Source organism: Chroicocephalus ridibundus, chromosome 1 (genome assembly GCF_963924245.1).
Source record: "Chroicocephalus ridibundus chromosome 1, bChrRid1.1, whole genome shotgun sequence".
Lineage (NCBI taxonomy): Eukaryota > Metazoa > Chordata > Aves > Charadriiformes > Laridae > Chroicocephalus > Chroicocephalus ridibundus.
Window position 1 is genome coordinate 179592094 of NC_086284.1, and position 72089 is coordinate 179664182.

Genomic DNA, 72089 nt, shown 5'->3' on the forward strand with positions numbered 1-72089 from the left:
AGCTGAGTTATCTGATTTAGAGTAAAGAAGTCATGGCAGCAGATTTTAAATACATGGAAGGTTAGTTTCAAAGATTATGATGATAAACTGGCTTGTCATATTCACTTTAGCTACAATAAGAAGCAATAGGCTTAATTTGCAAAATGATTAGGGATTAGGAAATGCATTATAGCAGGCAGAATATAGTAAAATGCCGTCTGGAGAAGTTTGTGATTGTGTTGGGGTTTTTTTTATTGTTTGTGGTGGTGGGTTGTGGTTTTTTCTCCTTGAAAGATGGCTAGAACAAGTCAGGTGACTTTCTAAGGTCTAGCCAGATGTAGACTGCTCTGGACTTTCTGCAGTGTAGATGATCTCTTTATCTCTTTTCCAACCCTATTTTTTATTATTCTGTCTTCAGTCTACCTAAATAGACGTCCTATACTTCTGTATCATGGTTGGTTGTAAAATATATTCATAGAGACTCTCCTATTTTCCAGGTTGCGAATTGAAGACAGCCCAGTGGGGCCAGAAGAGCAGAAGCATAGCAGAGCTCTGGCTTCCACCCCAGTGGTGACTGGAGACCAATGGGAAAGTGTGGAGCGCAAAACTGATCAGGAAAGTGTGACAAATGTGCAGATGGATTCGATGCCTCTAGGAAGGAAACCTGATACAGTTAGGAGTCCTAAGTCCCCTTTTGTAAAAAATCCTTATTTTTTTCCTGTAGCTAGATACGAGGCATAAAGGCTGCTATATATACCTCTCTTTAGATTAATGGATAGAAAAATATGCGTGTGGCAGTAGGAGGAGTGTACATGTATGTTTGTTTGCTCAGACATAGGAATACGGAGCAACAGAACATTGTCACGTGAAGACATGATTCCCCATTTGTGTTTTCTTACGCGAACAATTTGCAGGGAAACTACTGAACAAAAAGCTTAACTTTTGCCCTTACCTGATTATTCCAATTTTTACTCACAAGTTCCAGGGAGGAGCTTTTCCTATTAAGGCTGCCACTGGCCAGGAATTTTCCAATTGGAAGTTTTTTTCACTGAAAAATGAAAACCCACCAAAAAAATCTCTGAAATGACTTAGTGCAAAATCTGAGTGACCATAAATTTACTCCAGGTCTAGGCTTACTGTGTTTTTTTTAAGTCAGAGAGAGACGGAGACAGGAAGGACAACAGACATGATATCGGTAATTTGGCACGGTGTTTCTGTGACAGATTACTTGATTTTGGGTTCTTGCTTTCTATTCTTCCACATCACACAGAGCTGCCCTGACTGCAGCCCAATGCAGACTTTGATGCTGGTGTTTCTTGTCCTGTCCTGTTCAGGGGACAGTGGAACAACCTTGCCCTTTGTACATGCAATGGACCATTGATTAGAGATGGGACTTGAGCCTGGTTTACTAGGCGTCACTCAGTATCTCTTTTCCCCAAAATTTCAGGATATCACACTATCAGGCACGTATTGGGGTGGGGGGATGGGGGTGGGAGGTTGAAGAAGAAAGAAAATAAACTAGCTAAAGTTGAGGAGGAGGAGAACCTTGCCCCTTAGCACTCAGTGTCAATGTCTTCACGTTTGTCATTGATTCTGGGAAATGGGAATGCCTGTGATTGTTATACTCACTGCTTCATTTCTTTCTGACCAAAGATTTTCAAAAGAAAACCATTGGTAGTTTAGGTATGTAATAAATACATAAGTATTATACATCTGTATTTTCAATTCAAAATGGTAGAAAACATGATTTTCCTCCTTTTTTACTTGTATTAATTCTGTTCTCACACTTTGTGTTTCTCTAAGCTCTCTCTTGTCTACCTTTCTTTATATTTTGGTTCAATGATTTATCTTGTGTTTAATTAACCTTATTCTAATCTCTCTTTCTACTAAAGCCCCAAATGACCAGAGGCCCACTCCTGTTCTTATTTAAGTACACAGCAGCAGTCATATTGACTTCAGTGGTGCAGAATCAAATCTCTTACGGCTCCAGAGCACCAGAGTTACGCTCTGATCCATTTTGTACTAATAATACATGAATTTTCTTTAGCAAATTTAAAGGTAAACTAACACACTTGGATAGTGGTAAGATGTCATTTGAAACTGAGTTCTTACATGTCACAGCTGAGTGGGATAATAAACATGATTAAAAATAACTGCAGTGGTTGCATTGTAGCTATAAGACTAAAAGGACGTGGAAAAGTGGTGACTGTTTATTCCGTGCATACATGCATATTCCGACTTCATTTCATTAACCAATCTAAAAAAAAAATCACATTTATTCATTCTGTCCATAAACTGAGAATAGGAAGCTAGAAGACTGGAGGAAAAAGCAGGTAATATGTATCTAAACTGCTCATCATGGGATCAACTTTTCATTATCTTATTTTTTACCCAGCTTTTCAGAGAGACAAAGCATTCTTGTGTATTTGTAAAACTGCAGTTTGAACAGCTGCATTTAGCAGTGGAAGTATATGAGGATATTTGAAAGCACAAACCAGAGACAGATTTAAACAAGTTTGATTGGTATGACTCACTGAGGCCCTGCATTCAAAGGGACACACTGGGATTGCCACTTATGTTATTTACTGAGAAATAGCAGGGGTTATGGCTCTGTGTGTGATCAATATGCACCCCAGATGTGAAAGTCTGGAAGGTAATTGTCTGCACTGAAGCTAGTCACCATGGACTCTTACGAGCATTAGACCCTTCTTAGATCTTGTAAACATCTAACGCTAAGAAAGATTAAAAGATAGGTTAGAGGTACTTCTGGAGTTAGTTATCTTCCTTAACTATGAAGTAGCTTTTTATCTAAATGAAATAAGGCAATACTGAGAGCTCAGGTGCCTGGGAACTAGTTCCATTTCTCATCGCTTCTCCTACTCGGCCAAGGCAAGATGACTGTTTGCAGCTATGTCACCTTCTGCTCTGCTCCTGCCCTCCTGCCTTTCCTTCCTCTGCTCTTCCTTCCTCTGGCACCTCTGCACCTAGCCACACCAGCTGGGTATCACACATTTTTTTATCCTGCATAAGACTGGTGCCAGCCTTCTGTGTGGTCACTGTGAAGATTACCATGCATTCACAGCATAATATTCTGGTGTCTTTCCTGCTCTGTGGCCAGCAGTGCCAGTAGCAACCACAGGCGGGTTTGGGGCTGCAGAGCAGTAAAGGGGCTGCAGAACTGCACGGCCTGGGGGAGTGCACCTTTGATGGGGGCAGGTGCTTGGAAAGGTTTCCACTGGTAGGCACATTTGCACCCAGTGGGCTTTGTCCGGCAACTGCTGTGCCCGTGGAGGATGCATCGGCACAGTCACGGCTGGCCTATGAGAGAGGGCTCACCTTACAGGTGTTCGAGCCTTCCTGCAACCGCCGCTGAATTGTCTTTTTTAAACGTAAGAACGTATTTTGTTGGTTGCAATAAATACTGAAAGCATACAGCCATATCACATTGTAGAGCAAAGTCACTTTTCAAGAACATACTTTTTAAAAATCAACAGCTGATTTACTAGATAATGTTTTACACGACAGAGACAAGATACCTCCTGGCTCCAAGAAAACAACAAAACCCCCAGATTTGTTTCTGAAAGTAATTTTTTCAGTGTCACAACTCGTCTCTGTGCTGAACAATACCAGTAGATTTATTTCAGACTTGTCTTTCTGACACAAAAAATCGCGTTTGTCCCCTTTTCCCTCAGCTCCTTCTCTCCTTTTCTTGGGCAGGAACCATATGGCAGATAATATTAATCTGACCTTCCTCTTGTCCTGGTACGTAAAGTTTTTCCTCTCCTTTTGTTATCACTCTTCATATACAACTACAATAAATGTCAGGAGCTGACGAGCGGTAAAACAATTTGTTCTCTTCCAGCTCTTGTGTAAGTCGGCCAACAGAAGAAAAGACATCTTACAGTAAGATATTTTACTGACAGATATTTTTATACATTGTTTTGTGAAACAATGAGTGACACTGCTGCTTGTATTATCTCTTTCCTGGGTGAAACCAAAGACCAAGTGAGGAACTTGCTTTTGAAGTGCAGAAATGAAGCAGTGCTGTCTCAGCACCGTACAGCAAATCACGTCCATCCTACCCCTTTCGGACAGGCCTTCCAGAGCTGTCAGCCACCCACCTCTCTTCAAAAGCTTAATCTCTTTCTTTATAGTCAATGTTCCTCCCATTTCAAAGACTGGTTTTAAAATATCCTTTTATTCAAAATAAGAGGATTTTGTAAATGTCATATTGCATTTTACTTCAACAAGACAGAACAGTTTCTCCCCCTCATCTCCCTCCCTTGAAACAAAACAAGCTTTAGTTTTTACTGGTATTACTTAAACGGAGTGTTTTTTTAAGGTAAGTGCTGAAATTGTTTTTCTATCATAAGCTTATTCTATCACACTTTTAATCTAAGAGTACATATAACAGTTTATATAGAGTTAATAAATTATGAATAACTCTTTCAATAAATCTTTAATCAGTTGTTAAAAATCCCAGCAGGCTGTTGGGTTACTTATCAGTGTAGTTTATAACCTTGAAGTGGTGGGCTTATAGCTGCCTACAGCAAGTATTGTTCATACCTGTAACTATTAATTACTTATTAACCCTTTGTTATGACTGTGCAGTTGTTATGAAGCACTACTTGGTTTTCTTCTGCACTGCTCTCTACCTGTGGAGTTGCTGGGCAGGTGAAGTGGGTCGCGTACCAGAGGTCGCCTCCTGGCCCCAAGCAACCCACATTTTTCCTATTGCCTGCAGCAGCCTTAGGATTTTTGCCACTAATTTTTTCTTCTAAGTAAGTGGGAATTTTGTGTGTGATGATTGGTACATAGAAGGGCTCAGAGGAGGGGTGCGGAATGCAAGTAGTGCACAGTTTTGGTTTCTAGGGCATTACTGACAGCCTATTGACATTTCTAAAATATTCCCCCAGTGTAACAACTTCCTTTCCCACTTCCCACCTGTCACTTGATTCAGGGGCACTAAAAATAAAATAGAAAGTTACTCAGAGGGTATGCCGAGTCCTTCTTGTACAATGTTTGTGAATTTGTCAGGCTTTAAAAGCAACTGATTGAAGGGATGGTAAACCCCTCAGGGCACAATGTCTTGCAGCCACCGGACCGGTTTCCTGGAATAAGCCTTTACACCCACACCTCCCCTTCCGCTTTACCAGATCAGTGGTGTTGGATAGGATATTTTAAACAGAATGAGCAAACCTTTCTAACATAAGAAAAATCAAGATAAGAAACAAATCTGAAAGCAAACCTCCTCTCCAGTTTGGGCTGATAAGGTAGGGTCCCTTGTACTTTCCTCAGATGCAGCTGTGGATACTAAACCACTTGCACAATGGGATACAACAGTTTCTGTATGCTTGTGCGTGGAGATGTGAAAGATACGTATGCGGGGGTTTTTTTAATAAGAGACTTTTTTTTTTCCTTTTTTTCCCCATAAGACAAAGCTTTTTGCTTTGTTTCAAAGTAGCTACCTTAACTTTGAAGGTGTGAATTGAGAAAGGGAGCTTTGGCTGCCAGATTACCTTTCTGCAACATTCCCAAGTAACACACCTTTCTGTAGCATAGAAAGCATAGAGCAACTGGAGGGCAAACGTGGCCAATCTTAGAAGTCCCCAAATCCAGCAGCCTGGCACCACAAGACCTGCCACTGTAGTAGCTCCATCACCTGTGAATGTCTGTGCTCATCCCCAGAGCCAGGAGGTGAGAGCAATCCCCTCCCGAACCCAGGGAATTTGAAAGCACGTGGGGTGCCGCGCCTGACTCTGCTCACAACCGAGCAGCACCCAACCAGGGGATGAAACCGGGCTGTCCTAACTGAGCTTATTCCATCCACATCATACTGGCGAAACACAGACCGCCTGAACGTGCTGCAGTAAATGAAGCTTGACTCCAGGTCTTTGTTTTTAATTTCCCACTATCTTTTCTGTGTATATTTATAAAAAATGTGGAATATAAATAATAGTACTAGCAAAACTGTATTGATAAATTAATTCAGCAGTTCACGATGAAATTACTAAACTTCTGCAATTAATTTGTTAAACATGTCATAAAATATTGTCGTGTTTAAACTGTTTTAATTTGAGCGCAAAGTATTCAGGGATGTAGCAAGTTCCCAAATTGACATAAACTGAGAAACAGATTAGTATATCAATGGAATACATGAATTTTAATATGACTTAAATTTAAATGTAAACGAGCTAAAAGCTATTAATAAGGCATTCAGAAACACTAGGAAGAAAAACCATGCCAAAGAAATCTTGATCACGTAGCAGTCTATCCAATTTGTAGTCCAGCACTTTATAACTGATTACAGAAGACTAAAGAAAATAGAACTGTTACTTTCTGGAAATGAGACTACAGTAGATGAGATAATGTCACATAGAAAGGTCACTATAACTCAATTCTTATATATTCTGGGAGTATATAATTTTATTTGAGAGCATAGACACAGCTCCATTATCCTCAGTTCATGTCTAGCTGACATCTGACACAACTTTGATTTCATAATCTTCATTTCACTTCTGCTTGTAAATCTATCAGCAATTGTACCCAAAAGACTACCAGAATTCTCAGTGATTCCTCTGCCAAAACTCTTATTCATGATCCAACTGCATTTCAGTTTCATTGCTGTAGTTCTCAATCTGTCTCATCCTAGCTACCCAGAAGACAACATATCATTACCCCACCACCACATAGAAATAAGAGCCTTTTCTCCTCCAGCTTCATTAATTTCTTGTATGCCTTTGGATTAATTTTCATGTTACATCTATTATTGTGAGATATCAAATCTGTGAAGCTCAATCTGCTTCAGCAGAACCGTCTGTTAAAAGCTGTCTGCCCAGCTCCTTCCTTATTGTTGCTCCAGGGTTGTCTGGGAGCTTTGCTGCTGGTGCTTTACATGTCAGGCAGCCTTCCCGGCACCCACAGGCTTGAACCATCAAGTGCTTGCTCCAGGTTCTTCCCCTTACCTTTACTTCCTTATTCCCCTTCCCTGCCACTGGAAAAAAAACGTTAGTTTGGTGCCACTGTGTCCATAAAGGCACAGACTCCCAGCAGCGGTGGCTGAAGAGGGAGCTACTTAAAACAGATGTGGCTGTTGAAAGAGATCGATGGGTTCAAGGGCAAGGAGAAGAAGACAAGGCCCAGTCTGAAAACGCCCAGAAAATAACATTTTAACTGCAATTTTTTTTTCCAACTTTGAAATCAAAATTCTGTCTCCAGAGCTTTGGCCAGAGTAAAGCAGCACCTGTGTATGTTGGTATTTACCATCTCTCTGTAGCACAGCATTTTTGCACAGTTTGGTGTTCTCAGATGACCGAGGGGTTGCATACAGATTTAAGGATCATACATGTAGGGGTATCTCGTAATCACTTGGATACTACTTACTTGCTGATAGCAGCAAGGTTTGTAATGTACTTTTTAAAAAATTTAGTTGCAAGAAATCCAGCAGAGGACCATCTCCTCTGTCTAGTCTCCACTTATACCTGTCATGGATGAAATGACGAACTTACAGAATTAGATCTTCTTCTCCTTTATACTTGGAAGAGTGTTTCTCTTTAGAAAGAATTATTTTCTAAATTTCAGAATCTTTCTCCTCACCTACAGTGATCCTTTAGATTCTCCACAGTATTTTTTCTGTTTCTTTCTGTGTCCTAACATTTGAATTTGTCACATTGAGGCTAAAAGTTTGTGAACTTGGGTTTTGTTTTTTTTTTTTTTTCTTCCCCCTAAAAGAAATTTAAATGTGAATCTTTTTTGCCCCTGATTATTGTGGTTCAACCCTGGCACACAGCAAAGCCCCACATATCCTGTTGCCCTTCAGTGGGATGGGGAGGAGAATCACAAGAGTAAAACTGAGAAATTGCGTGGGTTGAGATAAAGATGGTTTAATAGGTAAAGCAAAAGCTGTGCACCCAAGCAAAGAAAAATAAGGAATTCATTCACTGCTTCCCACCGGCAAGCAGGTGTTCAGCCATTTATAGAAAGCAGGGCTCCATCCCGCATAATGGTTACTTGGGAAGACAAATGCCATAACTCCAAATGTCCCCCCTTCCTCTTTCTTTCCTCAGGTTTTATTGCTGAGCACAATGTCATACAATGTGGGATATCTCTCTGGTCAGCTGGGGTCAGCTGTCCTGACTGAGTTCCCTCCCAACTTCTTGTGCTCTCGCAGGCTGCTCACTGGTGGGGCGGCACGAGAAACAGAAAAGGCCTTGACGCTGTGTAAGCACTGCTCAGCAACAGCTAAAACCTGTGTGTGTTACCAACATTGTTGTGGTCACAAATCCAAAACATAACCCCAAACAAGCTACCATGAAGAAAATCAACTCTATCCCAGCCAAAACCAGTACACTGATACAAGCAGCTTGGAAGTCTTATGGGTACTTCTGGAAAAGCCCTTTGGGTACTGCTGAGAAGGCAGCATCCCTCACCTGTGCATGTCCCAGAAGATGACAGACTGCAAAACAACAGCTCCTCTGTCCTGTGAGCAGTGACTGCACCAGTGTCCCTGGAGGGACCCCTCTGCACCCTGTTCTGACTTCAAGGCTTTGAGGGACATAGAATTGGGGTAGTGATGGAGTTTGTTATGGTAAGAGCTGAGAGTAAAAGCCAAGGCTCCGACTTACTCGTTTTGGACTTTAAACTTTTTATGTTATTCCTGGTATGAAACTATGCAGTAAGGATTAGTTTCTGGGCAGAGAAATACTCCAGAGCTCAAGCCCTTCTGAAGTTGGTGGCCCTCTCATTCAATTTGATTCGATCTGATTCGATTTGATTTCATTTTTTTCCATTATGTAAAATATCTGAGCATTTATCAATTAAAACTGGGCTTGCTCAGTGTGACAGGATTACATTGAGTGATACAGTTTATTCAACCACAATAGAAATATTGGTTTCAGAATGCAGAAATATGAGGCAAGACTAAAAGAAGAGAAAAACAGTACTTGAAAAACAATCATCTGGTTGTAAATTCTTAGGACAGTAGCATTGGACAACTGAATTGACGACCTGGAAAATAAGTTCAAATTAAGAAACATTAGGCTATAAGAATATCGGAGGCACAGCAACAAAAGAAAAAAATATTTTATGATGCATCATAAAAATGAGGAGACTGAGTCATTTTGAACTCTTTCTAGATGGTGCAGCAGTGTGTTGTAATCGTGAGAAACCTAATCAGGTAATGGCTTGCCAACGCTTCCGAAATGTGCGTCTGTTGGAATGAGGTATCATGTTCCTAAATTGCCACATAAATTTGAGTCTAATTTTCAGGGTTCAATACTTTTATTGAGATTGCAGTTTTTCTCTGTCAATGTCATAAATGTATGAAAGCATTTATGATAATTAAAAAAGGAATGAAAAATATATGACCCTAGAAGGGGCATTGCTCTATCCTGCCAACCTGGGAGTCTATGATGGCAGACTAATGGATGCTGAATTCTTCTATGTCACATACAAATGTCATTGCATTTCTGGAGAAGGTACAAAGTAGGAAACGGAATGGAAAGGCCTGGCTATATACTGCTTAGTGAACTCAATCCCCAAGTTGGCTCAGTTTTGTTATATCGACATCATCCCAGTTTTACGATGACCCCAGCAACGGACACTATGTTCTGGCCCACTGGAATCTTGCCTAATCCAATAGTTGTGTACTGGAGCGTGTCCAGAGGAGAGCTACCAGGCTGGTGAGGGGTCTGGAGACCAGGTCATATGAGGAGAGGCTGAGGGACCTGGGCATGTTTAGCTTGGAGAAGAGGAGGCTGAGGGGAGACCTCATCGCCCTCTACAGCTACCGGAAAGGAGGTTGGAGAGAGGTGGGTGTTGGCCTCTTCTCCCAGGTGAACAATGACAGGACCAGAGGAAATGGTCTGAAGTTGCAGCAGGGGAGGTTTAGATTAGATATTAGGAAGAATTACTTTACTGAAAGAGTGGTCAGGCACTGGAACAGCCTGCCCAGGGAGGTGGTTGAGTCACCATCCCTAGAGGTATTTAAGAAATGTCTAGATGTGGCACTTCAGGGCATGCTCTAGTGACAGAGATTGTAGGTTGTTTGGTTGGACTCGATGATCTCAAAGGTCCTTTCCAACCATGAAGATTCTGTGATTCTGTGATTCTGTGATTCTGTGATCTTTCTAGTGCTCTCCTGACTTTGGTAATTTTTACGGCGTGCTGCTTTACATGATACTTTGAGCTTTCTCCTGGGGTTAGTTCCTGCTCTATTTTTTTTTTTTCCTTAACTGTTACCTTTGTCTGACATCTTTCATTATCATGTGGCAGTCTCCAAACATCACAGGCAGGCAGCTCTGATTCATAATCATTGTCATTCTAACTTTTGGGTACAAAAAATGGCCGGATTTTTCATAGGGTGTAATGCTGGGTGCTTTGATTTAAAGATTTGCATCTGTTAATATTGGAAACTTACTTGCTTCTCCTTTTGAATGATTTCATAGAAACAAAATGTTATGTAAATTGAAAACTAAATAATTACTAATGTGTGAAATACTGTCTATGAGACACGTCATCTACTTTTCTCTTTATTTGATGCGATACTGGACTTAGATAAAGGAATTTTTGATAGAGTGCCTGTGATGTTCCGGACCATTTTAAAAAGTTTTAAAAAATGTTGATAGAGATAATTATGGACTATGAATGTTTTCTTACAGCCTTTACACCCTAAAAAATGCAAGTTTACACCAGAGAATAAACTGACTCCTCATGGTTTAATAACATTAAACAGACTATGTGGAAAAACTTGGAGAAGCTAATATCCATTTCTAAGTGTTTCTGGTATATATGATTGTATGTACTGTATTCATTAGAACAATAAGGAAGTAATGCCAGTTGTGCAAAAAAAAAAAAAGTTGTTGGTGGTGAAACTGCATACAGCTGCAGTAATTGTAGCAGAGTCAGTGATGCAAGTGTGTCATAAAAACCAATCCGTGAAATGGCAAAGCTTGCTTTTCATATCCAGACTTAATTCATATAAAAGCTGTATAGGAAAGAATGGAAGCCAAAGTAAGGCAGAGCACCCACATAAAAAGCAAACTCCTTGTGTTAAAATTGTTAGTGAATATAGTTTACCGCACAAATCAGGCCCATTTGGTAGGTTCCCAATGCTTTTCCTGTTAGATGGCTTCGCTCTGAAATTCCTGCAATGAGGATTAGTGATTTTCTTCACAGAAACAATTAACAAATAGCAGAATGTATACCCTGCTGCTGATACTGCAGTTTGGGGAGATGTTGCTGAGGCAGTCCTAAGCAAGGCTGAACAGCTGGAGTTTGACTCTAACTGTTCTTTAGAAGGATGTTTCTTTCCCAGTTCTAGGCAGTACCGGAGTTACCATGTGCACAAGCAAAGCAAAATCAGTGCTTCAGTACAAATTAATTATGGGAAATAATGATATAGATGAATGATGTGAAAAAGAAAAGCCTAAGAAGGCTAAACATGAACCGATGTAGTGAAATAGTTTCTGTATCTTGATTATATATATTCTAGTGCATTTCATTTTCCTCCTTGCCAATCAAGTCCTGCTTTTAAACTTGACTTAGTGAAGGAAAAAAAAAACCCTGTTTGTCATCTTCTTTTTTAAAAAACAAAACAAAACAAAACAAAAACCAGCAAAAAATCCAGAAGGGGAATGTGATCCGTACCATTCTGTGATTCTCCTGCAGGGCTGCAGAGACGTAATACAGCCTGGCAATGCCATGCTTAGGGAGCTCTTGCCTAGGTCCTTTGTCTGTTCTGGTGGCCTATTCACAGGGAACAGTATTCAGACTTTCTGTTAAGGAGTGACCTGTGGCAGTTCCATGAAAAAAGCAGTTGAAAGAGGTTTGGGAGAGGGGAAAGTGGAAGAAGGAGGAAGTCTGGCGTGGCGGTGAAGTGGCAAAAAATGAGAGAAATGAAACTGAAGGATTATTTATCCCTTTTTTTTCAGAGTAACAAAAGGCAAGCACTGAAGCAGCAAGACCTCCTCTTTTCCTGTGTTGAACCTCAAAGAAGTCTGCAAGGGTGAAGTCTAGAAATGTTGGACTTTAATGCAGACAACATTGGCTATTACAGAGTATGTGATACTTGAACACGAGTGCTTTCTTGTTTCGTGGCTCGCCAGTACCACTACTGCAACGTTTCAATGAAAACTCAAAACTTAGAGTAAATATTTGTAATTTCTGGTCACTTACCAGGAACTCCTGGGAATGATGCATCCAGTTGCTCTCCATCTAGTATTGTCTGTCCTTTTGCTAAAATTGTCCTGGTTCCATCACAAACACTTTTCTTCAGCAGAAGTGTGTTTATTGATTGTAATATGCTTAGATGCTGGCTAAGAGAACACCAGTTTCTGATCCAGGCCAGAATGAAGCTCAGACTTCTGAAAGAAAACGGCATGAAGAAAATGATCAGACACTAGTCATAAGTACTGATGTGGCAAAACTGCTGGCAAAAGCAGGCAAAAATAACATGATAGAAAAGAGAGGAAGAATCTTAACTGGTCACAAACTGGAGATAACTGTGTGTTACCAAAACTAGCTTTGCCCTTCTTGGCCTGGGTACGGACAGGCACCCATCAGTGGCCACAGGGTGCTCAAACTAGACACCACAACCTGACCAAGAAGGGAGGCACATGGGGCCCCTAGACCAGAGCTAGTGAGTTTAAAGCTAGTTTTAATAAATCCATGCTACCATGTTTGTCATATGGCTCTCACCGTTAAATGAAAATAGTGTGGCGTGATTGCCAAATGCACTAAATGCAGAAAGCCTGGGGGGTGCAAAATATGCCTCTGATTTTGAAGCTGTTTATAGTGTGGTCTACACCCTAAAAATGTGATTTTTCATCAGGATGTAAAAGATCTACTTTTCCCACACTTGCAGAGGGTTCCCAGGTAACGGGGAATGATCAATAGCTAAAAGAAGCATTTAATCTATACATAAATTTGAACTCTAAATACACTGAGCCTATTAAGTCTTGATACATTGCTTAAATACTAATGGGAAAGTGTAGTGATTTAGTTACCTCTGTAGCTGAGAAATGTTCTTATTTAAATAAATATTTTGTATTTATTTCTGTGATTTTGCAAGAAGAAAACCCTTAAGGAAATAAAAAATTTTCAAGATTTTTAAAAAAATTACTTTCAAGAGGAGCCTTAGTAGCCAGGCTGAGGTTTGGTATCTGTGTATACCTATATTGCTATTCAGTAGCAAATAGTCAAATTATTAATCTTTTGTTTATGATTAATAACACTGATGAATTTTCATCTTGCAGAGAGATTAAGGCTGACACAGAAATTTGCAGTTCTAGCAAGTTTTAGCTGTGAGATGTCAATAGACTCACAAATTCTGGATTTCGGCTATTAAAGATAGATAGGCACTCTTAAAAAAACTTAGACCCCTTCAGTTAACTAAAATAGTTTTCATGGCTACTATGGCAATTTAGCTGAATAAAGAGGTAATTATCTGATGTTATTCAGAACCCCTGCTCTCTAGGGCTCCTAAAACCTAGATTATCTGTGGAGAAACATAATTGCAATGCCTCATACTAGAAATAAGGTTATTTATTTCTTGTATGGGATAGAAAGAAGTGTTTTGCAGCTGCCAGATACAGATATATATATACTGCAGCTGAGCCCTGATACAATGTCAGGATGAAATGCAGCATGTTCCATCCCTTCCTGTGCTTTCCTTTGGAACGCATCTCTGGTGCATGGACTGAAAGATGACCAGTGTCCTTTAACACATCCCCTGGTTGTCCACCTCGGGAATGGACAGCTTCTGAAGGAAACCATCCTGGCAGGAATCCGAAGGCTGTATGCAGTCTGACCTGTTGTGATATGCATGTGTAGGGAGAACAAGGGCAGGACATTGATCTGAGCCTATCAAGTCCCATTTACTCTTAATCCACCTCTGGTTACTTGGTCTTACTATAATTTATAATGTATACTTCTATCATGCACTGATGTCAGACCTGTGCTTTGCCTGGACAAAACACAGACAGGAGACTCAAAATGTTGTCCCTGACGCTAAGTGGATTTTGTGGCTATGGTAATATGAATGGAAAATCAGTGCCTTGTATTTTATCCAGATTTCCTGGAATCCCATTACACTCACTTCAGTGAACATCGGTTTTTAGATTCTTGAACAGGCAGGTCTTTTATTTGAGGTTTTCTCCCCGTAAGCAATGTGATACGACTCATCTGTGTTAAGTAAAATTTTCTTCGCTTAGCCCAAGCCTTTGTGTTTATTATCTGCTCCTTTAACCATCGTGTATATCTCTCTCTGCAGTTAAATCTGTGTCTCCTTATAAATGATTCTTTAAGAAAAACAAACGTAAGCCTATTTCTGCAGGGTTTTTGTCTGCAGAGACTGATGACCTGATGACTTACTGCATCTAATACCTACATTTGGCTTTATTTTGCACCTTAACTTCTCAAAATGAGAAGACCTCGCCATAGAAACAACACAGTTGCATTTTTTTCTTACAGATTCTGCCAGGGGATGCCTTTGCCAGCCCCCAGCCCCCTGATTTCCTTCTCTGCCATCTCTTTTTAGCTAAAACTTGCATCAAGCTGAACACTGAAAAGGTGCAATGCTTGAAAGGACTTGGGGAGATGCCTGAAACTGCAGAAATAGAATATAAATATATGTGAGAACCACCCACTCCTGCAGATGCAGAGTGAGCATCCCGCTGTTCTGCAATAGCAAGGGAATGGATGTACCCACCTCTTATCAGAAGGTGTCAGTGTTGGCCCTGGCCTTCCCTGTGCAGCAAGGCTGAACAAAAGAAAGCCCATGGGTCATTCATGAAGTTTACTTTTGCCCTACTGAAATGCCTTTCAGCACCTGCACATATGGCTCCAATATTTCAGAAAATATTTCTGGATACCAGTTGGTCTCCAGGAGATGTATAATATCGCTGTTTCTGAATGGTAGAACAAGTTGGGGGGCTGTCAGCGGTGGGGGTTGAGAAGGCTGGATTTACAGCTCTGAATATGTTTTTTATACCACTGACATTTGAGGTGCCAAAGCATAAAAATATTTTAAGTCTAGTTCAGCTATCTCTTATTTGTCAAATACTAACTGTGCGCATATGCAATCTTTAATTTCTAGGTGCTGAAAATCAGTAATGTCTGCCCAAAAACAAATTGTGAAGGTGTGCCAAGATGCATGTGAACCCAAAATTTCTGCTCCTTATGTTCTCATCTAAATCCTTCTGACATTGTTGCCTCCAGCTCAGGAAAAGGGAAGGAAAGAGATAAAAAAGATTGTTCCAAAACCTACTGAGAATACAAAATGCAGGGCATCCAAATCCAGTCACCTTCCCAGCTGTGTGGTGCAAAGGGGCCTCGGGGGAGGTGAGGCACTGGACCCCTGTCGGGTGAGATGCAAAGGTCTGGGAACTCAGTAGCACTTTACTTAAACCTCCCAGCAGTAAAGCACTTCTATCCGTTGTTTTCATACCTTTGTTCTTGCTGGGGACATTACATTTATATCCCTTATATTAACAAGGAAAAATGCATACGGGCTTTGGATGGACTTGCTGTTGGCATCAGCCTTAAACTAGCAAAATTTGCTATGTTTCACTGGGTTTTTTAATGATTAGATAAGATATTAAAATAAATCCTTGTATCCACTTATGCTGAATAATACTTTTTTACTAAATTAATTGTTTGAGGAAACAAATGAAGCAGAAGAAGCTTGTGATATAGACATTTTGACTTTCGATAGCTTCTTCTCTTCCAAGTCTTGATCAGATTATTTCTAAAACCTAAGAGAATTTTCAGTGAATTGCATGTTAAAGATTGGGATTTTCTTATCATGGTTTTATGTTTCCAATTAAAAGCCTTATTCTGTTGCCGCTGGAGTAATTGGCAAACTTCCCATCAGCTTCAGTGACTGTAAAGTGAAGCTCAAATGTTTGTATTATGCTAGATTAATAAAGGTATTTTGACTTTCTTGACCTCCTTGGGTAAATAACCACCTAAGAAAACTCTTCTGAACCCACCAATTATAAAGAAATTAGTTTTAGGCAAATGGTAGTAGATTATTGTTTTATTCTCTGTCTCTTGAAGCAACTAGCATCTGGTGCTTTAAAGACTTCATTAATTATATTTAGGCAAGAGCATTATGTAATGCATGGACTGAGGCACAGAAATTTTTCCTTCCTTCGTTCAATAATCAGTTTATGCCTTGAAGCAAAAGATATGATTATATTTAAGTTTAATTCACACAACAAAAATCACGTTTATCCATAAACCCGTTTAGGACATCTAAAACTAGAGGCTAGAGAGTTTGACTCTGGCATCCTATAACACTGGATCTCAGAAGCTGACTCTGGACAAAGACTTGAGTCTTTCCTTCTTTTTTTTCCAGTCCTGCAAAGGGAACTCTGCTCTGCCTGTTCACTGATAAGAAGAGGTGCTTAAGTAACCGGGATGGTAGAAAAGATGATCATCCACACCCAGCTGGCAAGCAGTTTCCCAAGAAAAAGAAACAGCATTTGAACTACTTTTTGTCTGCATACAATTGTGCTCAGCTGGAGGAACTTTGATAAAAGGGCTCTTTGCAGGAGGTAGGTTTCAGAGATACTTGGAGAACAAGAGGAGGCTGATTATTTTTGTATCATCCCTACATAATCTTGGACCTCAAACACCAAGTCATCTCTAAGCTTCCTGTATGCTGTCATAGGGCACGTTGACCGTACTGCCTTGCTAGTGACTGGAGCTCTCATAGCCAAGATAAGCTCCAAGCACAGCAGCTAATGTTTTTTCAGCACTAGTGATAAAAAGAGGATTTTGCTGTCTGTTTCATGGGACCAGCCTGCTGCTGCTGTCATTAGAGGGCCTTGGAGGGCAGTTGTTGGTGGGAGAGAGGGAGGCGTAAAGGCTTCTGTTTCCACAAAGAGATAAAAGGTTCAGTGTCTGTGGTCTAAGTCTACTTTTGATATGGTACAGCTGGGTAACTGTAGCCACTTGCTCTGTAGCCCCCTCTGTAACACCACCTCCCTCCCCATGATTCAGCTCAGGTCTAGTATGAACCAGCTGCATAACCTCGGCTGAGGCTGCCGAAGAAATTGTGAAGTTGTGCAAAAGAGCAGTGAAATGGTCTGTAGAGCAGAGCCATGTGAGATAAGAAAGGTAAAATTGGAGAGACAAGATTGTTGAGACAGGGGTAGGTCACAGCTCAAAAATTCAAGAGGAAAAACATGAACATGAAAAGTAGAAAATATTACAGGAAAATAACAAGAGGTTGGAACATGGCAAGTCAGCAACACCGAGGGTCAACTCCAGGGAGCAGCAGGGGCCAACCCTCCTACTGCTGTGAGAGCTCTGCCTGGCCTCCACAGATCTCATGATGAGCATGCTAATGCTGAGCCTAGAAGTAGCTCCTTAATCCTAGGTCTACTGGGTGTAGAGTTCATAAATCATAAACTCATAAATAAATGGTTTATACTTTTATGTAGTACATACCCTGTTTACAAAGTCTGTTTGTGCATTGCTCAAGGTGCCCAAACAAAGGGCCCCAAGGAGGAAGGGCTATAAGAGAGAGATCTCAGTTGCAGATGCCTGCATGCTACATACCTCGTCTTTTCTCCCAGCATCAGCAGCAGTCAGCTCAGCTTCCCAGGGAGCGGCTGTGGGCAAAACAGACCACAGGACCAAGCGTTGCTACCATCAGCTGTCTGCTACGCTTAACAGCGTCTGGCTCTGACTAGTCTGCGTGCTGCTGGCAATGATGAGGCTGGCTATCAGGCCAGCAGGGCTCCTTTGCATCTGCCACCAGAGCTGTCCACTAGACAATACCAGCATAATTGCATTACAGCAAGTGTTGCTCAAGTGCAAATTAATATATACCCCTGGCCCCAGGCCTAGGACTTTATTTTGATTGCTCAGATTAGGTTAAATTGATAACATTTGGTGTTGAAAAAGTGCAAGAATCCCTGGGCAAGCAAATGGAAGTAATAAAGGGATGTACTGTTCAAGTAACTTGCTGAGGTACAGCTGATCTCGGGACAGATGAGCTGCAAGCTAAAAGAACCAACAGCTCCTTTCATCTCTACCTCGGTACCAAACCTGCTGTCCTATTCTTGCTGTGTTGTATTGCCTTCCTGGCTCAAATACCTCGGGTACATATTTAGCATAACTATTCTTGGGCAATAGCCTTAAAAGACTTCTGTTATTTATTTGAATAGGGTTGTCATCTTATTGTGATCCTAATCATCACACATAACTCTAAACAGTCTATTTTTTACTTAACATCTGTGTGAAGGGCTGCTTCCCACACTACCTGCATACTAACTGGCTAAAGTCCCACCATACTGGGGATGCTATTCTTACATAAATACCACCCTCAGCAGATGGTAGTTTAGGGAATGATGTTCGTTCATTAGTTATGACTTACAACAGATCTTCACAAATTATTGAAAATCAAGGTATGCTTTTCTTGTGCTAAATGACTGATAAGTTGTACTTTCCATTTTGGTGGACTCTGCTATTTTTCTGTCAAAACGCTGAAATAGACCTATATAAAAGGGAGAATCATAGAATCTTCATGGTTGGAAAGGACCTTTGAGATCATCGAGTCCAACCACACACACACACACAAACACCCCTACAGTCTCTGCCACTAGAGCATGCCCTGAAGTGCCACATCTAGACGTTTCTTAAATACCTCTAGGGATGGTGACTCAACCACCTCCCTGGGCAGGCTGTTCCAGTGCCTGACCACTCTTTCAGTAAAGTAATTCTTCCTAATATCTAATCTAAACCTCCCCTGCCACAACTTCAGACCATTTCCTCTGGTCCTGTCATTGTTCACCTGGGAGAAGAGGCCAACACTCCCCTCTCTCCAACCTCCTTTCAGGTAGCTGTAGAGGGCGATGAGGTCTCCCCTCAGCCTCCTCTTCTCCAAGCTAAACATGCCCAGGTCCCTCAGCCTCTCCTCATATGACCTGGTCTCCAGACCCCTCACCAGCCTGGTAGCTCTCCTCTGGACACGCTCCAGCGCTTCAATGTCCCTCTTGTACAGAGGGGCCCAGAACTGAACACAGCACTCGAGGTGAGGCCTCACCAGTGCCGAGTACAGAGGCACCATCATCCCTGCTCCTGCTGGCCACGCTGTTCCTGATACAAGCCAGAATGCTGTTGGCCTTCTTGGCCACCTGGGCACACTGCTGGCTCATGTTAAGCTGGTCATCCACCAGCACCCCCAGGTCCTTCTCTGCCGGGCAGCTTTCCAGCCACTCTTCCCCAAGCCTGTAGCATTGCTTGGGGTTGATGTGACCAAAATGCAGGACCTGGCACTTGGCCTTATTAAACCTCATACAGTTGGCCTTGGCCCATCGATCCAGCCTGTCCAGGTCCCTCTGTAGAGCCTTCCTACCCTCAAGCAGATCAACACTCCCACCTAGTTTGGTGTCATCTGCAAACTTACTGAGGGTGCACTCAATCCCCTCATCCACATCATTGATAAAGATATTAAACAAAACTGGCCCCAAAACTGAGCCCTGAGGGACACCACTGGTGACCGGCTGCCAAGAGGATTTCACCCCATTAATCACAGCTCTCTGGGCACAGCCATCCAGCCAGTGTTTTACCCAGTGAAGAGTACACTTGTCTACTACTAATTGTTTTCTACTACTTAAGGAGCACATAAATCCACTGACAGTAGACTAATTTTTGCACATTCTTCTTATTTTAACTCTACTTGACTACAGCAGAGGAGGACAAGTAGGACAAATCCCTTGTCTAGAAATTCAGGTGCCTGCTGTGTTTGGAATTGACTATGTCTCTGCGAGTTCAATCCATCTAACTCAGAAGAGGTACCACTAGAAAGGATTAATGCAGCAACCCATTTGTGCAAGAAAACATTTCCTCTCCACTCACAGCCTTGAGATTTATATCAAAAAATATCCCAACAAAAATATTGAAAGCGCAAAACCAAAACACCACCATCAAGACCCAAACTAGGGCAAGTAGTGAAAAGTAAAGATTTGAAGAAAACTAGAATGCTGCTGATTTCTTTTTTTCTTAGGATAACCTGAATACTGTTGATTACTGCAATGGAAAAATACTTGAGAGAAAAAAAATCAAGTCATGACTTCCTCCCTTGAGTTCCCACAGTCTCACTGCTGAGCAGATCTATAATTGCACTTCATTGAACGCGTGGTCAGGCTAATCAGGAATAAAAGAGTCCTGAGTGAGACTTTGCCCTTTGCAAACTAGTCTACAAATTGTATTAGTGCAGCTTTCTAATATACTGGGGAAGGGGAAAGGCAAAGGAGAACTATTTGAAGATACTTTAATTTTAATATGCATTAACTACCAGCACAAATACTTGAGGGAGGAAATGTTCTCTTTTCTGAAACAACATTTCTACTTAATCAGCAATGAGAAGCCAAAAGAAAAGGTAAGAGAGAAGATGGGGAAGAAAGGAAAATGGAAAAGAAGGAACTTCTGTTCTGACATTGTTCCTGATACTTTGAGCTTCCCAATGTTCCAAGGTTCCATGATGTCAGTCATGGTGATACTGAAGGATTCAGGGAGGCCCATTGCAGTCAAGTGTTCTGTGTGTCATGCAAAACAGAGAGAGATGATATCAGAATTTGAGAGGATATATACTAAAGAGAAGTGTCGTTATAAAAAAAGGAACAAGTGAAAATGACACAAAATAGAGAGCAAGTGAAGAGAGGATGCTGGGAAGGAAGCAAAACCCAGACAATTCTACAGGACAAATTTTCACAACCCCTACCACTCAACCTCAGTACTTTCAAAAGCTGAAATTTTAAGCTGTAAAAGATTAAATATTTTAGCCATCTATAATTAATTTGAAAAAAAATTGTTAAAATGGAACAGAAAGATTTGTTAAGATTTTTTAGTGACATCTCTACCTTTCTGAATCGGAACTAGTTTCAGTTGTTTTCTTTTTCTCTCCTTGGTACAAGCATTTAGAAATTCTAAATATGACTGAGAACTTCAATTAAACACAATAACAGATTTATTTAGAAGACAAAATAAAAGTAAAATCACTGCTTCCCTCTACCCAAGCAATTTAATGACCTTCTGTGTTCTCTCCTACAGAAAGGTATGGTACCCTGCTCATGATACCTGGTTGTAAAGGTGGAGACCGGCAGCTGTGAAGCTTACATATTGTATTTCAGTTTACTAATTTTGTCAAATCCAGTGCTGTGGAAATACAGACTGGTGCTATAAATGGAGTCACAGACACAGAGGAACATCTCTGAAGGTATGGTCTGTACAGTGGGCACCTCCACAGTGATTGTAGTCGCAGTCCTGGAGCTCTTGTTCTGGAAAACAATTCTTACTGCCTGACAGAGGCAGGATTTGGTGAGGATTAAGGAATTTCGGTACACTGTTTAGACAGCTGTAGGTCTCAGACTTTACAATTTATGGGTATATTCTACCCTGCAGTTGCATAACCTATGTAATTACATTTATTACACATTGATATATAATCTTTTTAATTTCCATTGTAGCCACATGGAAAAGCATTTTTCTCTACTTCATTATCTTTTCAAAGAACATCCCCTCTCTCCATGGGTTCACAGACAAACATCCTTGTCAGAGACAGGTTGATTAAAATTGTAATTATTTTCTAATTGTATGATATTTCCTCTCATTTTTTTCCCTAACTGATGAGTTTCACATTTCCTCTTGACCTGATCTTAAATCCACTATAATTATTTATATAATGCTACATTGTATTAAAGTATTTGCCAAGGTACATTATAAGAGAACATGCGTGTGCGCGTGCGTGTGATGTACTGAAAGGGGTAATCTTGGTTGTAAGAGTGCATTACAGGTAACTACTTCAAGTAGTATTGAAAAAGTGCATTTTTGTCCTAGGCAACATTTTACAATGGTAAAATAGGCTGCATGCCTTCACATGTACACTCAATTGCACTCAGCATGTCTGCAGGGAGGAAAATCAGTTTGCATGCACAATCAGAAGAGTTGCATCTGCCAGACCATGTGTACATGCACACATTTGAACAATGAACTTTGACTCTTAAAGGCAGTAAAATATACCACATGAATTCAAGCTTATGATGCAGCCAGACACAGTGCCTTTCAACAATAACAGCTGGCGTTTTAACATATTCTTTTTCATTTACCATGTCACGGGAGGGGTTTTGTGCCTGTGAAAAGACTGTGCACACTTCAAGTATATCTTATTTAATCTTACAAATAAACATTCTTTTACCTTCCTTGTTGTTTCGTGTGTTTTCTATTGTTTTGCCCCCGTGGATGCAAAAATACGTGCTTCTCTTCCATGAATTATGCTTAGACTCTGTGGCCTGTGTCACTTTAAACTGAAACTACACCACCCGAAATTTGTTGTCTGAGCAGGTCCCTGATTCCTGCTGCTGTTTATGACACATATTGCTGTTGGAATTCACTCATTTGCCTGGGACCAGAATTTCCTTGTCAGATGAACACTTCTTCCCTGGGAAAAAAATCCTGAAACTTTGTCTGATTTTGCAGAGTCTTTAAGGATTTGAATTAATCGTTTTCAAAGTCAGCATTGTGTCAATCCCAGACGAATATTGCTCCTGCAGAAAAAAAAAATCCCCATGAATTGTGTGCTACTCTAGAAAGCTGTCAACTCCCATTCAACATCAACCAGGACTCGGGTGACCTTTGATTAGCCTGGTGTTACCCTCCAGCTAAATGAGTTAGTAGCTATTAAAGCTGAAACACACATCCTACCTCGCATTATAAAAGAGTATTTAGTATTTATTCAGCTATGGACAGCTTCTAAAACTCATGTACAAAGAAGTTCGACCTATAATGATCTTCCCACTTATGAAAAGATCCTTCTTTCATCTGATTACTTCCGGCAGTGGTAAAAACAAAGCATTTATTTAATTATAACATTTAAAATAAAGATTCCATTGACTCTACTGCATCTCGCAAACTGCCTTTCAGTTAGCAATTCAGGCAACGCTTAAACCACTATTAATAGGGAGTTTGGGAGTGTAGAGGAGCACGCACTGAGGGCAGAAGTTTCATTCAGGGTATATATTGTTTTCTCAGTTTTCAGTATGTGTTCCTGCCTTATGTCTTCCATAAGTACTTTTTCCTTTCAACCTGCAAAGGCAGTGAGAATCAATGTGCAAAAGACTAAATGAAGGGCACGAAAGAAATGCATAAACCAAGTAATGAAGGAAGGCTAATGTTCTGATATTCTTCTCAGGATAAATCACTGAAACTGCCTTCCTCCTGGGAAGAATAATGGGTAGCAACAAATGTATGTGAAAACAGAGGTAGTGCTGGAGTTAAACTACGGGCATTAGAGCATCTGTCCAAGGTCACCTGAAAGGTCTGTGTAGTTCAGCATCTTGTCTCTGATGGTGGCCAAAAACAGATGCCCAGAGAGCAGCATGAAGCAGAACAAGAATACAGGCAGGGATAATTTCCCTGAACAGTGAAAACAGTCCAGCTTTGAGCAATCTTTGGCTCTGGCACATCCACAGAGCATGGTACTAGTGATGTCTCAGAAAAGGAGAAATTCTTGAGGCACACAGATGCAATTCAGGCAACTCTTCTCATCACTGGTTAGCACATCCTTCTTTTTTGCCACTTGCAATATCACTTTTCTTCCTCAAGTCAGGGTGACATGCCCTCCGGTCCTCTTCTCTCCTTTTCCCAAACTTCTGGATCTCCTGCTTTGAAGAGAGCTGCCAAGTCACACTTACCCACTGTGTGTTGGGAATCCGCCCTGTGCTACAGTCCCTTAGCAGTTCCTCCACAGAAATCGGGTACCTGAAAGCTAACCACTTATCACAGCAGTCACTGTGTAAAAAAGTGTAGATTCACAGTATTTGCACTTAGTTACTGACTAGGTCTGGAGGCAACTGAAATCAATAAACCATGCTTCCTTAATGTTCCCTAAATACTTTGCTAGGAAAGGTCAAAACCTTGAGCAGCTCCATGCCCTGCTTGCACTGGATCTCTACTGAGATCTGAAAATAGGGTTGAAGTCCTGTTTATTTTTACATCTAGAAGTTGCTCCATTCAGAAGGCCCAGAATACACTTTTCAGGTCTGACGTCATGCAGTACCTGGCCTAAACCCCTGAGTCCCGCTTTAAGGCCACTGGTTGTGAATGTAGTAAATTTAGGCTCAGCTCTGAAAATATTCTGACCTGCATTACCTGCCTCTCAGATAAATGCTCTGGACATAACTTCTCTGACTCTTCCCAGCTAAAGCTATTATGTTTTGTAGGGGTTCATAAAATACTTATTGTGTCCGACAGAAATCGTGACCACAGAGTTTTGTGGTTAGGATGCCCACTGGAGAGAAAGCAAGTATAGCTTACAGGCCCCTGCTGTCACAATTAGAGGTACGACTAGTGAAAACAGAGAATCTTCTCTCAGTCCTTTGCTGCCACTTAGTTTTTAATAAGTGGTTTGACTGCTCTGCTAAGCATTTTTCTTAATGTTTTCCTGACAGCAGTTAATTTTCACTCGGTAGCTTCATCTGGGCATCTACATGTCGTTATCCAGGACACAGGTTTCTGATATGTTATACACTCCCTTCTGATTCAGCTGAAGCTGGGCTGCAGCCAGTGATGTCTGCACTCTCCATATTGGTCTTTCCCTCAAATAACAGAAGGGCTTAATACTTCCCACCATATTAATGCTTGGTTGATCTTCAGTTCCCTCAGATACGTATTAGCTTTAAGGTTAGAGGTAAAAAATTTCAACTTGCTTCTGCTGCTGGAAATTTCCTGTTTCTGTGCAGATGTTAGACTGAGTTTGCGAGGTAGATGTAAGTCCTGTCTCTAATGTTTTGGTTTTTTGTTTTTTGTTTTTTTTTTCATAAGGTAATACTAGGAAAATACTCTGGTGTCTGTTGAGATGGAGAATTGAAAGGTCTTTTTTTTAGAATCCTTCATATTAGCTAACCTTTGCCAGGTTGTCTGTCTTTGTAGTCTCCAAAGTAATTGATCAGTGATGCATTTCTGTAATCAAAGTTTGAGTAGAAGGGATCTGCTGCACCAGTGTTTCTTGTGTGACTATGTTTCTAAAAGGCAGTACTAGCCAGTTCTGCCTCCTATGAGGTTCCACATTGAACTGCTTTGCTTTCTGGTTCCTCAGTCCTACAGAGGGTTTCATGGAGTTCAGTTCCTTAACATATTACACAAAAATTTTCTGAAGATAGCAGGGTATAATGCTGCATAGAGCTGGTTTTAGAGATAGTAATAACAGCCTGTAAGGGAAAAGAGATAATGATTATCATTAGCCAAGAAAACTTCCTAACTTCTTTCCTGAATGAAAGAAGTGAATACTCCCAAAGGTCCTTCTTTGTGACACCTGGATTTCATAGGGCACTTTAGCCTTGAATCTAGTCTGTTATTCCTTAATTTTTGCACCGTTATCTTCTTTTGTACCTTACAGTCATGTTTCAAATGACCTTCACTTCTCCAGAGCATGGTTGGGTTTTATGATAATTTTGTATTTTTAATGAACAGGAGAAATCTTGTATTCTCCAGACTCTACTGGACAACTCTGTTGGTTTCATTAGGACAGTGATGTCAGGTGCTTTTTAGCACCTCTGTTGTGGGTTTGTTGCCTTTTTTGCTTTTTTCAGCTTCTGATTTCTACCTGTACTTCAAACACCAAAGTTTATCCAATATAAATATCAAACTGTTTGAATTTACACGTCAGTACGTGACGTTGAAGTGGGACATTGTGAAGACTTTTGTGAACTGTTCTATCTCATAGTTTGTGGTGTCTCCACAGTTTTCCATTTTTTGTTCTGAAATTTTCCTGTGGAGTTTTGGCCACTTTGGCAAATGATACGTAGACATCTACAATCTAGATACCTTCATCTGAGCTAGTCACTTTAGACTCTTTCAGTAAATGAAGAAAAACAGGAACTTTTAAGCCACCACTAACCTGATTTACTTTAGAAGACTTATAGAAGATGGGATGAGCTGCAATTTAGGAGTGCTTATTTCTCTGTATTGCCTAGAGAGGAAACTAGGTGAGATTAGGATAGATTAATCCTAGTGTTCATTACTTTTTCCTGTTCCTATCGTAAAAGAAGCAGCTCCCGCCAAACCTTCAAGAAACCTATGATTATCTTTTCTTGCAGGGCTTTTCTGCTATTTCATGCTCCTTTCCTTCTCCTCCTTCCAATATTTTACTGGAATTAGCATTCAAGAAAATTTCCTCCCTGGGATCTTCTATATTTCCTTGAGGTATGATATTTCTTCTGCAGTTCTGCAGTTTTTGCTCCCTTTCTGCTGAAATCCAGTTGTGATTGCTGTGACTTCAAACACATTGCCTCCAAGTGCTACTATTTTTTTCTTCAGTTCCAATCTCTAGTTCAGGCCTTTCTGACTGCCTAATCTGTCCCTCAGTTCAAAATGGAATTTCATAGAGTAAAGGTCTGAGTTTAGATTTGAACTGTTCATTTTTTTTTCCAGCTTCTCTTTGCTCCTGAAATTTATATGCATTTTGGCATGGAAGGGCTGTGACAGCTGCTGTTTCTTGCTTCCCTACATGATCTTGAGTCTTAGACAGAGGATCTGAATTGTGTGTTCGTGCAAATGTGGTTTATCCAAATTTTTTTTACCATGGCATCTGAAGAGTTTTGTGTTTTCCTGTGTGGGAACAACTAGAAAAAACCCATGATTTGGCCAAGAATATCCATGTCTCAATACTCATTCAATGTTGTTATATGTTCCTTTGACATGGCACTGGTGTGTCATACGCCTCTGTGACACCTGCCACAAAGAATAAGTGGTTGGTATTCAGCTAATTACTCTCTGAATGCAAAATATTTTTGTCCTGCTTTCTTCACTGGGGCAATGACTGACTGACAAACTATTCTGAGACCAGGAATATGATGCCTCGATGCCTACCTGGATACTATGTTCTCTGTAAAATATGATCTCATGAGCATCACCTCCCCTAAGTGTTTATCTTTACTGCTGCCTGAGGAGCTGAGATTCTTCCTTTTTTTCGTAAACACTTTTTATCTGCAACAACTCCCTCCGATGCCAAGGATTTCAGATTTATAGTTTTCTCTCTTTTTTCATGATCTATGACCTCTTTTCCAAGCTGAGTTGCTTTTTCAAAGACATCAAGTTCAGAGTTGGCAGCCATGAAGTAGATTAATAGGATAGGGTTGAGAGCAATGTGAGGGTCCTACCGCAGGAGGGAAGGGATGGGGCAGGGATTTCTTGTGCCAGGACAGGTAAGGAGGCAATGGATGGGCTGCCTGCCAGCCTGATCACAGGAGGAGAGGGAATTCCAACTAGAAAAAATGGACACAATGCTGGGAAACAGATCACTTCAGTGGAGTAGTAACACTTGTAATACCAGAAACTGGTTTAATCACAGTCAGACTCTGGTTTAGTCGCAGTCCTGACTTGGATTTTTTTTCTCGGTACTGAAATTAAATTCCAGATCAGTGGCTCCCAGAGAGCAGCTTTCACCAGCAGCTCTCATGTAGTATGAAAAATCATACAATTCTCTATTAGTCATGTTTGTTGGACAATCAACTTCGACCATATCTGGAGTGAGCTATGTCGTGGCTATACTTTACAGCAGAGCTCTCGGGCATGTGAGAAACAAAAGATCAAGTTACTCCAAACTGATGAGAAATCAAACTTGCATAGGCAAAACCTTGTATGAGAGAGAGAATTATTGAGTTATCAGGCTCAGTACCTTTTCCCCTCTTCAGAAAATATTTTGAGAGAAAGAATTTGAACAGGTGACAAACCTTAGGAAAGGGTTCATAATTTAAGATTACGCAGTGATAAAAATAGTCCAGAATTACAAAACTTAATCTTTGATTCTGACAGCAACATTGCAAGCAGGTTCTCCCTGGTGCTGCATGGACTTAAGCTGCTTGGTCATGCCTGGGCATTATACTGATATGAGCAGGAATGCAATTGTCACAGGAGAGGCACAGGCGGCTCATCTAGGATTTCCCAGGAGAACCTTTTTAGCAAGGCACATCCCTTCTTCACCTCCTGAGAAAAGAGGAGGAGCCATCTCTCATCTGAATCTGGTTTGTAACTGTCTGTTGTATCCTTTTTGACACAGTCTTTGTATGTGTATAAATGGACCCTCTTTAAAGTAGGTAGTCTCTTTAAATGGCAAGAGAGAATTTGTTCTTTTAGACATAAAGTTTCAGGAATTTCAGATATTATGAAATAGCCTCAAAAAAAAAAAAAAAGACACTGCACCTGCTAAGTGTATGACACTGGATAATAATTAATGGAAATAAAGTTGAAAATATAAGGGCTTGGGAGGAAAAAAAAAAATCTTGGGAAGAATGTGTATGTTTCAAGTGAAAGCAATGGCACTGATATTTCTTCAAATTCATGTATCTGATAACGGCCATTCCTGAAAGCAATCTCTGTTCCATGTGCCGACTTGCAGTTAGAATTGCTAAGGATTATGACAGTGCCAGCTTTTGTGAAAAATATAAACAAAAAAAGGTGAAAAATGAGAACCTTTGTCATGAAAATTTTCACAAAAATGCATCCCTTCCGTCAGCTTCCTTTTTAATTTCAGATTGTATGGCCAACTCTGACATCAACAGCTAAGTCATTCTTTGTGTAGAGATGCTTCCCTTCTGTCTTGTTTCTTTTTCCATTGAAATAAATCTTACATTGAATCATTTGAAAGGATAGAGTTTAACATTTTTTGACAAGTTGAGTACTTAAGGCTCCTTCCTCTAACAGCTGAAAGTAGTGGGGCGTTGTATATTTTGGGCTGACAGGCAAAAAATTCATTACTATATATTAACACAATTAAATACATAAGAAGTAAAATAACCACCTCTTTGCAATAACACTCCTCCACTGATGAGTGGTACACTTGAGCAATATAATTTTCAGAGACAGTCTTCCAAACAACTCCCTCTTGACTAGCTAAATTTTAGCATGTTACAAGCTGGAAATTAACAGGTGGGGGCAATAATACATAAACCATTTAGAACCATAAAGTATAAAGAAGAGTTGCATCAGACTGAACTTCTGTAGGAAAAGATTAAAGCATGTAAGTTTCCTTGCCATCTAATGCAGAAAGAAAATCTTAGGAGCAGAAAACAGCTATTTTCTACCCATGCCTTAACCTTTTGAAGCATGGAGGGCATTCATCCAACATTTGTACTTTCTTTGTTATTGCTTCCTTTTCAATTATATTGAATTTCCATAATGCTTCACAGTGACATTTCTTTAGCCTCAGCTTTCTTATAACCATCTCATTCTTCCAGAAAATAAATCACAGATAAAGTGGAAAAATACCAACAAGGCCTTATACCACCATCTCTGAGCATGGGAATGAGTTCAGTGGAAAAACACAGCATTTGGCTGTAGAAACACAAAACAGGTGGCTATAGGTCAGTTCATGTTCTTGTCGTCCCAAATTACCTTAACAAGCAATTCCACAGTGCTTAGTTTCTCAGCACGTTCCATCTATAATGTCACCAACTGGACTTTGGGCACCAAGCAGTTTAGCTTCAGGTTATTGCCATCAAGTAGAGTCATCTGCCACCTGGCCAGATTTTAAGCAACTTACAATTCGCTTTTAAACAGGAATGCTACTCTGAAATGAAGCAAAAGCTCTTTCTTCTACCACAATCTATTGTAGGCACTGTTGTCTTCTTCTGTAGATCCAAGTACATCATTGGTGTAAGATGAACAAGAACGGTTATCAAATGTATTGTGCAAGTACACTAAGCGACACACCTCTGAATATTGCCATTCTTCAGAAGGGATCATAAGGCTATGGATCTAGAGCACTAAAGGAAATCATTAATATATTTAGATGCAGCAATTGAAATGTCAGAAATAATAACATCTAAAGCCATTCTCCTACTACTCTCCTTCCTCACCATCCCACCTCCCCTTCCCTACTGTGAATTGGGACCAATCTGGAAGGTAAGATGAAAACAAAGATGATAAGTTTTTGCTCTGCTCATCATGAAAATGCATGCAGGGTAACCTCTGGCAGCAGTGCCATCTCTTTTCAACTTGTTTTGCTCTAAGCGTCATTATTACTCTGTTATTGAAGGCCACTTCCATCCATTATAGTTTAGAACAAAGAACAGTCTTCATAAGTGTTAACCTCAACTTTTCTCAGATTGTGCTCTTGTTTTTCGAAGTGTAGCACCTGAGCACTAAAGCAGCCCTTCAGTGCTGTGCAGTAAAAGCCCTATTGCAGTATGTAATGTATTTTGGCTTCCTACTGTGGCACATCTTAGTGTCTTCAAGAACAAATGGGAGCAGTGACTGTAGATCATTAAACAGCTATCTAGTCATAGGGTGTTTAATTACTAACGTGCACTTAATGGAAACCAGTGACCTAAGGTGAAGGAGTCTTACTCAACATCCTGCCCCTTCTTTCTCATCCTTTCACATAGTGGTTTGCCCCCTACCCTTTGTCAGGAGTTCAGAAAAAAGGGGGTCTTAGCCTATCTTTGCCCTCAGCCATCTGTGTTTTCTTGGGTTTTATGGAGGGCAAGCTGTTCCTGAGGTGACCTACAAATATATTTATCTTCTGTTCTGATTCTGCCAAAATATTCCCCTTTTTCCTTTGGACCTGCAGAAAAGTAATCAATTCGGTCTTTCAGGTCTGCTTTGCATATTGGTTCCCTACCTGTCTATCAGAGAAAGGTAAGGGAAAAAGCTGAAAACATACTGCAAACAGCTGGAGAGGAAAAGTACAGGCTTAGTGAGAGAGACTGGCAGTATGAATGTTATTAGTCTAACACAAAACTTCTCAGGGGTTGCTAATGACATGTTAACCTACCACCGATTGGCTAATTTTCTTTAGTTTCTCCCACCTTTCCTTCCCTGGCACATAATTCCTTGTTGCATGACTATTTTCATTTTTCTTTTTTCTTTGTTTCTTTATCTGTCTTAGTTTTTCAGGGTATTCTGCTTGTTTGTTGGCTTTTAAGATTATGAGGTCCTGGAGCACATACAAGAAGTTCCCTTGCGTGCAATGCATTCAGTGCCGCTGGCGAACCTGAACAGTAACAGTGATGAGAGCTGGTGAGAACACTTTGAACTGATCATTTCATGTCAGGAAAAACCTTCTTGTTCAAAACAGAGAACTGTGAACTTACTTTTAATGGCTTTACCCATGGACATGTTTCTGAGGTGTGGGATGAAGTCTCCAGTAAAAGACTGAGTCAGAAACCTCGTCTTTCCTATCTCAAACTGGACATTTAAACAAAGCTTCATTTTGTGATTATTTTTTTAAGAGATTGCAAGTAATCTTCTCCCCAGAAATTAAAAAAAAAAAATCTTCAAAGTTTTCACAAAATTTACATTCTCCTGTCAGATCTCAACAATATTTAAAAGTAAGCAAATCTGACTGATGTGTAGTTCTGACCAGATTTAATCTTTTTTTTTCTGGCTTTTCTACTATTATCTAATATTCTGCTTATAATCTACTTTTCAGAACATGTATTTTTTAAGAACCTTGATGAGACCTCTTTGACTAGTTCTTTTAAATGATTCACATTTTCCCTCACCTTGGCTTTGCTCTGTTCTGGAAGAGGTAAGAGGCCTTTTGATTTCTTGGTTGAAATCCTGGGTCCTTTGAACTTAATAGCATGCCTGTGCTCAGTTTCAGTACAGCCATAGCTTCACCCTTTATCTCTCTTTCTCCTCTTCCTAGGAAAGTGGTGATCATTTCCACTTATTTACCTGTGGCTATTATACTGCATGATGAAAGCTCTTTCCAGAGCCAAAGTAGAGGCCATTCTACACAATCACACATACCAGAGATACTCAGTGTGCTGTGACAACATTAAATCATCCTTTCCTCTGCAGTGTAGAAGGCAAGTATTGCCAAGGACCTGGAAGGGCGGGGACGGTATGCATTACTAAAGAGTGCACTGCAGTTCACCCCCAGGAGTTAAGAAAATTTGCACAAAGTTTTAATTGTGGTTTTATCCTAGTAGTCCAGTTCATTTCCCTGGCTGTGAGAGAAGTGTAACACCAGAGCTCACTTAGGAGGTTTCCTTATTGCCCGGAATCCATTGCATTTTTATGCATAAAACATAGGCAGTCACATAACCCACCCTTTCCCCACGAAGTCCAGGTTTGAGACAGGTTTTGCCTTCTTACTTGTGCCTTTTAGGAAAGCAAGGTAGTTGAAAGCCATTGTGTGCAGTCCCATACAGCTTGTTAGAGGGGTCCCCCTCTGTCTGCCTGGTCCTGTCCCTTCCCTATGGTTCACTTCCCCTTCGCCTGCCTCAGCACCACCACAGGGTCACTGTGCTAGGAAGTGGGTTAGGAATATAATCCATGTTATGGGAACAATTTAGGGAGGGAGCAGGTATCGGGACTGCTTTAAACCCAGATAATTTCGCCATCCCAATTTTACAGTGCATCCCCGTTAACAGTTGCACAAGTGTAGCTGAGGACAGCTGTAGACTGTATATTGGCAGGACCAGAGGGAGAAACTCCTGGGACAGCTTCATCACCAAGCAAAAAGGCCGTGAGAATCTAATAAGATTTTTTTTAAAGAAAAATACCAAGTAATCTGAGACATGAAAAATTCAGGAGAGCCAGCAAAATTGTGGTTTTTGGTTTGTTTTCCATCAACCATAAATATGGTGCTGTCTCTGGTTTCCTACCTTACTGTGGTGTTACAAGATTTAATTCACAAAATGTTTGAAATGCACTTTAGTACGCTGAGTTAGAAGGCAAAATCCGTACTGTTATAAAGAACGAGTGATTATAAAAATGTAAATTAAAGAAATTATGCACGCAAACTTCCATGAAGCTGTTTAATACAGCACTTAATAGAGTTTCATTCTTTATGCCTGCGTGTGAGCTATGTAGCCTGTTATGACATCATTTATTTCATCTGCATATGCACTGTTCTACTCTTTACATAAAATGCACGTGTGCTTAGAATAAACCTGACCTTTCACTGACTCACTGTTAAAACCAGAAAGTTTGAAAACATATTGATATGTTCAGCTCTTCGGGAAAAAAACCAAACAAACAAATAAGCAGGAAGGAAAAGTTGTGTGGTTTGCCGACTTTGATCAGTTTGAAAGAGCTTTTCATTCACCCTCAGCATTGCTACGTAGCCCTGTATTGCCCTCTGGCCAGCAATCAGAGCAAACAGATTCTTCTAACTTCTGCTTTGCTGCATCTGTTCCAAGTTGTGTCATGCACAGAAAATTAGTACTCTTGAAATAAAATAAAAAAAAAATAATTTAAAAAGTTGAACAGGTGTTCAGGTCCACAGTTTCACTTTAAATATTGATGCTAAAAAATTTCTCCTTCCTCCTCTCCAGATAATAAAAATTAACTGGGGCTTCACCAGATTTTTGGACTTTCTCTGAGTAATGTTTAGATCATTAAATGAACATGAAGAGATCTATTTCCCTGTGTCAAATTTTTCAAAAGATATTTGGTGGGTTTTTTTGAAAGCTGGTATGATTTGTTTGCTTAAATAAATATATAAATAAATAAATCATGTTATTTAAAGGTGAACAGCAAAGCTATTTTAATTAGCTATGACTCAATAGAAGCAAACCTGCACAGACTTGGATATTAAAAATAGACCTACCGTATGCTCATGTTATGCTTAATACTTCATAGGGATACAAACTTAGATTAAGGCCAACCCTGCCTTATTTAGATGCCTAGTTTAAATCCCGTTTTAACAAAAATTGTATCCCTGGACAACCAGTGAGGAATCTCCTTAACCTCCCATGTTGACCACCCGTGTGGACTCCCACGTAGGCCATAGGTAGAAATTCCTGTTTTGGGGACCTCCTTCTCTCCTTTAGTTAATTTGGGAGGAGTGCTTCTTTAGAGAGATCAAGGGTATTTATCATGAACATGTCTTTCATCAAGAGCTTACAGGATGAATAGGAAATTGCTGATCCAATCTGCTCAGACCCATTAAATGAAAAGAGTGATGCTGCATTTTCAATACTGGTCTCACGCATTACAGCGCTCGGCCAGAACTGGGGATTCCTCGGTCCCAGAGATCAGGGCATCCCCTCAGAGTGCTAAGCAAGCATCTGCCATCATCCAGAAGGCAACTCTAGTCTCCAGCATGAGTGTATGCTCTCTCCCCAGCTTTCTTCCTCATAGAGAAAAAGGCACTGCACGTAACATGACCTTTATGAGGCCAGTCAAGCAACAGGTACCAATGAACCTCATCCCAACATGGTAACTAGGACACTTGCTTGGGAACAAGGGGCAATCACAGAACCACAGAATGGTAGGGGCTGGAAGGGACCTTCAGACATCATCTAGTCTAACCCCCCTGACAAAGCAGGTTCACCTAGAACAAGCTGGACAGGAACACCTCCAAGCAGGTTTTGAATATCTCCAGAGAAGGAGACTTCAGCTAAGGAACTAAGGGTTCTGGCAGCTATTCCTAGAACTTTGCCATTTTTGTTTTGCAGTCAGTTGTGTGCTAAGACAAAATTTATTTGCATGCCAGGGTGCTTTTACTCCCTGCCAGGTCAATAACCATTCATCTTAAACCCAGGAAAGTTTTAACTTCAGGAAGGGTGGAGCTGTGGGTATTATGTAGGTCAGCTTAAGCCTGGATCATAGCAGAGTTTTTTTAGTGGGTTATAAGCAACTGCATGGCCAGTGCAAGCTCCTGAGACTCAGGATCACCTAAAGACCTTTGAGATGAGTAGGCAAATGCCCAATGAGTGCGAACAGTGGAGGTTACAGGGCTGGAAAAGAGGCATCCTTGGTTTCCTTGAAGGGCTTGCCCATTTCAAGGCTTCTAAATCCTACTTTTAGTTCAACTGTAAATCAACCCCATGGCTAAAATACACTAGAAGCAGCTCATAAGAAATAATGCACTACTGGGCAGAGATCTCACAGATTATTTTGACTGATCACATCAAGGCAAGCTTGGTTCATTATCCCTACTGAAGAATCACTATGTACAACAATATCACTTTTGGTTGTAGACTTTGGTCTGATGGAGTTAGGGCAAAGCATCTTTACACAATTTCACACTGGGACATGCGGGTGAAATAAGATCCTGCGACAAAGGAAAAGTAATTTTTGATCTTCACAGTGAATCACTAATTTTAACAATGACAGCTGCTGTGTGCACTTTGTCAGCTTGATGTCACGCAGCGAAACCACTGTAACATTCAATATTGCAGCTCAAATTGTAGCTACAGCAAGACACAGCCCTGATGCACAGGGTAGGAAATTTGGCCCTTTATCCTTCTCTGTTTGTACTTGTAAAACTGTCGGCAAAACTCCTAAAGCAAGGCTCAGTAAGACACAGAGCTGTGCCATCTGTGGCTGAGCCCCTCTGCTACCCAGATTTATTATCTGAAACCAGGATCCGAAAAAGGGGAAGGGACATCAAAAAGACAGTGCAGGAGAACTAATAGAAAACAGGGAGAAAAAAAGAAAAGAAAAAAAAGAAGAAGAAAAAAAGGGCATTAAATAATGAGTCTTAGAAATAGTTGTCTGCTTGTCTCCAAACTGGAGGAAGTATAGCACATCATGTAAAGCTCACTTTTCTCAAACAAGAAGCTTTATCTTTCTGAGGCCAGTTTTGTGACTAAATAACCAATTAGCAGTTCAGGTTAAAATCGCTGTTTTCCTTAATTTGAGGAAGGACCTGAAACTGTTTTCTCCCTATTTTATACAAGTCTCTTAACCATTAGATTTAGGGATATTTATATTGCTAAGTAAAACAATATTTAAATGTAACAACTGCTAAATATTTAAATAAAAGAGAGAGCTACTGAAATCAGAATAATCCAGGACACAGATGTATCTGGATTTCAGGCTTTATTTCAAGCCAGCCATGGTAACAAGTAAATCCATACATTAAACAATTCAGGTATACAGCTGGGAGGAGGGTACACATCACATAGCAACCAGGACTCCTGTGTTTTGTAAAAGTCTTGGTCTGGTCGTGCTGGTGTGAAAACTGCTCTGAATAGGACTCCACTAGTGCAATAATCAAGAGAATATTCAATTTGAAGATCTAACTGGGTTTACATTACAGCTGAGTGAGTAGTGCCAGAGCTTGTGCTTTACATGGTACGCTGAGTGGCAGAAACAGAGCTGCCATTAGGAAAGGGTCTACATTTAAGTATCAAAGTGTTTTATTCATGCCCAGGATTATGTAGTAGCTGACAGTGTATACAACTATGTTATTTATTAATTTGGTGCTATCAGCTATTTATGATCCTTATTCTAGGAAATCTAAGAGAAGCAAATTTCTTAACATAGCACAGCCTGACTCTGCTCTCCTAATAACACCCAAGATTATGCCAAAATTTACAGCTGTGGAGGTTCTCTTCTGCCAGTTCCCATTATAGTTTTATCATCAGCCCTGTCTTTTTCCTTACCATGTTATCGTTTGATGATAGCCTTTGTCTTCTCAGATTAATTTCTTTTTGGTGCTAATTACACACAGTTCTTTTCAGCCTGCCAAAGTAGTCTGTGGGATTGAAAAGCAGCATCAGGACCATTGACATTCTGGAAATTATGGCATCAGACAACTGGGTCCCATCTGTAAATTTACCTGAAAACTACCCTTTCCCCTGTCCCAGACCTGAATGCTTACTGCGTGTTACAGATCTCCTTCCTCTGACATTCAGGAACTTTCTAGTTCTGAACCTATATTTACTCCCAGGCAGATTATAACTGTCCTTTTCTGTTAAATCTTAAATATGGATGACTACACATTTTATCATCCTGATTTATTCACCACCAGTGCAAACTCAACATAGTTAAAAAAAAAATTAGTTTCTTATTTTCCACATGCATATTCATTAGCAGGTGGAAAGGATCATACACAATCACAGTGCTTACTGAGGCAATTTGCCTGCATCTGCCCACTATTTAATGTTTCAGGTCACCTGTCCTTTAGAATTATTTCTGTCACTGCTGTAGCACAGAACACCCTGCTTCCCCAAATACCATCCAGACGTGTCATGAAAGAGTGGCTTCTCCAGGGCAAGGAAGAGGCCCAAATGAAGGAAATGTTTTACCAAAAAAACCCTGTTTTAAAATCTATGCTAGAGATCAGAGGAGAACTCGGGGCAAATGACTGATGGTAATGCTGCCGTGCCTGATCCCCTCCACATTTGGCAACACCAGGGGCAATTCTGTCATCTGTATCTCCAGGTGGAAATATGAGGTAGGAATAAGGGACATCAGGGAGAAAATCTATGGTGCTGGAGAGCTGAAAGTATGTTGTAAGTAAGAATGATGCCAGCTTGGGCAGCCGGAATGAACTCTTCCCAGGGAGGAAAGGAGAGAGGGGTCAATTTTATTGTTTGGCACAGAACAGGGCCTTTTATATCAAATTCTTTAGGGCAATTATTTAATGTCTGATTTGTCTAAGGCCAGGCATTTCCAGCTCTTTACAAGGAGACTTTAATACCTGTGTTATGTTGCACATGCACTGTGGTGCCTCTAATTCCTTCTTCCTGTGTATTTTGTTGAGCTTAAGTCCACTGGTTTTAGCGGAACTACACTGTCCCAAAACTGGAATAACACAGGACTTGATGGTGTCAGAAAAGCTATCCACCATACGCTCTGTACCCTGTCAACCTGTGTGTGCACTATTTTGGTACTTTCATGCTGAACGGTAATTATAGTACACCTTTTCTCTAATTATTTTCAGGTCTTCCGCTGATGTGTTAATCTATCATTCACAATAAGAGTAAGCGCTAAAAATAAAGCCACAGAGAAAAACCACACCCTTTGCTCTTCACTCATTCAGAAGTGATTTCTTGCTTTCCTTGTAATGGGGAAAAATGTACTTTCTCAGTTTTAATGGGAACAAATTTACTAGACTATTTACAAAACACCTGTTAATTTGCTGTGCCAAGAAATCTTTTGGAGAAAGGGATTTTTTCAAAGATCCATATATTAACCCCCTGGTGTTTCTCTCTGAACTTCTTTGCTGTACAGTGCAGAGTTTCTTCATAATCACATTTCTAATCATTTTTGATGTGGGCAGGGTGATGTCATCACATTTTTGATTGGACTACCAAAATTTAATAGTTGTTAACCCACCTCATTTCCTGCTTCAGGGAGCCATTAGATTTAATGGAGCGGTAATCCTGACATTCACAAATTGGATTGGCAATCAGTTTCTTGTAATTGGATTAGCAGCATACTCTGGGTTGGAAGACCCTCTGACAATTTGCCTGTTAATACATATACTGCTTCACTATGGTTTACCTTCTGATTATTTATATTTCCACACTTGGCTTGAGGTTTCCTAATGAGATATCACCCCAATTTCACTCTTTACTGTTTATACGAGTTCAATTTTTGTTACTTATCTCTGCATGTTTAGGAGATGGGTGGAGGGATTCTCATGGGGAGTCACTAGACACGACAGGCTTCAGATGCCACCCCACAGGGTCTCTTTGCAGGTGTCAACAAACTGCTTCCTAACTCTTTGTTTGAAGATGTTTTTTTTTCTTCAGAACACAAAGGTACCATTTCTGGCTAAGCGATACCCTACAGCGCTTCTTCTTAAGCCTTTTCTGAACTTTCTAAGCTTTTTCTTTCCTACTGGTAGCGAAAGTTTCTGACAAAATCCTTCTGCAGATCTTCAGGGAACTGCTTTCCTCTTCTGAAAGTCTTCAAGGGTTCCTTCCATCCTGAAGCACTAAGTGCTATCAGACAATTTTTGGAGAGGACTTCCCTCGTATTTATTGCGGGTATTGCACTCCTGAACAGGTACTATAGAACAAACTGTACTACACTGGTGTACACCATGGTAGCTATCTAACTCCTTATGTTATTCTTACAAGTTATTTCTTGAATTCCTATAGATTTCTGAAATTGTTTTGTCTTCACACAATTTTCTCTTTGGCACTGACCTATTTCAAAGGAAAGTCTCCTCACCTTGAGATGAAAGCACTACTGCAAACCCAATAAGAAAGGATATCCTGAGATGATCTAAAGCAAAAATCTTTCTTATCTTGAATGATTTTTGTTTTCTACTGACAAGTGGACCTTTGCAGAGGTTTATTATAGGTCTGACTCATTTGCAATGGATTCATTAGAATATTAACCACTTGACCTATTTTATACAGCCACTACTCAAGATGGCAACAGGTTGACCTGAAAACACCCGGGAGGATTACAAACGGAGCTGGGGCACAGATTTATGGTAAGTGACCTGGGACTTTGAAAAACACTTTATATTATTAGCCAATGCATTATGCTCATTGTTTTACTAAAAACTGGGGTCAGCAGAGGCCGACGACATTTGGCGTGACTGCAGTAGCCGTAAAGGATAAAGCGTGAAAGATGATGTTGCAGCCTTTTCTAATATGCACCAGGTCTTGATGAGAACTGTCTGAACAAGTTCCCAGCACTGATTAGACCATACAAGAGGTAAAGATTACCACAAGGGAGCAAACCCAGTAATTTCAGTTTTGCTTGCTACCTTATTTTGGCAAAGGACAACGGCCTGAATCGGGACAGAAATACATTTATGTTGGGACCTGTATATATGTGGTGAAAGAGAGTTTCTGCCTCAACAATCTAGCTTTGTGGGCTAGATTGCAGGCTGTTACAATAATCAGAATTTCCTAACTGAATTATTTTGTTACTAGCATAAAATCTGCCTCTCTTACACAGTTCTGTGTGAGACTATCAGAGCTGGTGACTCTGTTACATAGGCTGCTTTTGTTTGAACCCAGGCCCTCCTTTTACCACTACGTTTCCCTGAATGCCTCGTTGATCTCTGTTTTATTCAATTTAGAATTTAAAACACCTTTGAGATAGCTATTTTAGAGATTGAGTTACATTTTGCTTTGGTTCTACAGAGCTTTTTAAAATATGTGTAATAAGAACAGGCACTGTGATTTTAAAACACTGATGCCAAAAAAGATGACATTGCTGTGGGAGTATAGCTTCTTCCAAGCTAATAGAGGCCAGCTGCTATCACTTTTCCTGGAGAGACATTACACTGAATGTCATACAAGACACAGGCCTGGCATATCAAAAGCCCATCAACGGGTTCACCTGCTACCTGTGGGGAGGCTGAGTGAAGGAGGCCATGGAAGGTGGCGGGGAGAGGGCTTTAGGAGGGCTTGGGTTCCTCTGTGTTGTCACTCAGGCAAGGGAGGTGCGATTCTCTCAATTAAATCGTGTTAAGTACTGTGGTTTGGATATTAAACTTTTGCTATCTCTGTTGCTTGGGTGTTCAAGTTGCATTTCAACCTCAAACAGCCATTACAAGCTTAGAGAGAAAACATGGAAGGTATCATATTTTAATTTTTTTAAAATGCGTGCAGGTAAGACTCAGCACTTTGCAGCCTCTATGGAGAAAGTGGAAGGCTATTTACAAGGTACATTAGAGGTTAAACTCTCACTCAAAAGATTATTGCAAGTGCTCATTAATCTATCTATGTTTTGAAGGAAGAACATGACTTTTAAGAGTCCCAGAATATGCCTTGCACTGCTCCTATGACATGTGTAAATACGGGAGAAATTAGCATCATATGAAAATGAGGGAACTGGACGGGACATCTGCTTCATGGCTTACTGAAAGACTTTCACTCACTGCCAACTCACCTGCCTTAGAGTCTGTCCAGGTCACCACACATCAACGAAAAAATTCTTATGATAAGACCAGGTAGGCTGACATCAATATGCATTGTTTCAGGTCAGAGTCTTCACAGCTGAGATTATTCAAACTAATTTGCCTGATAGTCATGTACACAGTGACCACAATTACAGTTCGTCACTGGCTGGTAAAGATAAAGACAGAAATGCTTCCATGAGCGAGTTTCAGCTCTAGCACATCTACTAGTGAATCCCACGCTAAAATCTGCTCGCTATTTTTGCCGACATCAGATTTTTTTCTGGGATTTTATCTGAAGGTAAGTGCTTTAAGCAAACAGCAGCACCTTTAATCTCTAATGAAAACCATAATGCTGGCTCAGTGTCTCCTTAAAAGTCTGTTTCTTCTTTGTCAGTATCTGGTGCAATGTGTTGCCTCTTTGTTACATAGCTCCCACTCTCCCCATTAACAGCAGCATCCTAGCCTCTCATAATATTTTTAAATCGTAGGTTTTCTAGTCTCAAAGAAAAGAAAAAATTCTGTTGGGGGTTAATGGAATGGTTGTCTGCTTTGATATGAATTTCCTGCTTTATTTGAGATCCATTTATAAAAATATATAAAACAAACATAAAAGTTATCTGTGACATTCTGGCTTTTGACTCCGAGACAATGATTTCTAGCTGTCTCCTGAAAAGGAGACTCTCTTTCTCCTGTCCCTTCTTTGTCTTCTCCTGAAAATCAGCTTTTATAAAATGTTATTAAGTGTATTTTAATGCCTGATGTAATCAAGGAAATGTATAGAAGTTGTAATTGAGCTCACTCAGTTAAGGCTCTGCATTCAGAATTGTTGTCTAGATCCCAAGTGCTGTCACAGCAAAAACACTGCATCAGTGATGGTTTTCTCATTTGATCTGCCCACAATGGGTAATTGTAATTCTGTCCTGGTGGGCTTACTAAAAATGTCTTTGTGAAAGCCTCCTCCTCCCGTACATTGACAGATAAGAGAATATGCTGTAATCCCCATTCTTTGTACAGGGAGCTGCTTGCCACTTTGACAGAGAGAATGAACTCCAGGCTCCTGAAACCACGCTTTGATTGTTTAGCTGGTCATTGCTCTGGATTCATTTTCTGAACTATCAATATCTTGTCCCTATCATTTTCAGCACTCATCTACTGAAAATGTTGTGTTGTTCATAAAGCAAAGAAGTTCTTAGAGGAGTAAAAAACATTTTTGCTATCTATTCTCGGGGAGTTGACAGCAATCCTCTCAGAAACCTTAAGCAGTGTTAGGCTTCCTTTCAATTCAAGATACTGTGTGTAGAAAAGACTCAATGGGCTGCATCCGAAATATGATTATTGGCCTAAACTGGGAACTAACTCTCTAAATCCTAAACAGTATCAGTGTCCAAAATGCCCTGGAGGAATTTATGTTCCCTATGCACCTTTTTCCAATATTTAATTTCACTGACACCAAAGAGTCAGAGATGTGCCTTTATCGTAGCAGGTCAAAAAGAGCAGCACTGAGTTAAATTAGGTTTCATTTGCCAGTCATCCTGGGGCATTAGGTTTGCTGAGGGACTGATTCTTACAGAGATTATCACCATAGCAGTGCAAATCTGTGATTTTTATAAAATGAAGTGGGAGATGTCTCTTCAAAAGAGAAAAAGAAAACAGTCTGAGAAAGTGCTTAATAGAACAGCAGAGTGGCTATTAGACTTTCTTCTACCACCTGCTGCGGGGCTTCAGATCCAGCAGCTCCTCAGTCCCTCTCAAAGCTGCTCACCACAAGACTGGGTGTGCAGCTGTGGGTGTGCTTTGGAGTGAATGAGGAGGAGGACAAGTTGTCACACTTTGAATAAACAGAGGAAGAGCCTTTCCCTTACCAAGGGGGATACACCTGCAGGAGGGGCAGGCTGGGTTCCAGCCCCTGGACACAGGAATGGGTTCTTTTTTCTGGTCATATACTTAAAAAAATTCAAATACCGGGATATTCAGTCCTTGTGTATAAGGAGAAAGAACACTTTGCTGCAGGGTCTAAAAGGGAAAGACAGGTTTCTTCTCTGTTTGGGAAAGGAGTTTTGAAAGGAGAAGGAGACCTTCCTTTGGAGGAGGTTTCAAAGTTACAAATACCAGTGAGAGTGTGGTGCCTCTAAATTGTTGTGAGAGTCTATATTTATGCCATATGCTTAGTGCTTCTCATTAAAAATCTTTAAACATTGTCTTACATTTAAGTTTCTCTTTCCTAAACATGTGTGGTGTTTTTTGAGCTTCTTTCAGGGTGTCTGGATGTACCAAATTATAATAATGACAAAAAAGATGCTGAAATCATTCCATTCTGGAGCCAGACACTTGCAAGGTGGAGATTGTAATGCTGAGCATCATAGCGTCTCAGCTCAATATTCAGCTTGGTTTTATTTTAGTTAGTGTGTGGTCTGACTCATAGGTCCATGGGTTGAACGGGTTCTGTATTGAATTTTCAGATTGACAATGACATTACTGAGACAACATATTCAGTCTCAGAACAGCATGTGTGTGTGGAAAATACTGTATGAGAAGGCTATTTTTTATATTAAAAAGTTTTTCTCTCTCATTGTCTTGAAACGAAAAAAAAATCACCAAAAAAGGTCATAACAGAGAAATCTGAAATAATTTTATGGGTTTGCTTTACCTTTTTTTTTTCCCCTACAGGAAAAAAAAAAAGATTACAGGAAAAGAAAAAAAAAAAGTGGCCATTTAAATGCTTTTCTTGACAACTATTTCTTCCATACCTGGAAATCTGGTTCCAAAATTCCTTAAATATGATTTGTGCAAACTAAATATTCAACTGATGGATATGTTGCTTAGAATTCTTGTTAATCTTCAGCCTTCTGTGTGTTCATAATGTCAGCAAGTCAGATAAAAGAAGTCTGACTATATCTTAGTTGTTATGTTTGTTAGAAGACAGACCCAGCCTTCCAGAATCAGCTGCATTAAAATGCATTAGATTACCATTGGTCTGAAAAAAAACCACCTAAGCAGCCTTGCTTTGCGAGCCGGGATAGAAGTCCTTGCTGTCAAATCTCCATAACTGCAGTCTCCTATCACTGGCAGGTGAAGCTAATTATATTCCTGCTCTTGTAATTTTTCTGCTCTCTTAGGGAATAAAAGAAGATTTCAAGTGCCTGCCTACCTAAAAATGATCACAACAGATCGTTGGGGTCATCACCTACGGGGGCACTTATAAACTTTCAGGCCAAATAGGAAAATGCATAATGAATGTAAATCTCGCTCAGACAGATGATCCTGGAAAGATGGACTCAACTGCTGTCTGTATTTAGATGGAATTTAAGAGGATCAGATCCCAGCCAGACTCCTGAGGCAGACTACACGTTTGGTCTAGTGTCTTTGAAAAGCTTTGATGTGTTATTAGACCCCGAGATTAAAACTGATATGAATTACACAGCAAAGGAATAAGAATCTGCAGCAAGAAGCAATTTACAGCAAATAGGCAGCAGCTATTCTGTATCACATTTGATGCCCCAAAATAGAAATGAAATATGATCCAGAAGGTGATAAGTGAACAAACACAATGGATTCGTAGGAAGAGGAGGAGGGAGATCAGTTAGAACATTGCTATTGACTTTGTTGTGTTACACCAGGGAATGGAGGCTGAATGAAATATGTTTAGCTTGAATCTGAACTGCCAGTCTCAACCTTTTGATTAAAAATAAAAACTGTTGCATCACAACATGCAGCATTCTCAATCTACTATTCCCAATGAAAAAGCATTTTCTGTAGCTGCACTGAATTACATTTCAGATATAATAGATCATGCCTAGTTTTAGGCTATGTAAATAGGCCTGGTAAATGACTGGTTACAGACGAGCTGATGTCTGGTATTACAGAGAAGGAAATAAGATAGGGGAAAAAATATTCCTACAAACATATGGATTACCTAACGTCAGATACGAAACTTGCTAATGACGAAGTGCTAAATCATTTCTGGGATCTAATATTATTTGTAACTTGTAAGCTGTAGAATTTCCTACTAACCATCAACCACAAAAGTATCTGATTTCTACAGTGAAGTAGCACAGCAGCAGAGAAAGAAGATTACTTTCTCAATTCAAAGGTATAAAGTTAATTAATTGGTGTAAAGCTATGTATTTTTAAGAAAATGATTTTTCTCAAATGACTAAGCACTACAGAACTGTTGCCAGGATGATTTATTTCTATCATGTAGATAATACATTCAAATCTGTTAGATTTTTTACTGAAGATGCTATAAATTAACACCTCAGGGTTATAATGTTTAATTAGGTGAACATCAATATTAATAACCAGCTGTGACTGTCATCTACACTTTATCTGATTTAATACCGTATACCATATTGCACTGAAAAATGTATGTATACAGTTGAAAAGGTAGGAAGGAAAGCAATGGGATTTTGAAGAAAATACATTGGAAACACCATCTACTTGCTAATTAGACTCCCCAAAATTCCAGTATCTGCAATGATTAATGTGCTCTTAACAATAGAAAGGAATGAGTCATTCTGGCACACACAGTTTTGCTTAACAGTACAATTAATCTTTCAGTTTAAGGGGGAAATTGTTTATTACACATTTTCCCCTTTCTTCCCTGCCTGTGATGGAGCATTATGAATGTCATTCAAACGACACTTTTATTCTTACTTGATATTGATTGGCCTTATCTAACATTTTGGTAATATATTTAACTTCCATGTAAGACTTCAATTATTCCAGGTGGCTGGAGATTTATCTATCATCATTTCCACTAGGCGTTGAGAGAGCAAATCTTAGCTGGCCATATACTAAACTTCTCAGAACAGAGCCATTTGCTGTTACATTCATAGGAAAGACACTGGAGAAAAGTAATTTGTAACTCAGGAGCAAGACTTGGTTCAACAACCAAAAGATTCAAAGTCGTTAAGGTGACCATAAACATTTCTTCTGGATGAAACTTCTTAGTACTACAAAAAGTCAGCTTTGCGCTGTTGAAGCCCTTGTAGCAACGCTATGGATTGCTTGAGCCTTCCAGAAAAACTGCTGAAAGAGTCTCCTCACTAACACATAATAAATATGGAAAGCAGCAGGGTCAGAAGAAGGGTCAGCAGAGTTATATTTACAGAGACACAGGGAGCCAGGGACTCTAAACACTTGGTATGGATGGGTAGCAACTGCTGCTCCAGCACAGACTCCTGCAGCCCAGCTGAGAGCTCCGATCCTGGGCATGATGCTAATTTCCGCAGCCTGGAAGACTCTTCTTCCACTCCTGAGATACAAACTTGCCATCATCCCCTGGCAAATCAGGGATTTCACAAAGTGCCTTGCACTTTTTCAGAATGAGGGAGGTAAAGAGCTACAGCCAAAAGAGGTGCCTATAGACAGCAAGCAACCCTGCAAGTAGATAATCTTTATAGGCTCCACACTTTTCACTCAAATGTTCTTCAACCACTCACAGCTCTTTCAGCATACCTGGACAAGTACTACAGCTGTCACGGGACAGCAGTTTGGCATTGATTTCCTGCCAAAACCTGAAAGACATTTACAAACTTGTTGTTTCTTCCCCTAAGTGGTCTGTGGACTTGATATTATAGGTTGCCAAACGCAGAAGAAATGTACACCTTCAGGAGCAGTGACTTTTCCCAAAGCAGATACAATTTTCTGGGGGTTTGGGGTTTTTTTGTTTTTGTTGCATGGGGGTTTTTTTGGTGATGGACGGGCTTTAACACAACCACAGAAGAGGCAAGTATTGCTTATATTACACAATAATTACAGTTCCTGGTAGTAAAAGTACTTAAACCTATTTTTCCTTCCCTAACAGTGAAGACCAGAAGAGTGGATATGGCTTATTCAAAGCAGAACAGGGTTTCTAGCTCCTCAAATCAAAACCAGTCAGAGAACAGTTGAGGTAGGAAGGAGTCTCTAGAGATCTTCTAGTCCAATCCCCTGCTCGGAGCAAGGTCACCAACAGCAGGTTTCTCAGGGCCACGTCCAGTCAGGTTTTGAGTATCTCCAAGAATGGAGACTTCACAGCCTCTCTGGGCAACCTGTGCCAGTGCGTGGCTATCCTGACAGTAAAAAAAAAAAAAAAAAAAAAGTGTTTTCTCATGTTCAGAAGGAATCTCCTTTGTTTCGGTTTGTGCTCATTACCTCCTGTCCTGTCACTTGGCACCATAGAAAAGAGCCTTGCTTTGTCTTCCTTACTCCCATCAGGTATTTGTACACATTGATAAGGTCTCCTGAGCCTTCCCTTCTCCAGGCCAAAGAGTCCCAGCTATCTCAGCCTTTCCTCATATCAGATGCTCCACACTTTAATCACCTTTGTGGCCCTTCACTGAACCTGTTCCAGTATCTCTATGTCCCTCTCATACTGGGGAGCCCAGGAATGGACTCAGCACTCTAGATGTGTCTGACCAGGGCTGAGCAGAAGGGAAGGATCACTTCCCTTGATCCACTGGCAACACTCTTCCTGATATAGCCCCTGTTGCTGCTGGACTTCTTTGCTGTGAGAATGCATTGCTGGCTGGTTTCCACCAGGACCCCTGGGTTTTTCTCACAAAGTTGGTTTCCAGTCAGTCACCCTCCAGTGTGCACTGGTGCATGAGCTCATTCCTCTCCAGGTACAGGGTTTTGTGTTTCCCATTGATGAACTTCATGAAGTTCCTGCTCACTCATTTTTCCAGCTCATAAAGGTCCCTCTGAATGGCACTACAGCCATCTGGCATATCAGCCACTCCACCCCAATTTTGTATCACCTGCAAACTTGCTGAGGGTGTGCTCTGTCCCATCATCTGGGTCAATAATAAAGATGTTGAAATGTATTCATCACAGTATTGACCCCTGGGGTACACCACCAGTGACTGGCTTCAAGCTGGACTTTGTGCTGTTGATCACAACCTTTTGAGGCCAGCAGTTATTTTCAGTTCAGTTTACTATTCCATTTATTTAGTCTGTACTTCATCAATTTTTCTGTGAAGATGCTACAGGAGACAGTGTCCAATGTTGAAATCGCTGCTGAATTCAAGATAAACAATATCCATTGCTCTCCCTTCATTCACCAGGCTAGTAATTTCATCACAGGAGGCTATTAGGTTGGTCAAGCATGATTTCCCCTTTGTAAATCCATACTGTCTACTCTCAATCACCTTCTTGTTCTTAATATCCTTGGAGATGGTTTTCAAGAGGATTTGCTCCATTACCTTCCCAGGGATTGACGTGAGGCTGACAAGCTTCACCTTAAAGGCTAAGCCAAAATAGCAACCCAGGAAATTCTCCTGGTAAGTGGGATACAGAGCACTCCTTGGGATGGCACCTGGGTAATGGAGCTGCTGCCTGGACCTTCACCGGGGCCAGCAGACGAAGAATCAGAGTGCAGGACTGAATACCTCTAAGGAACAGGCTACTGAGGGTCACGTTTTGCATGTACAAGACTATGGCTGCTCTCTTCCAGTCTCTGACAAAGGGGGATCCTAGCTTTGTCAGGCCCACTGAGGCAGAGGGAGGGAAAATGGTAACACGCCTCTGAAATGATGCAGCAACTGGGACACAACAGCGCTTTTAAGTCTGATACTTCGTTGGTGTTGGGGATTCTGTTTTAACAGTTTCCTCTCCTTGCTTCTCAGAGAAATTGTGAGAAAAAGCCTCCCTTTTTGGTTCAAAGAACAAGAGGGTGAAGCCAGTGGTACTAAAAGTACTGTAAAAGAGAGGGTGGATTGGGTGCTCCCAGGATTTGGTGTGACATAAGATCCCCACAACTTTTTGCATGACCTTGAGCACCGGCAGTGCTGGTATCAAATGCGGGACATGGAGTTCACTGCAAGGATATAACCTATAATTAACATTGAGTTAGGTGTTTCAGCCCTGGAAAATCCTACCGTTGGTCCCTGTTTACGGCAGAGCCACCAATTAAGTGACAGTACATTTAGACAAGTGTGAGAAAGGAATACAAATTGTGTAATAAGGGGAGCATCAAGTGCCTCAGTGCATTGGAGAAACACTAAGGAAAAAAAGCAGAAAAATATTAAAGGAGAACAAACATGTCTATCATCTTTGTGGTTAGTTAGTTACATGCTGAGTGTATTTATATGTAATACTCATATCACCAAAAGTAACCACTGCTTTGTAGTGCCATGCTGTGAAACATGCCCTCAAGCAAGTGACTCCCCAGAAAATGATGTTACAGCATCGGTGCATCAATGGCTTCGTTGCTCCACAGTGTCGTTTTCAGCAGCCTGTGCTTCTGGGAGCAAAACAAGGCACTGTTTTCTTGCCAAGAGTGTTCTTGTAAAAATCTAGCAGTAAAGTTACAGGCTGGCAAATAATTGCCATTCTCAGGTGGATAATTGCCACCTTGCTTCTTCAGGACTTTTCTTCTCTACCCTGCAAGTACTCACAGTTCTCCCTGCAAGCACATAGATCTTATTCTCTGTATTTAAGAGCATGGGTGACTGGCTAATAACGTTGAAGTGTACACCATGCTTGAATCAACAAACAAGGGTAGATCTACTGCTTCTTGAGGGAGGAGTAACATATGTTTACTGTCTGGCTATAGTCACAGTTGATTAAATCATTTGCTGATGCAGAATAGATAGCACTATATGAGCACTAAAGAACCTTAGGGTTGTTTTTTCTTAATCATGCAGAGTACAATATCATCTATTACATTAAACCATGAGATGTCTGAAATCCTTAAAGTGTGCTTTCTGCCCTAGTTTTGTGTATAGAATCATCATAGAAGTCATACATTTCCTTCAAGTAAATGACAAAAACCAAAACAATAACCCAACCCTCACCCCCCGCGACTTTGAGCCCGTTTTTCTTAAGGGAAATCTGGCCTTTTAAAACTCAACTTTATGTATTTTAATCACCATAGGTATCAAAGGATTAAAGTATTTTTACATTAAATATTTCCATTTTACCCAACAAGCAGTTTAAAAGTAAAACAAGAAAATAATTTTGCAGCACTTTTATTTGTGTTGTGCAGGTTATATTATTGTCAGCTAATTCAAAGTCATTCTTACAGGCCTTACTGAAAGGCTATAAAGAGCATTAAACCTTGAGAGCTTACACATGCCAAGGTGTGTGCTTCAAGGCTCTTCCCTCAAAGATTTGCAATTAAACTAACCTGTACGTCGTTTAACCAGGTAGGTGACAACAGCACAGGTCATGCAATTTTGTGCTAATATGCATTCCCAGAACTGACTGAGGAGAGAACAGGGTGGTTGTATCCCAGGGACAGAGTTAGTGAGACATGAAAGAGAAAAGGAGCTTGATGGATTTATCTGGAAAGTGTTCATAAGGGTACTGATATTTGATAAAGGACTGATAAAGTCAATGTGCCAGTGAAGCAGAGGCCAGATGAAACAGGTGATGCCAAAGTCTATTGGAGGAAGGTTTGTTCTCACAACAAAAAGTGAAAAAGAAACCCAAGTCACCTGTTCTTGACTGACTGAGGGAGTAAACTAAGGCAGCAGCTGGGTCCAATGATACTTCTATTTTAACTGTCACCATATCTTCTGAGCTATGTAGGTCTCAGCTGGGCTTAATTTTCTGTGTTTCCCCTTCACCTAATCCTGGTAGTCCAACATAGGAGAAGGATTTCCAGGCCCTGTGGGACGTCCTTACTTCTTCACACAGGACAAGCTGTGGATAGAGGGACAAGAGGACATCAGTGTGCCAGAGCTGCAGGCTGGTATCTGTCATGGATCTACCAAACTAAGACAGCCTGCTACTTGGTCCCAGATGCTGAGCTACCCAGGCTCTCAGATGGACATTTCACCATATCTTGCACAGCCAATCTGCCAAGTAATTCTGGACCACTGTGGGCAGCTGAGGTGATCAAATGCTTCCCACCCCTGAGGAACAGCACGCTCTTGGGCAGCTGTCCGCTGTTTAACAGGCAGCCACTGCTCCTGGATTCCCACTCAAGTTTCCAGGGAGCTCTTGAAGAGGTAGGAAGCTACTTGCAAATCAGAGGGGGTGACATAAGCAGATGGGTACAGCTTGCTTAGCAGAAACAGAACAATTCTTCCCCTCCCTCTGAGACCTGAGGGTCCGCTCAGGGGCAAGGTACTGCTGCACTGTGGATGCCCATTCTTGACACAGGGTATCAAAGATTAATATCTCACATCCTCGGGTTTGACAGCTCATTACTCTTGCCTGACTCTGGTGGATTATGAGCTTTTGGAGTCCATCATCCAAATTGGATGACGGATTTTATGAAATGAATGTCAGGGATGAAGCAATAGCAACACCCCAGTGCTTCCTAGGAAAGATCGCAGTGAGGTGGAGAGGATGAGAGAATGGGAATTCACAAAAACATGGGGAATGGAGAAGACAGTAAAAGGTTACTCATTGCACTGGTTTCAATTTTTTTTGTGCCTCTACAATGAGCGTGGATAGCTCCAGCCAGTTTTCTGGCAGCAGATGCAAACATCACAGCTGGAAGTCCTTTAAGATTAAAACATGTAAATTAGAGTTTTAATGTGAGCTAATTTTCTAAGATCCCATTACAGCCAGTGGAGAACTAGCCAATACAGTCTGTGAGGGCTAGGGAGCAGTTTGCTCTCTGGTATCTCAGGCTGAGATGGATCACCCCAGGTGTGATGGACTGTATTGACTAGATCTCCTTTGCCTACAGCGGGAGCCTTGGGAGCTCAGTCTCAGGTGGGTACTGATGCACCTGTTATAGGTGCCTTTAGAGGGCAAATTTCTTCCCATGTCTCAAGTTCAGAGGAGAGCTGGAGTGGAGGGGCACTGGCATGCAGGGGTGGCCAAAGGGGTGGTATGACAAAGAAATGGGAAGAGGCTCCAAAGGGACTGTGGTGGCAAACCTGCCCACACAGTGCTGAGTTGTTCAGCATGCTGTTCTGCATTCAGTATGCATACACACACACATATATATACACACGGATAAGTAGTCTGTATGGACCCATGTATGTATTCCCATTAAAAGAATGCAACCTGTGCAGATAATAATATGTGAACTATTAAACCCACTTTTGAAAACTGGTCTCAAGAATATGGCAAGAGCTGAGTTCCAGAGTGAATATTTATGACTGAGATTATAACCCAGTAAAAGTAGAGGCTTGTAATACGAACGCTGTCAGATGTTTTAACTGCGGCTTTGCCAAGCGATGCCTGGGAGCCTGATCTGAAGCCCATTTACAGCAATGGAAAGCTTCCCACAGACTTCAGTGGGTTTTAGGATCAGGCCTCCAATGTGACTTGCAATGCCTGTGTGTTAAACATCCATTTATCTCTCTGTTGTTCTGAATCAGTCAAAAGTCTGCAATACCAAATACTTTTTAACTGCTAGACCTGGGGGAGCAAACTGCTTTCAGCGTGGCATGCAGGGAGTGATATGAACAGCTTCCATTAACACTAAGGGGCAAATAGTGTGTAATTCTGTATATGTTACAAAAACTTTCCCTCATAAAATGTACTACATTACACATAAAAAATGTTCTTGCTATTTTCAGTTCCTAGATATTTATTGGACATTTCTACCACCAGCCATTTCTTTGTGTGGAATGGTCTTCTATCTGTTTTGGGGAATAGTATATTGACACATAAATTTCACCCAAAATATGCAAAAGCCATATTTTAAACATGAGACCTATTTAAGTGATAGTCCATAAATTTAAATCTTCGACTTTCTCTGTGAAGTGAAAACGAATTGTACTTTTTCCTTTTCATTCCATAATGCAAGTGTTTAATTGTTTCAGCAGAGCTGATAGGCAAGTAAAGGCAACACATTTCATTTAGTTCTTTCCAGAATGAACCAAAGATGTCTAAATAGAATTTCAGATGGAAAATTGTATACATAAATTCACAAGCTTTCCCTTTTGACATCAAATCTTTTACCAGATTTTTTTAATAACATTCCCTGAGATGCTATGTTTTTCTTTTCTCTTCAGTACAACAAAATGCTAAAAGCTTGTAGGAGAAGAGTGAATAGGAGTTTTGTCAAAATATGTATGAACACTTTTTTTTTCTCTTGTATGTGGAGCAGCCAGAGTACCACACTTTTTGATTAGGAGTAATTCCAGATTTCTGTTATCACTTTCGGGATGTCATCAAATAACTGTGTGGTCAATAGGCTATTCATTACTTACAAAAAAGTAGCATATAAAGTGTTAAAATTGAAGTATCTATCTGGTGCATTTAGAGGTATTTCAAATGCTCTCAGCACAACCCTATGATGAACAGGGATGATGTATTTGATCCTGTTTTTCTGCATGACATCCACTAACAAGTAATAGCTCAGCAAGCAGCTCTGAACTCTTTCAGACCAAGTAATATTAGCCAGGTCATTCATCCGCGTTCGTCATCTCTGTCAAGGGGAAGAGGATACTTCATTATCTGAGATCTTTTTAATGGTCACTTCCGACACGCCTGCTCAGCCCAGACAGCATTTCCTCTTACTCATCTTCAACCTTAAGCTGACAGACATTCACAGAGATTGGCTGCTGTGATTCTTTTTTCTCTACAGTAGGAACTGTAGGTTTCAGTTTGGGTTTTGTTTTGGATTTTTTTCTTTTATTTCTAAGCAGCAGATTATTATCTCTTTTTATAAGAGATAGGACTTTATTTTTGAACATAACTCTGTACAGCTCCTCTGTCTGTATTAATGGATATTTTTGTAGGTTCCAATTGAGCAACTTTTCGTAAAATAGATCATCAAAAGCAGAAATTCTGCTGGGCTTTATTCATTCTTTGGAATTTCTTTCTTACAGGCTAAATAGAAAATCCTATTTATGGTACGGCCTTGTCCAATGGGAAACAAATAGCAGCCTTTTTTACATGACCTTCTAAAGTGAATAGCCTCTAACAAGCTCTGTACTGAAAAGACCTCACCTAAACATGTTTAGATTCCTGATATGTTCAGTTTGGTCCAGAAATTAATTGCAGCAGTAGATCTTGTCAGCTGCAAGTTATTTTATCTGCACCTCCTACAGTTTTGCTCTGGGCTCCATGGTCTGCATTGCTTCACAGTGTTGAACATCTCTGGATTTATAGATATTAGTGCAGTCTCCTCTTACCTAGTTACACTAATAACTTTGAACCTTGGTGCAGAAAGTGGTCACGGCACTGGCACCGTTATTTGGTAATTATGAGGAATAGAAACTGATAATTGAAGAATTAAGCTGGCCAGTACCTACCAGGGGTTATGATAAAACGGAGCCTTTATGCAGCTTACTTTCCATCTGCATGTGTATGAAATTTCTTACAACTGTTTCTGAAATTCCAGTTCCTGTCAGTGCTGGATTTCATAGAGTCTAGTTTTACTCCATTATTGGTTTTCTCTCATTTGGTTTGAGTTCTTCCAAATCTTGTTTTCATTACATTGGTTTGAGATCACTGGCAAAATTCCTCAGGAAGTGGTACCACCCTCTCCATCTCTGAAATGCAGCATCTTCCATGAATTGTATGTCTTTAAGAGGTAAGTTTAGTGACTCAGGAATTGGCCCTGTCCTGAGGGTATTTCTCCATCCTAAAAGCTGAAATAGGATGTGTAAGAAGTTTATTATGAAGCTTATGATCTGGGACTTTCCCCCCAGCAAGGTGCAGATACAGTGGAAAATTAATTATTAAAAAAAAAAAAAGAAAGAAAAAAAAAGCCAAAGCAGCAAAGTGCAATATTTTTCCAGCAACAGGAGGATGCATGAACAATGTGCCAACTGCTGTGCTTCTCAGATGGGACTCACCTTCTGCACTAACCAGAGGGAAGCAGTCGTGTTTGCCAACCCATATATCCCCATATAAAGGGTAGAGTAACCAGGTCCCTCTGGGGGACTCAACGTCAGAGCAGCTGGCCCTCGGACCGATGGCACTGCAGCTCACTGTTCCCAGAGCATCAGCTTCCACTGCGGGGTGATTGCTGCTGCCACACTGCAGGGAAGACACAAAAAACCCCACAACTCTTAAACTCAGACGTGCTCGTCAGGACTAGACAAATATCCAGAGGAGGGGTATGTCCAGGTGGAAGATCTGCAAGGGATCTGCACTTGGCCAGGGAGCTTGAGAGCACTCTGCATTTTACATTTGTGATATACGAATGTAGTTAGGAACCATCCTCTTCCTTGCCTTAAGCTTTTTGCCATGCAAACAAAGAAAGAAAAGTTACCTGTGCTTTGCAGCCTCCATTCTGTTCTTCATGACAGTCCCTTACTGGTTTTCAGTTTCCACTTTGTCGGTCCTTACCAGAATCATTCCACCTCTGACTCCTCCTGAAGGCCTCTTACCCTGCCCACATGCAAGATCAGCCAATGCGAAAACATAATAATTATTTCTGAAGCACTTTGAATGGTATTTTGTTTGAGATTGCATCTGTAATATATAACCCTCCCTGTTACAATTTACTTCAGAATTATATTATTTTTAATTTGCTCTCAAACAAGCCCAGGCAACCATTTCCTTGCCTGTTATTCACCACAGTCTACTGGGTAACACCTCAATAAAATATCAAAATACTCGCAGTGCTTAAAGTGCTCATTCGGTTCAGGGTCTTGAACTCCGTCATATTAGCTGAAGGCTTGAGCATATGTTCACATCCTCTTGAATCAAGCTGTTATTTAAATAACATCTGTAATTTCACTAATTCCTTTCTGCTACCTTTAAAAATCACTGAGATTTAAAATACTGACATGAGGGTCAGCTATATTCCTACCATGACTCCTCTCTAATCGTTGAAACTACCCCAGGGATGAATTTGGGTCAAGGTCTTTTCTTCACATCATTTTCTTTAATAGCTCTATTACTTCTGTATATGCATGATATTAGAAATATCTCAGAATTAATAGTTTCTGAAATAACAGTAGTTCTTTCACAGAAGAGATGTCCTGAAACCCTACCTTTACCATCACATTATGTATAGCTAACTAGCCATTGCTTCTAGTAGTCTGACAAATTAATCAAGTAAATCACTCATTGCTGTGCTTTTCCGAATCTCATAAAAGATAATGGACAGAAAAAAGGACAAGACATTTGATTTCATTTAGCTTCTAGTTTATCGCCTACTTCATAAGAGAATGTAAATAAGAAGCCAATCTCAGGGCTATCACATTTCTCATAAATTCGTGAGCCACACGTTGCTGATGTGGGTGCAATTCTTCACAGCGCCTTGCAGAGACGTTTTACCAAGTGGTGTGAACCAAACAAGCATTACAAAGATCAGCCAAAGTAAATTACCCTGTCAGGAATTTGGAACAGTCGGAATGCCTTAAGCACAAAGAACAGGTTATTTTCTTTTTATGAGGGAATTGAGTAGACACAGACGCATGTTACAGATTTGCTTACAATACATGTAGTTCTTGCTAGGTATAATCTTGAGCAGCGTCATATCGAACAACCAAATCAACACAGCCTGAGTACTGGAGTTAAAAACCTGAGCTTGGAAATTGAATAGGCTCATAGACTACTTAAGCAATTTAGCTGGGAAGAAATGTTGTTAAAACTTAAGACTAATTAACATCATATAGTATTTTGAGCTTTACCACCACTTATAATGAAGCAGTTTCTTTCCACAAAGGAATACAGTTATAAGTCCTTTGATTAGGTACTTACAACAAGAGTGATGCTGGGACTGGCAGAAGCATGTGGGCTCTCTCCTGCAAGGTTCAGTAGGGGTTGGCAGTCAGCTTTGGTCTGCTGTTTCCCTTTCTGCCCTTGTTTGAATGTTCTACTTGACTTGCAACCACCCTCGAAGGTCCCTGCCTTTATTTAAACCTCCTTTAGTGAATCTACTCCGTGTAGAGCTACTTTTTATAAATACCTGTTAATTATTCAGGGATTTTGAAACCTTTTGGTTAGCCTATGCATTAAGAAATACACTTGCTCAAGTGGTCTACATTACTTTTTTTATTCCAAAAGAACCCTCAGCCAAAAAGCACTAGTCCCAAACAAGAATTTCTTCACAAAGAACAAACAAATTAAGGCTTAAACTTTTATTCTTTTTTACACTTACATGTTTGCAGGCTGAAGATCTTACCACACAGTATTCGCTAACTAATAAGTCATTTTAAACTATAGACAAAAATGTATTGTACTAATTTATTTTGCAAATCAAAATGCTTATTTCCATTACTAATGTGATAAGAATGTACCAAATATCAGTTTTCAGAAAAGGATGCAAGTCCACAAAGCTTTCTTTTTTTTCTCAACAAGATGAATTTTTTAGTGTTGAAAAAAATACGTCAACATCTTCCCTGAATTATAAACAAGTGCTTTGGGTTCTTGGCCACTAAGCACAGAAGATTCATAATTCTCTGACTTTTCAGAAAACCACATGCTCTAATTTTTCTCTTACCAAAATTGCACATAATATACCACTTGAATTTACACTAGCTGTAGGCATGTCAACTAGGAGAGGGCTTTAAAGTTGTATCCTTCCATGGTAAATTTTGAAGCTTTATGTTAAAGGCTCTTAAATGGTGCCCGCTTCTAAGTCAACTCAGCTAAGGTTTTGAGAAATTTAAATTTAGCCAATACAAGGTCAAAAAACTTAGAGTTCATATTGGAAATCACCTAAATGTTATTTTTGTTATGAGTATTCAAATTCAAGGAAGTTTGGAGTTACTCTTCTTTTGGTATCTGAATGAAACTGGTGGCTTTTTGATTGGTTGAGATTTTTGTTTGTTTTCTGTAATTCAACTCATTTAAGTAGAGGATGAACATAACTTAGTAGTAATGATTCAGTTTTGCTATTATATGTTTTACCTAGGAAAATGAAGGTATTCTTGAACTTCTAATAATATACTCAGACACAAATAAAATTTTATTCTCACTGATAGTAGAAATGAGATGGCTTTTGTTGCTTACTGATAGAGTCTGCAGGTGGGAGTAGACTCAGAGAAGAATTAAAAATAAAAATTCCCTCAAAAGCAGATTTGTGGGTGGTGGTTCAGATTCTCACAAACTTGGCGTGTGTCGAAGATACTCTGACGTAAATAAGAGCAGCAAAAATGTACAAACTGGATGTGGTAGAAATTTTACTGTGAAGATTTTTCAGTGAAGAAGATAGATAGATAGTCCTATTCAAATCAACATTCTCCTTAGGAAAATATCACTTCCAATTGTAATCAGGGGAAATATTTATGTAAATAATCCTTTATTTAAAAAATCCCAACCAACCAACCAAAAAAATCCACAATGTATTTCTGTGTGAGTTTGGAGAGGTGGGGGTAGAGAGGAGGTGATCAGATTTTCTGTCTGAAACTTCTTGTCAGTAGAAAAATAATCTGTTTTATCATCAGCTCCACTATGAACATTAATGCTGTGTTACATCAGTAATATTTTGTATTGCTTGAAGACCTGAGTTGGTGAGGCAGCAGTTTCCAAGGGGTTTATAATCCAGGAAGAGTTGCAGGAAAGGATTAGAAGAAAGGTCATTGGCATCAGAGAGAAAACAGAGAACAACATCTGTTTTCAGGAGCATTGTGCATTAGGATAAAACAGAGAATAGATTGTTACTTTGCAATTTCTAATCCATATGCTGAAATTTTTATTTCAGCATAAAATCTAAAGAATCTGCAGACATCAAATACAGGAGTGTTTGGTGCCCTCCCCTGATGGTGGCAGTTCAAACTGAAATGAATCAGAGCTGTGAAATACCTGATCTTTGGTAAGAGGAGACAGACGTAGTTTTTACTACGTTTTGTTTTCTAACATAGCAGAAAGAAACAATCTCATAAAAAAAGATATTGATATGCAATAGATAGGAAATGTTCCATTCCTATGTTACCTGGGGCATTTCATGGAAACCAGATTCACCTGTGTGGAAAAAAGACAAAAGAGAGATTGAAGAGGGAACAAAGTATTTCTGATAAGGAGACCCATAAGTAAGGGTGATGAGAAGAGTTTGTGTCCTTTATTGATTTTGGACAAAAAATCTCAGGGGTTGCTTTCTTATATAACACTATAAACTGGATCAAGTACAGAAATAAGTTTCAGTTAGTGAGTATTTCTACTTTCTCAATGTTGCAGCTGGAAAAGCTCTAGATTCCAGAAGTAGAAAACCTGAAGAAATTCTAACAGGAACAAATTTAACTTTCCTTCCTTTTAACTTCTTTTGTAACTGTGTCAACCTGTAATATCACCTTGCCATTGCGAGTAACAGGTGATAAGCTCTGTACACAGTTTGCAAGGCCTTGGGACAAAGCCTGTCAGTTCCACTCTGCCTGAGCTTTTCTTCACCTGCCTGCAGTTTTGTTTTACTTGGTTTAGCTCTAACAGCATTTTGTCTAATTGACCAGATGTCTAAGGTGAATTTGTTTTAGCTCTGTTTATCTTTGTGTGGTATCACCTCTAACCTAATGAAGTAGTGTGGACATAGCAGGAGCTTTGGTATGATAGCAGAAGCTTTGAGAAGTGAGGCCACAGGATGTGTGTGGCATAGAGAGGTACAGGCATGGGATGGTAAGAGACAGGGTATGGGCTTGACATGGGAAACCCCACGCTTATAAACAACTCACCAATGATCAGTTGAAGAAACGCATGCCTGGAGCTGGACAAAACCGATTTTACAGGTAACAAAGAAAAAAAAGAAAGGGCATCTAATACATAAAAGTTACCATATATAGTAAATTTGAATGCAAAATGCAGCTGCAGATCAAAGAAGAACAAGGGTGTAAAAGCATGTTGCCAAATGTATTAAATTACCTTAAGTGAATCCTAGAGTGAGAGGAAAGAAGAAACTATCAACACCATATGCCTCCTGATGAAAGAACCAGAAGTTGACATCTCATCATAACGCCCTCTCCAGCACTATGCTTTATATGCAATGGTTCAATGGTTTTCATTCTGCCTAATACCTCGAATACATAATACCTTGAACATAAGACACTATGAGGATCTATATTACCTCTGACTCGTAAGTTCACATAGCCCAGCTCCCTTCCTCTAACTTTAGCCATAGAAGGAAGTGGTGGGTGCTCTTAAGGATGCTCTGCTCAGTGTCAGAAGTAATTACAAGATTTGCTGACTGGGAAGAATCCTGACCTTACTGGAATCCTTTTCAAAGCTTTCTGGATTTTACTTCTAACTTATGATTGTAAACACTGAGACCAAAACTCTCAAACTGGTCTGCCTGAAGATAGGTAATAACACCAATGATGAAGTACTGTTCCCAATATCCCTAAGACAAAGCAACCCATCTCTTGACATTTTCTTGAGGCACATGTAATAACTCTCTCATGCATTTCTCTGCTGAATTCATCCTTTTGTTTCCACTTCCTCCACAAATTCTTCTATTCTCTATAGTTTCTCCTATTTGCCATGCATATGTATCCCCAAAAGGTTTCTGTCCACCAGCTGTCATCTACCAACCCTGTACAGTTTCAAACATTTCTAAACACAAAGTCAATCAAAAGCTTACTCTCTATTTCTGTTGGTTTTGAAAGTTGCCATTGCAATTTCCTTTTCACGTTCTGTCATACTGGCAGGATCCTGACCTACAGGATTATCTCTGAGTCCCGCCTCACCTTTAGGCTCTGACTGCAGAACAGCATTTTTGTTCTTACCACCCAGTTGCCTCCATTTTCTCAAATTTGTAGAGTTTTTTGGTTTTCCTTTCCCTTCCCTATTATCCTACATCATTCATTTCTGCACCTGGATGTAGTCTTTCCAGATAGGGTCAGGACTGCCTCTTGGATTATCCTAGCTGCTTCCTCTTCAGTTCCTTTCTCTCCATCTTCAGGCATTCCTTCTTCAGATAACATCTTTAGAATCGTTGATGGTCTCCAGGTGATCATAAAACCTTTTGTCAGGCCTCATTTCACAGACGCTTTTTTACTCTGACAGCTTGTCCTATGCTTAGACAAACTCCCCCAGCAAACAAGCCCTGTCTTGCCATGGCAATGTAGAAAAGCTGTCCAGATATAAAAATGTGTGTTGGGAAAATAGTACTTCATACGTTTGACTCTGCAGATTCTGTCTATTTTTCCCTCAAGCTGGTAAAAACAGGGGCAGGGTTATATTCAGGCAAAATAGTGAGTTCCCTTTCTAAAGGGTGACCGCTGGTGCTTGTGCTCAGAATCACATGTACACATGGAGGGGATCAGCATCAACATCTTTGTTAAACTGACATTCGTCTTCCTTTCCAAAGACAGCCTCCTTCCTCTCCCCAGCCCAACATCAAATATCAATTGCACAGTCAGACCCGTGTTGTTTACTGGCCTGGATATTAGCTTATGCTATCAAAAATAGTGTTCACCATAAAAGGCTTACACAACTCTGTGAAATTCTACTTTCCTTCTGAAATGTGCACATGCTTTCTTCATCTTTTCTCTCCCCAGCAGGGTCTTTTTCATCCTTTTCTGGGGGATTCTTTGCAGAAATCTCAGAATTGTCAGTTTTAAATATGAGAAGGGAGTCCTTTCCCTTTAAAAGTATGCACACATACCTGTGTCTACAAATACGCACAAGTAAAGGTTTTCATGTTTTTGTTTCTATAGCAATAATCAAAAGAGGCACATTTGTGGAATGACCACTATTTTTCTGTTTTGGGAAAGTGAACCTTTAAGATGCTGTGGTAATGGCTTGTATGGCTCAAATTGAAAAGAGTGTCTTTGAACAGAAATGACGGTACACTCTCCTTGGAATAATAATATAAAAATAAAAGAGCTGTTCAAATGCACTACCTTTCTAATGACCCTGGCTGGCTTTTTTATCTGAATAAATAACCCTAAATTACTGTGGACTACAGATTCACAACTGGAAGGCTAGTTCATGAGACATCTTAAAATGAAAGAAAAATAAACCCTCCACCTCTGTGGAAGGCTCAGAGGCTTTATGGGGTGATAACGGAAGACCACAGAAAGGAATGCCAACAGGTCATGAGAGCAAGCAGGATTATCTTCTGGGATGTGCTCTTTAAACTGTGATAATGTTTAACTTCTCACCAGCAGGTGTGATGTTTGACACCTCTTTTCACGCAAAGCCTGGCCCTGGGTCACCCACAGGCACATGGTACTAACAGATTTCAGCAGGTTCTACAGAACAGCATTGTAAAGGCAAAAAAAAAGGAGCTAAATTATGCAGCTGATAAAGCCAACACATTTTGGAATGGAAATGGCATTATTTGCAAATAGCGCTTTTTGCTGCCCCTCCCTGGTCTGCAAACCACCATCCCATTATCAAGGATTTAAAAGTTTATGCCAAAGAAAAAGTATTGACCTTCAAGATAATGCTATTAAAAATGTAATTTGATTCAAATGAATGGAGTTGAAAAGAATCTCTGCATAAAGTGCAATACAGTCTTAATTAACAGTGTGTTAATGTGCAGAAGTAGAAGGTCAGAGGCATTAATGTATTTGCAGGCAAAGTCTGACCAGAAGTCACAAATCCTTAAAATACTAAATGATTTTAGAACTCTGATATTATGCAAAAGTCAGACACTTTATGTACCAATCTACTTCAGCAAACAGAAACAAAATCCAGCCACTCCAAATCACGTCACCTCACATAAATACAAACCATAATCTAGTCTATGCTTTTTGACTGGTACTACTAGCAATAACGCCTCCTTTTTTCCCCCCTTTTATCAGGTTTTGGTGATGCAGTCAGCACTGCAGTGGGTGCAATATTATCATTGGAAAAAATTGGGCAAAGCATATTCTGTCAAAAAATGCTGACTTGACCAAACTGAGGTTTTGAGGAAATGTGTAATTTCTTTTTTACTCTTTTAAGGAAACAAGGTAAACCAGAACTGAGGGGAACAGCAGGAAGACAAACACACTCTCTTATGTTATTCTGTAAAATAATATTTAATTGGGGGAAAAAAATTAAAAAGACACCCTTATGCAGGTCTTGTAACTTTTGCCCCTGAAAACTGCTTTCTATTTTCTTTATTTTTTGACAGAGGATTTTCCTTTTCCACCTTATTTTAATTGGAATTCATGTAGTTTAAACCCAGATTGAATAATTCAGCCTTCTCAACTGTATTCCCTCCTATTTGTCTTTCATTCTGCTATTGCCATAATAAGTTAGCTTTAAGCTAAAGCTGTACCTTAGTCAAAATCTGCCTGCCTCAATGTTATGGTGGTTTGATTTGAATACAAGGGGCAAACTACCTATTACTTCCTTTTGATTATCTGTTCCAGTGATTGATTATTAAGGGTGTAAATTTATGCTTAATTTTGAACTAGAACTTACCTGACTTTGCATTCTATCCATTCACGCTTGTGGCATGATTGTCCTTTGCAGTATTTTCAGCCCACATGAATATTTACACACTTAAACTTATTACCATATATTTATGATGAACTAAAGCAGACTCGGTTCTTTCAGATGGTCGTTTGTGGTGGGTTGACCGTGGAGGGATGCCAGGTGCCCACCAACGCCGCTCAGTCACTCCCCCTTCTCAGCCGGATGGGGGAAAGAAAATATAATGAAAGCCTCATGGGTCGAGGTAAGAACAGGGAGATCACTCACCAATTACTGTCACTGGCAAAACAGACTCGACTTGGGGAAATTAGTTTAATTTATTACAAATCAAATCAGAGTCGGATAATGAGAAATAAAACCAAATCTTAAAAACACCTTCCCCCTACCCCTCCCTTCTTCCCAGGCTCAACTCTACTCCTGAATCCTCTGCCTCCTCCCCCCTGAGCAGCATAGTGAAACAGGGAATGGGGTTGCGATCAGTTCATCACACGTTATTGCTGCTGCTCCTTCCTCCTCAGGGGGAGGACTCCTCACACTATTGCCTTGCTCCAGCATGTGGTCCCTCCCCACAGGAGACAGCCTTCCATGAACTACTCCAACATGAGTCCTTCCCACAGGCTGCAGTTCTTCTCAAACTGCTCCAGCTTGGGTCTTTACCACGTGGTGCTGCCCTTCAGGAACAGACTGCTCCGACGTGGGTTCCCCACTGGATCACAAGTCCTGGCAGCAAACCTGCTCCAGCGCGGGCTCTCCATGGGGTCACAGCCTCCTTCAGGCATCCACCTGCTCTGGCATGAGGTCCTCCATGGGCTGCAGGTGGATATCTGCTCCACCGTTAACCTCTGTGGACTGCAGGGGGACAGCCTACATCACCATGGTCTTCTCCACAGGCTGCAGGGGAATTTCTGCTCCAGCACCTGGAGCACCTCCTCTCTCTCATTCTTCACTGACGTTCTTGTCTGCAGAGTTGTTGTTCTCAGATATTCTCACTTCCATCTCTGGCTGCAATTGCTGTTGCACGAGGTTTTTTTCCCCCTTCTTCTGTATGTTATCACAGAGGTGCTACCACCATCACTGATGGGCTCAGTTTTGGCCAGTGGTGGGTCTCTCTTGGAGACAGCTGGCATGGCTCTGTCGGATACAGGGGAAGCTTCCAGCAGCTTCTCACAGAAGCCACCCCTGCAGCTCCCTTGCTACCAAAATCTTGACATGCAAACCCAATACATCACTCTAGAGATTTTTGTCTAGTCCTCAAACTATGCTGCTCCTAAGATACTAAAACTTTAAGAAAGTCACTAATGTTCTCCTGGCCTGTGTTGCTGAGCTGCATCTGAAGTTTACTAGCTTATTACTCTCATTCTGTATATTAGAATTACGTATTATAATCACAAGCATCCATTTCCACACACTTTGGTCATCTTTGTATCACCACCAGGCTGAAAGCAGTTGAGGTGTAGAGCCCTTGTCATTCCTATGTATGTCAGCCATTTTCTGGCTTAACTCGGGCTTTCAGAGTAATAATGAGCTGCGTTTACTACCCAGATTTCTGTACAAAAGCCCTATCAGCAGAGGGTTTGGTTATATAAAACAATTGTTTTCTGTCCATTTCCAGCTCTGAAGACATGCAAATAGTGTAACTTCCTATCACGCATTTCTGAATAGCTAGGTTCAGAACAGTACAAAATCTGTTATGCTGCAACTTGTGCAAAATCATCTTAAAAACAAGTGTACCAGAACCGTACACAGTATTCCATCAAATTTGTATGTAAGTCAAGTCAACTCCTTGCACTTATTTATTTTTTAAAGATCCAAAGATTGCATTAGCCTCTTTTTGTCTCAGAAGTACACTGGGCAGTTATGTTGAGTTATTTGTCCATGAAGAAATTTAAAATCTATACAGACTCATTGGTGCAGAATACATCTTTTTCTGAGCACAGGCTGCATCAACATTTGGCTGTATTAACAATTTTATTGATTTTTTTTCTGATAACTCCTACTTTGCAAAGTAAAGGAGGAATTGCCACCTTGGTATCAATGGTAAGGGAGAACCTCTCTGCATCACGTCATATTCTCCTCTTGGGTCACAAGACAGAGGAAACCATCCTAGGTAGTCACTCTCCTGCTTCCCATGAATCTCTTCAACCTGACCCACAGCACTGGTTTAAATTTTGCGAGTCGAATCTGGGATTTCAGTGTATCAACAAGCAAGACCGAACCAAGAACATAAACTAGAAAAGCATTTAGTTCCATGCTTTGTCTTTTGTGAGACAAAAGGGAAGCTAACAGCAGGCTCAGGACTCCAAATTACTAACAATTTGGTTTCTATTCTGCTCTGGCAGCAGGTGCAATTCTGTGTTTTTTTCATCTTTAGGATTTGTGACCAAGCTACAATTGAATCTTAGATTGTTAGTGCAAATGTCTATTCATAAATGCACACCTTCAGTATTATTAAATTGCAAAAAGGTGTTTTAGATTTCTGCTTGGAATTTCATGCTCATTGTAGAACTAGTACATTCATGGGTGATAAAAGCACTATTGGTGCATAGAAGTGTAATGATTCTAGTGAAATAAAAAAGTGTCTGAGAGCCATGGCTGATAAAGGTGCTAAAAAGCAAAATCACTGAAAGTTACAGAAAAAGGTGCAAACACTGTGATACCTATGGTGGTATTTTTTCCTTAGAATTGAGAATGTGGAGCAGAATCGTCTTTAGACCTCAAAGATCTGCTATGCACACCCGTTTCACCATTCAGCTTTGTAGAAAATAAAGGTATCTTTTATTCTGCAAACAATCTGCGATCAGCAGACTCCTCAGTTAATACATCTTGTCAGCATCCAAAATGACAGTCAGTCAAAGGGGAGTATCTATGGGGCAGAGGGGAAGTGAGGGCAAGACATAGAATATGCAACTAATTTATTATTCCAAGGATGTCAGACCGTCTCACAATATTTAGCTCTAAATCAGTTTTTGATAGCATGTTATTTCATAAAGGAAACTTTACAGAGAATTAAAATGTCCCCTTGCTCCCTGGTAAGTGGAGACACTGATTTAGTCAGGCTTTCCTTATTTAAATATAATCTCCCTTATTCTCCTTCACCTGTTCTGTGTGAGATTTATTAGACTTCATGAGTGACTGGTATTACCAGAACAACTGATGCATAGGCTCCTGATGCTTCATGTCACAGACTTAAAGAAGTTACTAAACCTTCACATACACTAGACAGCCAGCAAATTAAAGCTTTGGCCAAAATCAAGTTCCCTGATACTGCAATACAAAAGTTAAACACCAATTATTTGGATATTTTTAGTTAATTCTGTTAAGTCAAGCTTTGACTACAAATTACATAGCTAATATATTTAATAAACCGAATCTTTTTTGTTATTTTTTTGGTATTACTTAAAATCCTTTTGAGTATTTAATAACATGTGCAATTATATATAGGACTAATTAGCAATGGCCCAGTTATGCCTTAAGAAACACTGGTCAATGATGTATCAGAGGGCTGCAGCAGGTGGCATCTCAGTATGCTTTAGCTGTCAGGTGTTTAAAGTGACCAACATTAAAGAAGTAGGGTACCAGGATATCACCAGTTACTCCAGAAAACCCAGTGCAGAACTCTGATATTGAGTGGTGAAAGAAAGATACCAGTTTCCTGTGGGTAGACATTAAACTCATACTTTTGTTGGGCTTCTTCTATACGCTGGGACTTTATACATTGAAATGAGACTGAAAACAAATGGTCTGGGTGAACTTTCCACTATTATTCACTTATTTCAGGCATCTTAGGTGGGAATCAATTTGTCTAACTTTGGATTTCTACAACATAGACATCTAATCAGGCAAGGCTCAGTGGAGAGAAAAAAACACATTTAGGGGGAACTTCATCTGTTTTAGACTTTAGGATGAGATGAATGATACACAGAAAGTGCTTATTTTTCTCCAGCAATTACAAAGGGAGAGAGCTCAGATGTAGACACCTACATTGTAGACATATGGATTTGGTTAAATGAATTCCACTCTTTCTGTCTTTCTGTCTGAATTCCACTCTTTCTGTCTACAAGGAAGGGGAAGACGACAGCAAAGCCCTCCTCTTTTGCTTCACTGATGAGCATGTATGAGGCACGAGGTAAGGAATTAGTCTTTTAGCAAAAGCAAAATATGACATTAGCTTTCCATTTAAATTGAGCTTCAGTAAAAAGCGTGGCTTACTGCCCTTGTACTAATATACAGAAGAGTGATCATGAGCACATACCACACTGTACAGCAAGGACCTTACTTTAATTAAAATACAGAAAAACAGTGTTACATGTGAAGATATTTTTGAAATTGGGCTTCTCTGGCCATGTTTTTCTTCTATAGAGAAGTGCACAAGAAGAATTTTGGCTACATAGCCATCTTGTACAGGTGGGAAGAACATCTCTTTTCTTTACTGGCATGGAATCCCAAGTCATTGTCAGTATTATTCAGCCTCCTGAGCGTTTCTCTGATGAAAATGGCAAAGCATTCCAGTCCTCTCTCCAACCTTCTGATTTACTGTTTGTTTGACTATTGACACCACTACCCACAATGTGAGTATGAGGATTATGTCAGATCAAATTTCTGTATATTCTGTGTTCTGGGTTGTATCATTAAAAAACCTATTCAGCCTGCTCAGGGACTTGCAGTCCAGGTCAGAAATTAAGCATTCTGGGTTTCTTAGGTGCAATAGAAATCATCTAAGGTCATTACATAAAAAAAATACAACCTCTGTTTTTTTAAAGTTCCTGAACCCCAACTTTCTGGAAGAGTATTCTGGGGAAGGAGCAGTACATGGTTGCTCTCTCCTTGCAGTTTGTAGGACTCTGGTATCATCTTGTGTTAAAAATAAGGGGAGGGGGTGTCCTAGAAGCCTAGACCCCAGGCATTCCAGGGTAGCTCAGATGGCTTCACACCCCGACAGTCTCACATGCTCCCACTGACGACCTCTACTGGGACTGTGCACAAAGGCAGATTAGGGCTGCTTCTGTCAACCCTGTGCAGTATAAAAGAAACTTCTCAGGGACGTCCATAAAACAAATTTCTCAGGGAGTTGTTCTGGGTCCTGCCTTATTCATATCAGAAGCACGGCAACACAGCACTAGAATTCGGCTTGCTGTTTTTAAAGTGCCTATAAATAAAAGCTGAATACTGTCATTTTTTGTCATAAACTGGTAAGCGTGGACATGAACCACAAAAACTCAACCAGACTTTGAATCATCTATGTTTCTATCAATTTCAAGTCATGCTGCCAAGTCACAGTATTTGATGAAGTGTTCTGAGTTAATTAAAAGTGATGGGAAAGAAAGATTTTTTTCTCTGATAATGTTGTTCTCTCTTTCAGCCAACCAAACTCTAAATGCTTGACCATGTTATTCGACCTCCTACAACCTGTCACTCAGCTTGAAAGAAATGCCTTTTTTCCCAACAATCACTCAAGATTCTTCACATATGGTGTCTCCTTCTGTAATTTCATTTGATCTTGATAAAAGTCAAACCATTTAAGCTTTTTTTTTTCAGTAAAAAATAGCCCCCCAAACCATAATATTTCTTGGAATGGTACATCAGTGTTATCAGGTTATCAAAGACTTAAATACTTTGGACAAAATGGTGTCAGGTGGAGCTGGTTACAAGGTTTTCAGCTTGCTCTTCTGATTTAAAATAAGCTTGACTCTTCTTTTTTTTTCCCTTTACTAGAGTACATTACAACTCATTGGCTTTGCAAATATGTCAGTGGTTTAGGTCTGGATGTTTTTTTTCGCTCAAAAATGTGGCTAGAGCATAGTGTTTCCTTTGCCTTGAAAACAAAGTCTGCAGCTGATAAGTGATTGCAGTCTTCCTGATTCAAGGGACTGTGATTTGACCTGGATCGCTCTGACATACTGGATTTCTTTTCCAACCACAAAAATTCTTTGTGAACTATCTGTGGAATTCCATGTGTGGGTGCTTTTAAAGCATGCTGCCATGTCTTAGTGATACTATAAGCATAAGTACTGTGGGTTCACTGGTTTTTGACTTGGCGTACTAGTTCTCATTTATGCCCTTAATTTTGTTGGTGCTGCACCCATTTAAATCATTAGGTAGCACTAGTGTGAGAGAAGGTTTCGTGGCTTTTGAAGGATTTGTTAGTCAGTTTAAATTACACCCCAAAGTGGGATTCTTCTGGATGATTGATTTCACAACATTTCAACTTGCAGTATAAAAAAAAAATACCCAAAGACAATGTTCTGACTGTCCTCAATTAATCTTCAAATCCTTCAATGGGGTTGACCTAAATTACAAAGTCACTTGCTTGCTGTGTGGTTGTGATATCCCATGGCTATAACAATGCAATTGTTAATCTCAAAAGTGAAGTTTATGTACAGAAAACCTGCAACTGGGCCATGATTTTAGAACTTGCTTCCATGATAGATGACCTCAAACTTCACCAGCACTGTTAAATGTTAAATCCATTTTTTATCCTAACTATATAGTAATAATGTCATAAAAATCATTCTATAAACCACTTTTCTGAGAATGAAGGATGAAGGAAAAGCTGCAGAGATTTTCCTGCATGTATTTAATATTCAAAGTATGATATGATATGATACGATATGATACATTGTGATACATATTTTGGCCCGAGAAATTTGGATTTTGGACAGCAGAAAATGATTATGTAATTAAACTGAATGTGGTGAACATTTTGGTGGAAAAACAGGACAGCATCTATGAAGAAATGCTGTAGTGACCCTCAGTTCTTTGGGGGAGCTAAGGAGGGGACCTGGAGAATCCATACACTGCTTTAATCATTCTACCTGTGATCTGTTCTTGGTGCTAAGCTGTTTCTTAAGAAATGTGTATTCGTGTAGACAGAGGTCCTTGTAGAAGTAGATTGCCCCCATGTTGTTCTGAACCATCTCTGGGGCTTGGTAACTATAACACAGAAAAACAAAACAAAACAAAACAAAACAAAACTTCGGGGTTTAAAAAAAATATCACACCAAAAATGTCATTTATTGTTTTTCTGATAAAATAGAGCTGTACATAGCTTTTGCAATGTGCTATCATCTAACAGTATAAATTGTTTTGGGAAGGTTTGGTTTGTTTTACAAAGGTAGCATCTTCAAATAGGTGCCTGTCTTCAGTAGATTCCATTTGTCATATTGCATCTGCACGTTCACTGAAACCGCTTTGTACTCCTGCTCTGAAACTTTTCCATGTTACTACTTGTCAGTATGAAAGAGTTATTTAGCATCACAAAAAATCCAAGGTTATTGTGCAGAAAAACAGTAAGGGAGCTGCTGTCTCTCTTCCTGAAGCCAAAGGACAGATCCTACAAAAGACAATTCTTTCCCTGAAATGAGGCCAGGAATATTATGAAAAAAAAAATTTTTCAAGGTGAAAGGCTACAGGGGTTGTCTTGACCTGGTATCTTGAAGATTCAGCCTTGGGAAGGTAAGCGGGAGATGTCAGGTGGGAGGCTGAACGAGGCCAGCAGGCAGCGGCTCAGCAGCCCGGCGTGAGAGCCAGCGGTGGCTGCCGTGGTGCCAGGACAGCAGCCTATGGAGCTTGCCAAAGGGGCAGACGTGTCTTCTCAGAGAAGACCTTCCCCAGCTTGGCATCTGTGGCCTGTACTCTCTGCTCAGATAGGAAAAAAAAAGAATACTGTTTTACAACGGGCTAGAGTTTTTACGTGACTCATTCTTTTAGATCCATCGGGGGAATTCCTCATGCGAGGGTCAGGGAGCCAGCTGATGCTCTGTTAGTCAGATGGAGAATAGCTCCTGAGAAGGAGTGTCGGTGAAACTTGGCTGCATCTCAAAGCTTCTGGGAAAAGCAGATTCAGCCAGCAGAAAAAGAATGGACTGAGAACTGCGGAGGATTTAAGGGAGCAGTGGCTCTATTGTCATGTAATGCTGAATTGCCAGAATAAAACTTGATTTTCATCATATTTTACAATGCACTGATTGTATAGAATCTATCAGTGCAACAATAAGTTATGCCTTCACCAAGATTATAGCACATCCTGTATAAGTGACTAAATGAGAAGCTAAAATTGCTGTGGCATAGGGATTTATATTACAATAGACATTTTTTGCATAATGCTATGGTGATGCTTCAGCTTTCTGTGACATCTGCGTCTTTAAAACATCCTGTCAAAGGACTCTGAATTAATACTGCCACTAGTAGAGGATAGCATTGACAAGATGGGAGTAAAAGAGACGCAAAAATAGACAAGCCCTTAGCCTCTCAAAGGAGAAACAAGAAAGGACAATGGAGAAATGCCTTAGTGCTATTAAAATTTAGGATTTTATATCTAACAGAGATGTGTAGAAAGGAGAACAATTAGAATCAAAGTTTGGATTTTCAGTGTCAGAGTACTCACAGACACTCTTCCTCTCAGGAATGCATTTGCCTTGCTTGTTACTGTTTGTTTTCAAACCAGCAAGGCATTTAAACACTCAAAATTAATGAGTTTAAAGACAATCCTTCCCCAAAGAGTTTCCAGTAGAAAAGACAGATTTCTGCTATGCTCCATACAGATGAAAGGACAGTATGGGATACCAAATTTTGGAATGTTTATCACATTCCCTGAACTATACGTAAACTCCCCACTATCGCGTTATTAGTGCTGCAGTGAACACTTAGATGCAATTAAGGAGATGGGAAATGTGTCAGGATTATTAGTGCAGCATCTTGCAATACAGGCGTGCTTGCAGCTAGTGAGGAAGCCTGCCAAGACAAAAATATCAATGATGTCTGAATGAAAATGAGCTTGATTTCACTCTTTTCTCACTCTTTCCTCATAAAAAGAATGTGACAATTCTGGGTTAACACTCAAATGTTAGAGCCCTAGTAAGAGACAGGAGAGGGGAAGGGGGAAGGGAAGGGAAGGGAAGGGAAGGGAAGGGAAGGGAAGGGAAGGGAAGGGAAGGGAAGGGAAGGGAAGGGAAGGGAAGGGAAGGGAAGTTTTGTTCTTACAACACAGTGGTTAGAGCAATCAAGTGGGATGTTGAATCACTATATTTGTCTCCATACTCCCCATGACAAGATTTTAACACTCACTTCCTATGATTGGTAGTTACATTCAGCAGAAAATTGCTTTATGTATTTAAGGAAGTGTTTCAGGTGCCTAGATATAGGTGTCTTGTGCCATTGCAGATGCCTGAGAGATACCCATGTTATCTGTACAGGTGGCTGCTAGAGCAAGGTAGGAATATGGAGGACACACCACTTTCTACTGTGGAAGTTGGTCCTGGAACAGGTCTTGTGGTGTCCTGTCCTTGGGGAGCATGTACCAACTGGCAGCTGTAGAGTTGTTTGCAATAGGCACCTCTCCATCTGGAACTTTTCCAGCTTTAAAATAATTAAATATTCATTGATCTAGAAAGTAAGAAAC